The 72,089-nt window shown below is 42.5% G+C and overlaps 2 protein-coding genes across 4 annotated transcripts in view; one reads left to right on the top strand and one right to left on the bottom strand.

The window, feature by feature from the left end:
• The first annotated feature begins 16,390 nt into the window (after positions 1–16,390).
• Positions 16,391–57,496, top strand: TAGLN (transgelin). The gene is made up of 5 exons (XM_073602372.1): positions 16,391–16,548; positions 35,239–35,433; positions 37,192–37,369; positions 56,380–56,482; positions 56,579–57,496. The coding sequence occupies exons 2-5, from the start codon at positions 35,251–35,253 to the stop codon at positions 56,721–56,723; spliced, it is 609 nt and encodes a 202-aa protein (XP_073458473.1). The 5' UTR covers positions 16,391–16,548; positions 35,239–35,250; the 3' UTR covers positions 56,724–57,496.
• Positions 57,497–68,371: 10,875 nt separating this feature from the next.
• PCSK7 (proprotein convertase subtilisin/kexin type 7) overlaps positions 68,372–72,089 on the bottom strand; it is a 222,888-nt gene continuing 219,170 nt past the window's right edge. For all 3 annotated transcript variants that reach the window (XM_073602365.1, XM_073602366.1, XM_073602367.1), the window contains one exon: positions 68,372–70,843. In XM_073602365.1, coding sequence (XP_073458466.1) covers positions 70,481–70,843 — 363 coding nt within the window. In that variant the 3' untranslated portion in view covers positions 68,372–70,480. The remainder of the gene's footprint in view (positions 70,844–72,089) is intronic.

The following is a 72,089-nucleotide window of genomic DNA, read 5'->3' as shown; positions in this document are numbered from 1 at the left end:
CCAGAATGTCCCCCTGGAACAATAGAGGAATGGACCGACCATATATGTATAGACTGGTCCTGAAGAGGTTAGGCGCCCCAGCCTGTTGCCTATTGCACATTAAAAGCAACACAGTGATAAATTTGGCTATCACTTTCTATCACTCTACTTTCTCTTCCTATCATGATTCTTGTCAGCACTATAACCAATTGGCTCCTTGGTCTGCCTTCGCCACCCACACTCTAGTCCTCCTATACAAGAGCATGCAAAAAGCTGATACCAGGTCAGTTCAGGTATTTACATTTCTTGCATGTTAAGAATACATGTAATGTATTAATGATTTACAGAACTTCACTATTGTGTTTCTATTACATCTGCCTAGAGTTCAGCTTTAAATTATCATTCTTGGTCAGACCGGGTTCTGTTGATCTAATCTTCCTTTAGTAATTGATAAAAAAAAATCATTGATAAAAAGAAAAGACACTCTTTCCCATTTTTCTTGGCAGATTCATAAACAAACAATTGCTGTATTTTTAGTCTAAATAAGTTTCTTTAACAAGTTTCCACTTTTAAGTCTTAGGAGCGGTTCACACGGGGGCGACTTGTCAGGCGACCTAGCCGCCTGACAAGTTGCCTCCCGTTCTGTACAATGGAACCGTTCTAATCGGAGCGACACAAGTCGCTCCGACTTAGAAGAAAGGTTCCTGTACTACTTTGGGGGCGACTTGCATAGACTTCTATACAGAAGTCGTCTTGCAAGTCGCCCCGGCAGTCGTGTGCAGGTCGCCTCGGTGAGGCGACCTGCAAGTCGTGCCGCCTCTGGTGTGAACCTACCCTCCGGCTGGATTCAAACTTCATACACTTGTGCTGCAGCACAACTATCAGAAGCGTTTGTGATGCCTCGTATTGCCATTCCTATCCAAAGTGCTTGCAATTCTCGTAAAGGGATAAACAAAAAATTACATGAGAACATGACCCTCTTTTGGCCAGTGTATGTCAACATGCAGCAAATATGTGAACTAGCATCAATAAAAACAATGGCAAATGTTAACCTTGTTAAAACGGATAGGTGTGATTGAGCCCTCAAAGTACTGTGCTTGGCTATTATAAATGCACAGTCAGACCAACATCCAAATCTGAAGGTATTTTTTCTGGAATCTTTATCCTATGGATAATATACAGAATAATGGCTTAGTGATTGTTCTGCTCGGCAGGGTAGAAAGAGCTCACAAAATCAATCAGACGGCCTTTGGTTTGAATTGAATAAAAACAGACCCTCTGGATTAAAAATTTACAAACCGTTTAATTGATTGATCATATCAGTACATATGTGATTGCCAATATAGCTGCCATTTCCAAGAGTAGAAACACTCGCGTTTTTGAATCACAAGGACAGTTTTATTTTTGAGCAGCATAGACTGTACCCATACATATCAGCAACTTTGTGTACATTCTCAATAAACTGGACAAATGTTGGAATAGCAGCTGATAGCATATATATTTTAAATAATGCTGGATAGATGAAATGTAGATCGTATGTAGTACAAGTTTTTTTTTTCCTGCAGCAGGATAAACCTGGCCATGGAAGAGCAGATGCCTCCAGAAGGCAGGAGAGACATCTGCCTGTTGTCTACTGTGCCAGATCCTGTTTCTTGTGCATAATAATACATTATTAATAATAAAGATTCTTCTACGTTCTCCATCTTTCAACCAGCTTCATAAGACTGTTTGAGCCAGAACTCCTGTTGACATGCCACCAAAAGGCAAAAGCACATTCAATGTATAACATGCCCCTTAATTTATGACTTCGCCATACACATGACACCACCAGTTTATGCATTTCAGAAATGCCATCCTAGGTCTGCTGTAACTGGTATTGTCACCTGTAATATAAATGAAGAGGTATTTTGTATAGGGGCCATGCTGCTGGTTTCTGTCTCCCTGTGTTTCTTGTGTAATTTGCCTAACACATTGAAATGGAAGTTTCTGATCCTTGCCCAAGTATCATTTCATGCACACTCTCCTTTTTTTTTTTTTTGCTAGATCCATTACAAAATAAAAATAAAATATATATATATATATATATATATATATATATATATATATATATATATATATATATATATATATATGTGTGTATATGTGTGTGTGTTTTGCCTGGAGTTCCACTTAAAAAAAAACTGGGATGGACATCTTTGGTTGGAGGAGTATTTTTTTTTCTGACTTCTTTGTGAAAGTAAACTTTTAGATCAAAAAACCCAACAAGAAAGTAGTATGACAGCAAGGAGAATTATTTTTTTGTATCTATATTTTAGGTGAGAAGGCATTTAACAATATCTGGGGATGTAACATTTGGCCAAAGAAAGAACTGAAAATGTCAATATACAGTTCTTAAACAGCTTAAAAGTAAACTAGTAGAACAGGGGCTAGAAAGGAGTCACAGTGAGCACCAGGATGGACAGGGGTTGGTTAAAAATGAATAGGTGGAGATGGAAAGGGAAGAGGCCTTGACTACCAGGTTTTAAAGCGGGCCTTCACCCTCATTGTGAAGCCCCCCCTCAACCTCTCCTCACCAACTCTACACGAATAGGGCAGTGTTTGTTTTTTGTTACCTTTTTTTTTTTTTCCCTGCCCCTCTGTGAATGTCATTCGCCTAGACCAGTAATGGTGAACCTTGGCACCCCAGATGTTTTGGAACTACATTTCCCATGATGCTAATGCACTCTGAAGTGTAGTTGAGCATCATGGGAAATATAGTTCCAAAACATCTGGGGTGCCAAGGTTTGCCATCAGTGGCCTAGACGAACTACGTGTATATCGCTTGCTGGTCCACCTGGACGCTTGCTGGGATATGTGACCATGTTGCATATCCCAGGAAGCCTTGAGTCTTCCATTCAGCTAGTAGGAGGGGGTGGGCCTAGAGCCTACACTACCAGGTAAGCGGGGGTGTAGAAAAAAAAGGGGGGTTAAGCTGAAGTTCCAATTTAACGGCTAATTCCAATCAGGTGGAGGATACAGAATCAATTGGAGGGTCATTAATTGGCAATATAGTTTGATTCCACTGGGTATATTGAAAACACTTCATTATAGACTGTTGTGTACCAAGGATTCCCAAATGTCCAAAAAGGTTTTGACCTATGGCTCTTTGCATAAGGAGGCCTCCACCCAGTCCATGCAGAAAACATAAGCTAGCTTAGCTATAAACAAAGAAATAGCGTGCAGGGGGGGGTGTTGAATATATCCCTTACGGCATGGAAAACCATCCTCTATAAGTGGATCTAATAGCGAGGAGCTGTTCGCAGCCTCACACCTATTTTAAATAATTAAAATATAATAACTACATTGCATTAATAATAGCAAAAAATGCAAACTGATGCAACCATATGAGGTAAAGAACCAATTTTTCTGAACTTCCACCTGAATTACACCAGATCCAGTATGCTATTGTACAAAGATGTCTGAGTGAAGGCAACAGCTCAGAAAAGCCTCTTCTAGCAGTTAGTATGATGCTGATGGTCAGATGTGTTAAACCAGTGTCTAGTTTTACAAGGAATTTGTCAGTTCCTTGGCCTAAATGGCAAGAACTTGTTTAAAACGGGCCTCACTTTTTTTTTTTTTTTTTTTTTTTTTACACAAATAGTGGCACCAGTAACGCACTGATTTTTGCAAGACATTTTGACAGATATATGGATAATAAATCACTGGACCCCAAGTTTGAATTAGATGTCACAATTGACTGCGCCTTCCTTCTGAGTATATAGGGTTCATGGTTGGGTCCTTGAGAGCGCCATGGTGAGGAGCAGTAGGAAAGGTAGCACCACACTATGTCCGTTATGAAACCTGAAAGTCATGGATTCTAGACTGACCATCTGAGCATGTTTTGTAGAGGACATAATCTCAAAATCAGGATTTTAATTTATCCAGAGTATTTCTAAGAAATTGTTTAACCCGGATGAAGGGGACTTCTAAAGTTTTAGAATGCATTGGTCATTGTGAACAAAGTTTGTAACCTATAAATGGATTCTGGCGAATAGGTACAGTGTGTCATTAATCTTTCTCAAGTCATCTTCCAGGACGGCACACCTGAGAGATGAGAGGCTCCTACCCACAGGAAACACAATCAATCAACAGCTGTTTTAAGTCCCACCCTTCCCCTTGATCCTCAGTTTTTGATTGTGTTTCTCCCTACACAGCGAAACTGTTTTTTTCCAAATGACCCGAAGCCTGGGGCTGGTGGTCTCCCCCTGGGAGCTGGCTGGGAAGCCTCTGGGTCTGGCAGGATATATTTATCCTTCCTGGGGGGTTCCCCTATCCTTTCCTCGGGGGGCAGCAGAAACTGGAAGAGCCCCCCTGAGAGCTGAAGGCCCCTGGGTACAGTGGTGTACCCAGAACTTCAGGGGCTTTTATCCTGCCTCCCCCCTTACCTGTCCGGGGCGTCCATTCAGACGGGGGTGCTGGCCATCGGTTCTTTCCAGAGGGATCGTATCCCTCCTGGGCCCCTGGTAGCTCACATGGGCTGCTGGGGAGGGTGCCGGCCAACACTGAACAGGGTAGTGTTAATGGCAACAAGCACCCATGTCATTTTCAGACTTCGGGAAAATGGCGGCGGTGTTCTTACCCAGGAGAGAAGGCTGAGAGTCAGCAGGAGCAGGCGCCCACATCCTCCTTTCGCTAGGTGAGGAGGCACCAGTTCACTACGGTGGATGTCTGCCTAAACCACCTCAGATGGGAATGAGGAACGTAAGGCATTGCCCCCCCCCCCCCCCCCCATGTGTATATACTGACTGGTACAGTGCAGGACACAGTCTAACCTTGCAACTCCCTATGGGGACAGCAGTTGGGGGGGGGGGCACTTTGGCGGCTATCCTCCTTGCGTGTGGACCATAAGGATGGAAAAAGCAAGCCAGGTGGCTGTGGCAAAAGGGGAAGACGACAACGGTAAGTACTTTCCTTTGCCTTGGGAATTTAGCTGAAAAATCCCCAATTCCAGCCAGATGGTTTCTGGGCATGAGATAATCTCCCCTGGGGTCTGGATTCAAATAGCCCAGAAGCTTCTGCTAAAAACACCAGCCACAGCTCCCGCTTACATCAGAGACGCTGTATGGTGGACAAGTGGTGCAGAGGAGCAAGTGTCAATAAACCACCTCAGATGGGAAGAGGTAGGTAAGGCATTTCTCTCCCTTACCCATGTATATACTGACTGGTGCAGGACCTGGGGTCTGGATACAAATAGCCCAGAATTTACTGCTAAAACCACCAGCCACAGCTCCCTCTTACAGCAGAGACACTGTGGTTATCGCAACAGTAGGTTGCCAGCCTCTCCCTACATGCCCGGTTGTGGTACATTAGTAAGGGTGAATATAGCGAAGGGGGGACCTGGTAGATACAAAGAGCATGTATACCACTGAACAAGTTATTGTGCAATGGTTGAAGCATTCAGGAGTAAGCTCCCCTGGTCAGCAGGTGCACTAGGTTATCCGGCCCTATTAGCCCAGCTGCTAGGAATCTGAAGTTGCTCCAAGATGCTTAAAATCTGACCTAACTTTCAACGATGGGCAGGGACCAAGCTTCTGTGTAGCACAGTAAGGGTCGGTTCACACTGGGGCGACTTGGGATCCGACTTGTACGCCCTCAAGTCGCCCCAAGTCGCCCCAAGTCGCTTTGCATTTAGGTTAACATGGTAGGCAATGGGAGCGTCTTAATTGACACTACTGAAGTCGCTCCGACTTCAGAAAAGACTCCTGTACTACTTCTATCCGACTTGTAGGCGACTTGTACCCATTCAACTCAATGTAAGTCGCCTGCAAGTCGGATCTCTCTGTAAAGTCAAGCGACTTTGCAGAGAAAACCCCTCCCTCCCCCCCTCCCTCCCAGAGAGGTGATTGGCCACAGGCGAAGTCGCCTGTCATGGAGGCGACTTCAAGTCGCCTCGTAATTTGCCGAAGTCGCGCTGAAGTCGCGCTAAAGTCGCGCTGAAGCCGCGTTGAAGTCGCGGTACAAAGTCGCGCTAAAGTCGTGTTGCCCATGTGTGAACCGACCCTAAGGGTTCCCTTTTGACAGATCCTCCTTGTGGGAATTGCTTGCTATGGGTAGCTTTTCATAAGCTCCAACCTCCCACTCCACCTTTACACTGTGGTTATATTATAGTGCAGGAGGTAAGAAAAACCTCTTTGTTGGTTTGGGCTACAGTCCACTCAGTGGCAGATCTAAAGGCGATTTACCATAAATTGCTTCCTATATCCTTTAATTGAGGTTTTTCGGTGCAAACCTATGCAAGAACTACATGATTGCTTGTTTAACCACTTCAATACCAGGCACTTAGACGCCTTCCCACCCAGGCCAATTTTCAGCTTTCAGCGCTGTCAAAATTTGAATGACAATTGTGCGGTCATGCTACACTGTACCCAAACAAATTTTTTATCATTTTGTTCCCACAAATAGAGCTTTCTTTTGGTGGTATTTGATCACCTCTGCAGGTTTTTATTATTTGCGCAACAAATAAAAAAAGACCGAAAATTTTGAAAAAAAACAAGTTTTTCTTTGTTTCTGTTAAAATTTTTTGTAAATAAGTACGTTTTCTTCTTCAATAACGGCACTGATATGGCTGCACTGACGGGCACTGATAGACGGCACTGGTATGTGGCACTGATGGGCACTCATAGGTGGCATCGATTGCTACTTATGGATGGCACTAATGGGTACTTATGGGTGGTACTGATAGGTGGGCACTGACAGGTGGCACTGATGACACTGGTGGCATTGCTGGACAGAACTGAAATATAATGGTGCCAATCAGTGCCCATTTGTGGGCACTGATTGGCACAGATTGGGCACATGTGGATGGCCATGGGGTACATACCTGGCCATCCACATGTTGCCCCCTTCCCTGGTGGTCCTAGTGGCGTCCCTGGTGGTCCAGTGTGGTCATCTGAGGGGGGGCTGCGCTGATAAACAATCAGCGCAGACCCCCCCCCCCCTGTCATGAGAGCAGCCGATCGGCTCTCCTCTACTCATGTCTGTCAGACACGAGTGAGGAAAAGCCGATCAACGGCTCTTCCTATTGACATCATGATCAGCTGTGACTGGACACAGGTGATCACGTGGCAAAGAGCCTCCGCCGGAGGCTCTTTACCAAGATCGGTGGAGCGGTGTGTCTGGATGACACACCGCTCCACCGATCGCCTCGATGCGCTCCCCCATGTTATCCTGCTGGACGTCATATGACGCCCAGTCAGGATAACGGAACCACCGTCCGGCCGTCAATCTGCTATAGGCCGGGGCGGGAAGTGGTTAAAGGCTGCAGGTAGCTATTTAGCTCCAGGCTAAATTGGTAACCACCCTTTCTAGAGGCTGTCTTAAATTGGTCTCTAGGGCTGGGCTCATTGAGACTTTAGTTGCTGATCAGCCCCACCCGTGTATGAGCTGGTTAGCATTTGCTCAGTCTACGGAGTTAAGGTAGGATAACAGCTACTATAGTAAGGTAAGGTTAGTATCTAAAGCCCAGGCTATGCCTATGAAAAAAATGCTATGCAGCACCACAAAGTGGCGTCATGCCGATTCAGACAGTGCTATTAACAGCAATGGCTGCTGATTTTAGGCATGTGATTTGACATATTGAGTCACATGCCAAATCACTTCAATATGGATGTGCTATCTCTATTCAGAATTGTTATATTGTTGCACATCAGAGATATACAAGATTGAGGTCTGTCTGTGGGATTTTTGTGTCCTGTATTACTGCCTTATTGGTTGCTTATCAGAAAGGCAGCAGTGAAGATTGATGGTCCTGATTTGTTGGGAAATACAAATTGAACCTGTGCCAGGAGTAGTACACATACTGCCTTTGTTAATTGGTGCAGCACCACAAAGTAGCGTTGTGCTGATTCAGACAGTGCTATTAACGGCAATGGCTGACGATTTTAGGGATGCAATTTGACATGTTGAGTCGCATGCCAAATCACTTGAATACGGATGTGCTATCTCTATTCAGAATTGTTGTTGCACATCAGACATATACAAAATTGAAGGTTGTCTGTCCTTTTATGTCTTACATATACTGCCTTATTGGCTGCATATCAGAAAGGACACGGCAGTGAAGGTTGCTTGTCTTTTTCTGATTGGTTTTTGCTGCTCAGCAGGGAGACACATTGAGGGTGGTGGCATCTCTGCTCAGTATTGGTATATTGCTACACATCAGACGTACTCAAAGATTGAAGATTCTTTGTTTCCTGTATGTCCTATATTTACTGCCTTATCGTCCGTATCAGAAAGGCACAGCAGTAAGTAGTGTTTCTCATTGATCTTCCTTGCTGCTTCTTAGGGATACACAGCAGGTGGTTGTTGGCTGCACTCCTCCAGGAAGTCACAGCATTGGGGACCCCTTGCTTGTTCGACCTGAAAATTGCTTTTCCTGCAACCTGTGTAATCTTGAGGTCTGTAGATCCAGTAAGCAGGGACTGCTGGAGACGCTGCAACCCGAAGTCGCACAGTCACGAATGGTACCCATTGGAAGCCATAGTGTATGACTTCTCATGCGTCTTGCAGTCCCAAGTCGCAGGTTGGGTCGCATGGGTGTGGGAGCCCTAAGCTTATCTGTCCCTTCTGGTTGAGGTTTTGCTACGCAGCAGGAATACTCATTGTGGAGTTATTGCCTTATTTTGCAGTTGACCAGAAAGATCGCAGCTGTAAAGGCCGTCTGTTGTTTCTCTGTTTTTATGTTGCTGCACAGCAGAAATACTCAACATTGAAGCTTGTTGGTGCTTTTTGTTTCATATTGCCTTACCTTATGGCACTTCAGAAAAACACAATGCTGTAGGTTGCTTGTGTCCTTTCTCAGGGTTGGTTTTATCTGACTACACTACAGAACTGCATAACAGAAAAGATTGTCTTCTAATGGTACTTGGTGGTTCCTCATAAATACGCAACATAGAAGTTTGGGTCTTTCTGTCTTATCTTTATGGCCTTGTTTTGCTGTACATCAGTAAAACACCACTGCAAAGGGGGTTCCCGTCCTTTCTGTATTTATCAGTTATGACCTAGCTAGCTGCACTTTGTTTTTTTGTGTCTTAATGCTTACATCTTGGCCGCACATCAGAAAACCAGACTGTGAGGACTGTCTACATTGAGGTTCAGATTTGGGTCTCTTCCCGTATTTGATATGTCGGTTTAGCTAGTCACACTCAGATACACAACATTGTTGTCTATGCTTGTGTCCTTTCTGTCTAAATCTATTGTGCTATGTCCACAATCTATGGTCTTTTTATTTGTGATATTAATAATACATGTATCACCTTTTTGTATTTCAGCCTTCTCTTCCGTGGAAGGGCCAGGAGTTCTGGCTGCAGATGTCACATGTCAGAAAGCCTCAACCCCTTACATTCAGGGATGCCAGAACCATTTCCTAGGGTTGAAGCCCAGTAGGGTTATGGGTCACTGGAGGAAGGCGATAATGAATCGCCCTGTTTAATAAGAACTTGGGAAGTTCTGTTCAGAGAAGTATTATGGCCTGAAGATGAAGTATAAAGATGTATACCCGACTGAATAGGTTACAGCTAGGTGCATGGCCTTCATTTCGCCCTTCTAGCAAAACTAGATGTAGCAATATGAGTGTTCTACTCCTGCTATGAACGTTAATCTCCTGAGTAGGCTCTCAGGCGTAGGTAAAACTATAGATTGGGTATGCCTTAAACCCAGGGATTAAGCTTCTGTTAATCTATTTCCCTTAAGTAGGCTTCCCTTCAGTCTTTGCTGACGTAAAGATAAAAATGAACAAAAAAGGTTGTCTGTCAGGGGCCCCCCTTTTTTGGCAGTTTTATTTCCCTGGACAGGGTTGTGTTAAGACAGGCCCTCCTATTGATCAATGTAGTGTCCTTGTCTTACAACACAGGTGTCTGATTAATCTTTTTAGTGGTTCTAAGTAGCACCTATAGGCACAATAGGCCATGGTTGTTAGATGTGTGACAGGCAACATTGATAACCTACAAGTTTAACATGTTTTCTGATTCCATTTTTAAGAGCCCACTCCACCTAGATCCTGCATCCGAAGCAGGGAAGGCAGGGACATCGGTGGAGTAGAGACCTGCAGATCAGCCGCATGATCCAGCTAAGATACCTTCATAAAGCATATGGAGTGAAGGTAAAGCTCACTGCAGAACCGAGGTTCGCCAAGAGGGTCTTGCAGTGGTCCCACCCTAAGGTAGGCCTGAGGTACTTGCTTATCCTCTCAGGTGTGCCGTCCTGGAAGATGACATGGGAAAAGTGCCAGTTACTTACCAGTAACTTCCTTTCTAGGAAATCTTCCAGGGCGGCAGGCCTACTTCCCACCTGTTGGAGAAGGGAAAATTTTAGAACACTAGAAGGTGAGTGCCTATGAGGAATGATTTCCCTTGTGAACCGGGTTCAGGAGTTACTTCTCTACAAACTGAGGATCAAGGGGAAGGGTGGGGTCTTAAAACAGCTGTTGATTGTGTTTCCTGTGGGGAGGCGCCTCTCATCTCTCAGATGTGCCGTCCTGGAAGATTTCCTAGAAAGGCAGTTACCGGTAAGTAACTAGCACTTTTCCATCTCAACTAAGCATTTGGCAAGACAATGTTGGCTATTTCACTCAGGCTCGGTTCACACTAGCCATGGCTAACAGCGGGGGGTCCGGTGCATCCCTGTTCTTCATTTCAGGGGTGAATCGGGTCTGAATTATTGCCTGAATGCGGACCTGAAACTGAGCAAAAGACGCACAGGACCCTTTTCCAGTGTGGACCGGCAACGTTGAGAGACGGTCTGTCTCCTGTCATATGAATTGGATGCGGGGATACCCACATCCAATTTGCATAAGTGTGAACCCAGCCTAAAATGTTATATTTTGTGAATAAACACTTAATGTTTCCTACAAAAAATTTACTTTTAGTAGATTAGTGAACAGGATTAGGGCTGGGAGATCAGAGTAGACACCACATCCCATTTTTTTTATGAAGAATACATGAAAAAAGGAAAACTGTGGGACTTTGAAGGTGTCAGAAAAAAGGATAGTATTTTTTAAGTGTAAAAAATGTTTTATTAATAACAATAAAAACATTAGCATAAAAAAACCCTTGTTGCATATCAAGTTCATTTCATACACATATACAGACACTACCACTCTACATGTTTTGCTTCGAGTGAGCTTCTTCAGGAGCTTGTGTGGAGTGTTGTATGGAATAATTACTATAAGAAATTGTGGAAAAAGACAACAAAATAGGGATTAATTACCTAAAGTTTTTTTTGTAAATTACAAATTTGTCAAAATATAGGTGTACAAACAAACAGAGGAATGAACAGCCGTAAGGCAACATATTCAACTTGCCTATCGAAGGAAAACGGTAACTGATGCGGAGGGAGTGGAGAGATGTGAGCTCTCTCTCTCAAACTGGCCCTCTGACAGAGAATGGCGGCATGAGCCGTGTTTATAACCCCCCGGTTCCGGAAGCATCACTTCCCGAATGCGGACGTCATTAAGGATGCTAATGCACACGCGTGATATCCAAAAGGCGGAAGTGATGCATTGTGCAATCGCCAGATTCGCCATTTTGGAAATGGGCTGGCAGCATATTATATACGCTGCTGGGTATAGAAATCCGAAACAGCGCAGCAATCACAGCAGCCTGCGCTGAAGGGAGACAAAGCTGGGAAACCCAGATGGATGATTAGCTCAAACCAAAAGAGGGGCAACAATAGACTTATACCCAACGGGCTCCGGTCACAATTCACACTTGGGTAAGGGCAACTGGTGCCCGGGGCGTCTGTGTGGTCACTGTTTCATCCAAACAATTGAGATTGTTCTGCTGGGTTACTTTCAGAAAAATATGTAGATTGTTATTGGAAAGACAAAAAACAATATACTGGTAGCAAAGTCCATCTTAAGCCCTCATGCACACAGGCTGTTAAAAAAACGTTATGAAAACGCCAGTATCTTTGCAGTGATTTTTTTAAACTTTTTTTCAGCGTTTTTCAGCATTTTTGCAATAGCGTTTTTTAGCGTTTTTTAGCGTTTTTCCGCGTTAGCGTTTTTGAGCGTTTTTTTTTTTTTTCAAATTTTTTTTTTTTTTTTTTTTCAATGGATCAAAAACGCTAAAAAACGTTGGTGAATGACGTTTTTGAGCGTTTTTCAGCGTTAGAGCGTTTTTACAGCTGAAAAACGTCTTTCAGAACCCACTGGTCCTGGGTTTTTTTTACAGCTTAAAAACGCCTATGCCACTTGCAGCTCAAAAACGCCTAGGTGGGCATGAAGCCATAGACTAACATAGACAGGCCTTTTTAAGCTGCAAAAAAAGCTCAAAAAAGCAGCTGTAAAATAGTCCGTGTGCATGAGGACTAATGCTTCAGTGCAAAACTGCATAAAACAATCATGGTGAAAGAATATACATAGTCACATATTGAAAATACTTCTTTATAATACATGTAAGAGGATGCAAAAAGATATATGAGGAAGCAGTTAGAGAAATGGAATAAACATTAACCTTAGAAATGTAATTTTTCGAAAAAGCCAAGCAATGTGATGCACTGTACTTTTCTACAAGAAAGGTTTGTATTTACATCGCCCCCCTGTGGTTACCATGTTCCCTGCATTGAGATATCTGCTTGGCATTTTCAGAAACTGAACGCCTCGGCACCCTATTTGCATTTTTCATACTTGGTAGGTCCATCTATGCTTCAATAACGTTGTTTGATTGTAAAAATTATCTTTTGATAATATTATATATAAAAACAAGTGTATGTTTGTACACCTAAATTTTGACAAATTTGTAATTAGTTGTAATTTACAAAAAACCTTTAAGTAATTAATCCCTATTTGGTTGTCTTTTTTCACTATTTCTTATAGTAATTATTCCATACAGCACTCTACAATCTCTTGAAGACGCTCACTGGAAGCAAAACATGTAGAGAGGTAGTGTCTGTATATGTATATGAAATGAACTTGATATGCAACAAGGGATTTTTTTATGCTAATGTTTTTATTGTTATTAATAAAACATTTTTTACACTTAAAATACTATCCTTTTTTTCTGACACCTTCAAAGTCCCGCAGTTTTCCTTTTTTCATGTATTTTTAGTAGATTAGGTTTGCAAAGGAATTAAGTTACTAAAATTTAAACAGCAAATAATTTTTGTCACCCAAACAATTCAGAACAATTTTAAATGTGGAAATATACTGTCACACTATTACTAGAAAAGCAATGGTATTCTGAGGAAACAGGTTCTCAACTTTAAACAGAAATGAGAGGTTCATTTAGCACTCTAGTGTTTGTAGCTTGCTTCCTTCCTTTTTCTGGCTTTGAGAGTACATGTAACAGCCTTCTCTTTCTATAACAAGCATTCAGTGTATACACCTGCCTACCTAACACACACCACTCTCCAAACATGAAATGGTAGAGGCTTGTGTCCTGGAGCTATAGGTATACTAGGGATTATGGGAGGCTTTCTTCTTTCAAAACAAATGTACTTGTGCGTCCAAAATGGTGCCAATTGCTGCACTATTGACTGATCAATCAATATCTGTGAAACTTGTGGAAGAACAAACTCGCCCCATTTCTTGTGAGTTATAATTTATGAAATTTGACTCACTCAACCCTCTTGGGCTCCATTTGCAGTCATTTAGCCATGCTGCCAACCCCAACGACAAGAGTGTACCGATTTCTGCAGTTGGGACTGACAGCTGCATGCAGATAGCTGTGTATTCGATATTGTTCACACAGCCAATGATTATCTGTGGAGATTGCAACTGGATTTGCACACCACAGGTAATAGCTACTTGCATGAAACCATCAATCCCACCTGATGGAATCAGGGGATTCAGGCTGCTGGGATTTGCAGAATGGTTTAAAACCTGTGCGAAAAAAGCCTTAGGCTCCTTTCACATGGACTGTCCAATCAGGTCTGTCTGTCAGTTTTTCAGGCGGACCCTCCGTTCACCCCTATGGAGCGGCAGATGTCAGCAGGGACATGTCTGCTGACACCCGCCGCTATCTGATCCGATCCTGTCCTCCAAATCCTCCAAAAGAAGAATGGTGATCCTATTTTCCATCCGTCTGGCAGATCAGATGAAAACGGACAGGCGGTCCGTTTTCACCTCATTTCCCCATAGGGAAGAGCAGGACTGTGTCTGTCTTTGCTCTGCATGGACGGACCTGTCATCTGCCTTCTCAGCGGGGATCAGTGGAGCAATCCCTCGCTGAGCAAGCAGAGTCCACCAAGGGGAGGCGTCCATTTGAAAGGGGCCTAAAAGTAATCTGTTAACAACACTTAAGGGAGCAGTCCACCCTGAGCTTGTTTGGCTTGACTTCTCCTCTGTGTCACAGGAGTGCAGTTCATTTTGCACTCCTGTGACCCGTTTTCAGCAGAGAGTGGTCTGAAGTCCGCTCTCTGACGTCACACAGGTCAGTCCAGGCACCACGTCATCCTGACTGGGTGTCTGGATCCACCAGGTGCCTGGACTGATAGCCACCTCAGCCTCTCAGCGAGCCGCTGAGACGGCCGCTCCCTGCCCCTTCACAGCTCAGCGCTCCAATGAGCGTGGAGTAGCAAAGCAGGAGAGATGCTGACTGACAGAAGCCCTTTGTTCGGAGAGGGGAGAGAACCGAGCCATCAGCAGTGTTCAATAGCTGGGTTCTCAGTGCAGAGATGGCAGGGGACAGATGCAGCATCAGTCTGAGGCTGCATCCACCTAGGTAAGTATGATTAGGCAAAAAAAAAATTCCCATACTTCCCTTTTAAAGTGATACATTGTTTATTTTTCTGCTGATGTTGACCATGGTAGGTGTCTGAAATTGCATACAAATATGTCTTTGTTTATGAAGTCTACATGTAAGAGGGTCTATAAAGGGATGTCACTAATCCTAGTCTAAGAGACAATAAGGCTTCATATACACTAGCCTACACTGACACTTCCTAAACTTGAGTTTAGGAGCTTTTGGTGTTTTTTTTTTTTTTGCCAAAGCTCCTAAACTCAACTCCATAAGGCTCGTTTCACACTTGTGTGGGTCGTGCGACCATGTTTACTTGGGCAAGGTAGCCCATTCATTTGAATGGGCTGCTGTGCCACGTGAACCGCAGAAAAAAGGTGCATGTATCTTTTTAGAAACGCGGCCACAGGGTTCCTGTACCCGCAATAATGCTGCAGGCTGCGATGCGTGGGGGTGCCATTCAGAATGAATAGCAGCCCTGCGCATCTCGCAAGAGCAGCGTGATTCGGGTGCGGAATCGATATGATATCGGAATGCACAGTGCAAGCCAGTGTGAACCTAGTCTTAAAGCCTATGTGTCAATGTACACGTAGGCTCTTAGCAGAGATTAGGAGCTGCCACGTTTTAGGTGAGCTTTTTAACCTCCCTCTCCTGAACGTGGAAATAAAGCGTTCAGGATAGCAACATTTTGACTGCTGGCCATGAGAAAACTGAAAACCGCTCTGCGATTTTGCCACGTTTTGTGTTTTCCCGTAGTCACAGTAGATGTAGGCTAGTGTACATGAAGCCTACACTTTGCCATCTTTAAAGCTGAACTACAGGCAAATATAGAATACAAACAATAATGTAGCTCTGTGTTCATTACTGCAGCAGTGCCAAGTACCTGGATTTTACGTGCAGTAACTTTATAGCAGAGCTCAAGTTGGAAGAGGGAGAAGCAGCACAAACAGCCAGATATATTGCAGTGTTCATGCATTAGCACGGAACACGCAGGAAGGAGGAAAGATCAGAGTTACAGAAATGAGCTAACCAGTCTATTGCTTTTCCATTCACTGTCCAATCACAGGCTGGGAGAGGGAAAAGACTTGTAAATGTTCCTGAACAGCAACAGAGGGAAATCAGGTCTCCTGCCCGGCCAGACTGAGCTGTGTCATTTTTAGGATTGGAGGGACAGAAATACAAATCCATTGGCAGGTTAAGCAGCCCTGAATTTTGCTGTTTTCCTTGGATTTAAATAATTTTCATAGCCTGTGGCTGTTTCTAACACTAGAGAGAGCTGGAAACTGGTTGTAATTCCATGCACTTATTAAAAGATTCCTGACATAGTCTATGAATACTGCCAAAGAGGTCCAAGGTCATCTCTGTTTAAATGGAAGAAAGTTTTCTTAATAGATCCTATCCCCGACATGTACAGAAAACATCAATCTTTGGGGAATACATGGAAAGATCAGATATTAAACGAAATGGTTAACTGTCTCTTGCATTGCGTCACTGAGATCATCCACAGTCCCCATGAAGTGTGAAGGGTTTATATGAAATCTGTTACCCCCGAATTGAGTCTATAAAAGGATTTGCTGGAGGGAGATTTCCCCCCTCCCAGTGAGTCACAAACACTTCCCCTTTCCCGCATCCTTTAGGTATCCAGAGAATGTCTTCAGATCCCAATGTCTGCAGATCAGTCAGACCTTCCCCTAATAAGGAGTTGGGAAGATCAGGGCCTGGAGGGGGGAGAAGGTGGGCCCAAACTCCCCCAATTCACATTGCTCAGCTACACAGAGACTTTTATCTCCCCATCCTTCTCACTTCTCACTCAGTACTTTGCATCCTGGAGACAGAAACAAGCAGCCAGGAACAACCTGTGAGTTGGGGAGGGATGGATGTGATGGCTGGGGAGGGGGGCATGGGATATCTTATCCTATCTATTATATATGCAGTATGGATAATATCACTATTTATGTTGGTTTATTGTATAGGTGACTTGATAGGAGTTACCTATTTGTTGGATATTAAAGGAAACCTGTCTAAGAGACAGATGAAGGCAGACACTGCTCACTTTTTTGCTTGTTGCCTGGTGTTCATGGAACAATTATAGAGAAATTGAATTCTGAATGAACAGCTAGTGACATTTCTCTTACTGTTCCTTATCAGTGACTCAAAGCTAGAGCTTCAGCCAGGCACCTAGCATTTTCAAAAGGGAGTTCTTGCTAAGACAGGTTTTCTTTAAAGCAGTATTAAACTCAAAACCAAAAATCTGATGTATTGCAGCGTACCAATCATTAGATGTCGTGGTGGCATTTCGTTTTTTTGTTTTTTTTTAGTTGGTTTTTTGTTGTTTTGTGTTTGTTTTTTTATATATATATATTTTTTAAATGTTTTCTTCCCTCTGATTTCACCTGGTGATCCGGCCAGTAACACATCTCTCCTGTATTAGAGTGCCCCTACTCTGAATGAAGGAACAAAGAATAGACATTTGGATCTCACCATTGTTAATCTGGGGGAGGGGGGAGTGTTGGCTGTATTTTGGCTTCAGGTTGTTCGTGTATTTATATATGCTAGTCCATCTAACACAGCAGTTACAGCAAACATTTTTTTCCCTTTTGGGGTAAAGGTTGTACATAAATGCAAGCTAACCATTGTAAACACTCCTGTCAGTGTTAAATGGTTTATCTCAACCCTCTAATGGCTACATGTGCAGGATAGCTTGTTCTGTTGAAAAAAAAACTGATTACTGGCTGGATCGACAGGTGAAAATAAAGGAAAAAAAGCCTAAAAAATAAAACTGATGCAGCCATCACAGCTAAGAACTGGTAAGCTGCAATATAATGAATGTTTGCTTTTGGGGTTTAATAGCACTTTAAGTCTAGCAGTTCTACAGCATCAAGACATACTGAGGTTGTCTTAATGTCCTAGACTATCTGGTTTGTTGAGAAAGGTAGCACAATGCATGAATAATACTGTAAATAGCGCAGTAACCTATAGCAACCACTCAAAAAAACTGTCTATTCCGATCAGATGAGTGAACGCTGCACTCTGTTTTCTGCAGGCTGTATTACTGAGAACATCGGACACAACAATCATAGGGCTTTAGGGCAGAAACACAAGAGATTTGTGGAATATTTAAGCAGTGCTTTTTCTATGTATCTGTCCTTGTGTTCTCAACAGAAAAGTTATTGTTAATAATAGAGTAGAATACACGGTACGTGATATGATATAATGAAATATTGCATTGAAATGAGAGCTTAGAGGAATATGCATTCTTCATTGCCAGAATGACCATTGTACTTAATGACTTAATCATTTATGGTCTTTCTTATTCTTCTTAGGAAATGACAGCTGCATCATTTTTGATGTTTGCTGTTCACATTGGTCCTTTGAGGAGAGAGGGACTGGCACAGTGTTTTATATAAGACATTAGGCACTCTATCATATTGGGGAGTTAACAGTTGCAGGTTGAAACACAAGAGGAGAAGTTCCCCAATTGGCTATAAAGGGTGTGGCATGGTTAATGGACAGAGAAGGCAATGAAGCCTTGCGTTGGCTTGATTGAGTTAAGCCTTGAGGGAGTTGATAGATAACCTGGCAAAACAGAGAGCTCTTATGGGTATAAAAGACATTAAAGGATATGTAAACTCAACATTTCATATTCCTGCTATACCCTATATTACCAAAAGTATTGGGACGCCTGCTTTTACACACACGTGAATTTTAATGGCATCCCAGTCTTAACCTGTAGAGTTCAATATTGAGTTGGCCCACCCTTTGCAGCTATAACAGCTTCAACTCTTCTGTAACGGCTGTCCACAAGGTTTAGGAGTGGGTCTATGGGAATGTTTGACCATTCTTCCAGAAGCGCATTTGTGAGGTCAGGCACTGATGTTGGACGAGAAGGCCTGGCTCGCAGTCTCCACTCTAATTCATCCCAAAGGTGTTCTATCGGGTTGAGGTCAGTACTCTGTGCAGGCCAGTCAAGTTCCTCCACCCCAAACTCACTCCTTCGTGTCTTTATGGACCTTGCTTTGTGCACTGGTACAAGGGTCATTTGGTGGAGGGGGGATTATGGTGGGGGGTTGTTTTTCAGGGTTTGGGCTTGGTCCCTTCATTCCAGTGAAGGGAACACTTAAGGCATCAGCATACCAAGACATTTTGGACAATTTCATGCTCCCAACTTCGTGGGAACAGTTTGGGGATGGCCCCTTCCTGTTCCAACATAACTGTGCACCAGTGCACAAGCAAGGTCCATAAAGACATGGATGAGTGAGTTTGAGGTGGAGGAACTTGACTGGCCTGCACAGAGTACTGACCTCAACCCAACCAAACACCCTTGGGATGAATTAGAGCAGAGACTTGCGAGCCAGGCCTTCTCATCCATATCCGTGCCTGACTCTCACAAATGTGCTTCTAGAAGAGTTGAAGCTGTTCTAGCTGCAAAGGGTGGGCCAACTCAATATTGAACTCTACAGACTAAGACTGGAATGCCATTAAAGTTCATGTTCGTTAAAGGCAGGTGTCCCAATACTTTTGTTAATCTAGTGTATGTGTTGTACCATGTATTTGTATGTATGAAATAGTATCCTGTTCTCTTTGCATTGCTTCCTTTTGTGTGAAATACCTGGTATTCTTGCCAGTGCTTCTGCTTTCCTATTAAAAATTGACCGCACTAGGCATGAGAGCACCATATGTTAGTTCTTTGGCTGTGCTGGGAACTGAGCTTGCTCTCCTCAGATGTGTCTTAAAACACCCCCTGCTTAGCCATTCACTGGGAAGACTAGTGTTCTGCTGTTTCTCCTCTCCCCAGCTCTTATGCAACTGAGAACAGAGATTATGTGATCATTTATTTAAAAAAAAAAAAACATTATAAATACCCTTTTTTATATCTATACACAAATGTTTTAACTTTAATTTCTGTTTTAAACTAAATGGGATGTTTTATAAGGTGAGAGTTTACATATACTTTAAGTGCAGACATTAGACCAGAAAAGAAAGGGAGAGAAAAAGAATGATAGGATATGAGTGTACGAGGTTGTTCCTCGATACCTAAAACATGAAACTTTTAAAAATATAATTATATGTCTGTAAATATTCTCATTTATCCAGGCCATATTACAGCTAGTAACAGTCATAATTAATTTGACTTGTTCAGTAATATTGAAGAAGCTTCACTACCTATCATAGCAGGTTCTTTAGTTCTAATGAGGGTCGGGAACATACCTCAGCACTTACAGTATGGGTAACCCAGTCACCCTAATCCAATTACAATGAAATTGATCTCACAGTAGATGTTGATTGTCCAAGAACACGATGGGAGGTAAAAACGTTTTAGAAACTACCCTGTTCTAGTTACATTACCTGTTAAAAAATGGCTGATCTAGTGTGGCTTAGATGGCCTTTTTCACAGCGTTTTGTGAACCATTTGTCTTCTCTGTCCAAAAATTGGTCCTCACAAAAATGTATTATTTTTATACATTACATAATTCTTGTCTTAAACATTACAGAACAAGTTAAGATGAATAAAAATAACTGCTACTGACCATAATTACATATTTTATTCCACTTTATATAATTCCGCTAAAAGAAGATTTGTTTGCCCTAAAAGTAAACTGTTATTAAATTCCATAGCAGCTGTTGGCGTTAGCTTGGAATAGGAGCTTTGAGGATGTAGCTACTTGCCAAATCTTTGTTTAAGGACTTTCCTGCCCACTTTTATGAACAAGAAGTTCAAAATCACATGAAAGGTCAACTTGTCAGGGCTTTTCAGCAGCACATTACCATAAGACAAATACCTTCAGCCTTCTTGCTTTGACTTTACAGCACTGCTACTCTGGCCTCTTGTTTCATGACCCATTGTCTCTCAAAGCTCAGTGCTAGTATACACACACTGTACACCTTACAGCTCCCTACCCTGAGAAACGCCCTAACTTCTGGGCAGAGGCCTCCTGTCCCCTGGGTGGAGCCTTGAACCATCGTCAATACCCATATCAAGAGGGCACGCCTGCACAAACAGGATACTAGTTGCTGGTAGTTAGGGAGCCAGGGTTGGGGGTTTTATACAACCCAATATTCTGTGAATTCTCTTGGCTTCAGGACTTAATCCAGGACCTACTAATCCTGAAGAAAACTGACAATCCAGGCTTCGCTGCATAGGACAAGCACCCTAGAGCCCCGTTACCTCTTCATACTATGACCTGGTGCAGCACTGTCACACAGTAAATGGCAAAATCAATTATATTCTGTTAATAATTAAAATGGTAAAGGCCTTAGACTAATACACTTTGTTAATTGATGACCCATATTTAGAATTTGAAGACTTTTTATGTCTTAAGTTGAACAATAATATAGTAAAGAGAAACAGTATTGTATTTGAAAGGGGGGGGGGGGGACATTTGCCCTGGGGTTCTTGTTGACACATATCCTAAATTGTAGGAAGTGGATTCATTCTATAGTATTCAGATTATAGAGTGTTTCTTTTTTTTTTTTTTTTGATGGGACTAAAAGCAATTGCAGACTGTCCACAATACATTTGGTATTTGCACTCAAGCATAGATGTGACTGATACTGTTCCTCTTATCCATATTCAGTACAGATGGCTGCTCTGGTATAACTGCTACTTGCAACAACTAAACCACGTTTGCCCAGTGTTCTCTACTAAGAAATACAATAATGTTGATGTGTAACAGCTATGCCTAACAACCAGGGCTGGACTGGGACAAAAATTTGGCCCTGGACTTCATTCAGACAGACCCACTTTAATTTTGCAAACACGCACAAAAACGGTATATAAACTATACGCAATTGCGCGATATGGATACGGATTGAGTTTGGGATGGATCTGAGGGAAGCGGTGCGGCCTATGTATGGGGCATCAGAGTGGGCGGGCCGGGGGAAATCTGTAACCCTTATATGAAAAACAACAAAAACTGGAGACCAAGCTCATCTAGAGGAAAGTCCTATAGGGCAGGTCTCGGTGAGGTGGGTAGTGACCCACGTCATCGAACACTAGACCTGTTAGTATAAACTTAGAAAAGAACCATTCCCTGTGTGTGGGCCAAAGGCCACCGGGTGGCGATCCTCTGAATACAGAAGCATATATATTCAAAAAAGTTAGGGACAAAGGTCCCAAAAGATAATCTTCAGAAAGGATACAAAAAGTGTAAAGGACTAATTTAACTTTATTTAATTGTACAAAAACAAATAAATACTTGCAAAAATACTTGTCCAAAATAATGAAAAAGTTCCCAAATCCCTCCTCCAGACACATTTCATTAAAATTAAAGACCTTCTTGTCTTAATTTTAATTAAATGTGTCTGGAGTAAGGGATTTGGGAACTTTTTCATTATTTTGGACAAGTATTTTTGCAAGTATTTATTTGTTTTTGTACAATTAAATAAAGTTAAATTAGTCCTTTTACACTTTTTGTATCCTTTCTGAAGAATACCTTTTGGGACCTTTGTCCCTATCTTTTTTGAAATCTGTAACCCTGCCCCCTGGTAGGGTGACTACATTTCCAAACTGCCATTCAGGGACAATTTTGCCAAGGACTGGGGGGTGGAGATGTAGTCTCAGGGTCGATGGGGAATTCAGCGGTGGGAGTGATTTGTTGGGTCAATAGTTGATGCTAGCACTGAAATCATCCTGACACCATGCTTAATATGGTGTCCAGATGATCAAATCACATTATTTCTATTACTACATTGTAATATATAATGAAATAGTTCAACTCACCATAATGCAGAATCAGTGGGAACCCTGAGCTTGTCACCAGATGCAGTGTGTCACTTGCCACCGTCACCTGCTACCAGATGCAGCATGTCACTTGCCACCGTCGACTGCCACCAGATGCAGCGTGTCACTTGCCACGTCACCTGCTACCAGATGCAGCATGTCACTTGCCACCATCACTTGCCACCATCGACTGCCACCAGATGCAGCGTGTCACTTGCCACCGTCACCCGCTACCAGATGCAGTGTGTCACTTGCCACCATCGACTGCCACCAGATGTAGCATATCACTTGCCACTGTCATCTGATGCAGCGTGTCACTTGTCACCTGCTGCCAGAGAGAGGGCAGGGAGAGAGAGAGAGGGGGGAAGGGGGGGCAGAAAGAGGGGTCAGGGTCTGGTCAGTGAGGACTTCTGTCCCCGCCTGCCAGTGTGACCTATCAGACCCCTATCGCAGCCAAAGCCAAAGGAAGTGCTCCAAAAGCCTATCGGCTCTGTGCTACAGGTGGTGGGCGGGCCGGCAACAATAAGAAGCCTGCAGCTACGGTAGCAGCAGAGAAGCCGCCCTGAACACTGAAGCTCCCAGCACACCTCCCATATTTCCAGCCCAGACCACCCCTGAATTTCCACCCCTCTCAAATTGCCGCCTGGGCAGTACAGCGGTGCTCAAATTAATGGCTGTGTGGGCCATTATTTTGACAGGCTGTCTGTCACTGAATCCGGCCCACTGAGCCATCGGCTCCACCGGGAAACTCCCGGTGGTCCCAAGGGCCAGTAGATGCCTGCTAACTACTTTACCCACTAAATACTGGGTATCAAAAATTATTCCATCATTTCACACCTGGGTGCTGGCCAGTAATCACATAAATAAGAACATTATTATATTATTCAACATAATAGGGTGATTTAAAAAAGGATGTTACAGCTTTTATGTTAAAATCGTTTCTTCACTCTAGAAAAAAATAAAATAAAACTCAGCATCCACAAATACTGTCAAAACTAGGTACCTGTTCTCCCTCCACCCCCCAATTGCAGAATTACAGTACTGTGCAAAAATTTTGGGCAGGTTAATGCTGTAAAGTATGAATGATTTCAAAAATATATATTTTAGTTGTTTATTTTTTATCAAATTTACAAAATGCAAAGTGAGTGAAAGGAAGAAAAATCTAAATTGAATCAATATTTAATGTGCCTAACCTTTGGCTTCAAACTGGCATCAATTCTTCTAGGTACACTTGAACACAGTTTCTGAAGGAACTTGTCAGGTAGGTTGCTTCAAACATCTTGGAGAACTAACCACACATCTTCTGTGGATGTCGGCTGCCTCAAATCCTTCTGTCTCTTCATGTAAGCCCAGACAGACTCCATGATGTTGAGATCAGGGCTCTATAGGGGCCAAACCATCGCTTCAAAGACTTGTCTTGTTCTTTACCCTGAAGATAGATCTTTATGACATTGGCTGTATGTTTGGGGTTGTTGTCCTGCTGCAGAATACATTTGGGGCCAATCACACACCTCACTGATGCTATGGCATTAAGGATAAGTATCTGCCTGTATTTTTCAGCTTTGAGGACTGTAGACGCAGGGGCCTGCCAAGGAAACTTTATGCGGCAGATGAAACACACAGCATGCTTAATACTCTTTTACTACTCAGAAGATGTCCAGCAGTGCCATCAGCACAGAACTAGTGGAAACCAGTGGGACCCAGGTACACCCATCTACTGTCTAGCGATGTCTGGCAAGAAGCGATCTTCATGGAAGAATTGCAACCAAAAAGCCATACCTCCAACAAGGAAACAAGGCTAACACCGCGTACACACGAGCGGACTTTATGGCAGACTTTGCCCGGCGGACGGGATTTCGTCGGACAATTCGATCGTGTGTGGGCTCCAGCCGACTTTGTTTTCTCAAAAGTTGCACGGACTTAGATTTGAAACTTGTTTTAAATCAATCTGTCGAAATCAAGTCCGGTCGAAAAGTCCGTCTGTATGCTAGTTCGACGAACAAAAAGCCACGCTAGGGCAGCTATTGGCTACTGGCTATGAACTTCCTTGTTTTAGTCCAGTCGTACGTCATTCAGAAAGTCCGTCGTAAAGTACGTTGAAAAGTCCGCCGGGCAAAGTCTGCCGTAAAGTCCGCTCGTGTGTACGCGACATTAGTGACTCAACTGTGTACAAAAACATAGGCACTGGAGTGCAGAAAATTTCAGCAGGTGCTCTGGACTGATGAGTCAAAATTTGGACTGATGAAATGAAATATTTGGCTTCTGCAGGAGGCAGTTTGTTCACCAAAGAGCTGGTGCGCAGTACAATAATGAGGGTCTGCAGGCAACATTGAAGGATGGTGGAGTTTCCTTGCAAGTCTGGGGCTTTATTTCTGCAAATGAAGTTGATGATTTGGTCAGGATCAATGGTGTCCTCAATGCTGAGAAACACAGACAGATACTTCTCCATCTAGCCATACCGTCTGGGAGGTGTGTAATTAGCCCCAAAATCATTCTACAGTCGGACAGTCACCCTAACCATACAGTCAATGTCATTAAACAGGTAACTATAAGCAAAACTTTTTTTCATTTTGGATAGAGTAAGGGAGGGTTATAACCCCTGTCAGTTATTTGCCATCTGTGTCCCATTGGGGAGATTTCCCTTCACTTCATGTCTCATAGTCAAAACGAGAAGTGAGAGGAATCCCTGAAAATTAAGAGGAATCCCTTGGGAACCCCAGGTCACCAGAACTGTGTTCCTATTGGAAGATTTCCCCTCTGATACTTTTTGGGGGCAACCCAAAATTTGGGATTTTATTTTACTTTCACTTCCAATGATAATGGCAAACAGGACAAATCGAGAGGGTGAATCTCCCTAACAGGGTCACAGACAGCAATACAAACTGACAGAAGTTCTAATCCATCTCCACGCTATCCAAACTAAAAAAAATAAAGTTTTGCAATTAGTTGTACTTAAAGAACTATCGTCGGAGTAAAGAAGCAGTCCTGGAAGTGATGGTTTGGCCCCCACAGAGCCCTGATCTCAAAAATCATAGAGTCTGTCTGGGATTACATGAAGACACAGTAGGATTTGAGGCAGCCTACATCCACAGAAGGTCTGTGGTTAGTTTTCCAAGATCTTTTGAACAACCTACCTGCCGAGGGTAGTGTACCTAGAAGAATCATAAAATAGGTCTCATACAGAGGCTTGGGTACCTCCATCCTGAATACTTGCAAAGAAGTCAAATGAAATTGCCTAAGGGACTTTTGATAGAGGTGTAAACAAACACAAATAAATACCATATATAAAATATCATATATAAAAGCATACACTTTATTACATAGAACAACTGTTAAAAGCAAAAGGATGCACCAAACATCATACATGTACATTAGTAATTGAGCACTTTAGTCTTTAAGACTGATGCAGTTTCTCTGAATAGTCAAAGTACAGAAGTGGAAAACATCATAAATCTCAATGCGTTTCGTGAAACAATGTTCACTTCATTAGGAGTTTAATGTTTCTAACAGATGTCTGTAGATCAAAAAGGCATTATAAGACCTGTGTAACAAGAAAAAAAAAAAAAAGACACGGAGGAACTGGTAACCAGCCAAACTTATTTCTGAGTAGGAATAACCCAAAATGATCAGCCAGCAGATGGAGAGTCTATCCTGGGGGTTAAGGTGACAAGGGGTGGGCTGAGAGACACCCCAAGGGGCCAAGGCCCATGGATGAGTGCAGTTCACATAACGAATAAAGCCCAATTCAGACAACCCTGGAAAAGAGACATGTACCAAACAGAATGTGTAGCAATAGATATATGGCCATTGTAGAGAAAGAGAAGAAAGAAAAGATCATCCAATACACTAGAGATGACACCCAAAAACTATATTGAAAGGGGATAAAATGGCTGAAAAATAAAAGTAAAGCTGAAAACATAAAAAAGGGGGAAAAAGTCAAGCAGAAAAAAAAAAAACGAAAGTTACTAGCAACTTCAGCACTTTTATCCCCTTTCAATATTAATTTGATATGATATTTTATATATGGAATTTGTATTTGTTTACATTTTGACATCAAAAGTCCCTTGGGCAGTTTCATTTGCCTACAAAAATCATTGCTGTTTCAAAAGCAAAGGGTGGTCACACCAAATATTGATTTGATTTGGATTCCTTTTCGATTCATTTACTTTCCATTTTATTAATTGCTAAAAATAAACGAATAACACATCTATTTCTAAAAGCATTCTTAACCGCTTGCCGACTGCCCGCTGTCGATTGATGGCGCAGAATGGCACTCCTGCGTGAATCGATTTAGCTGTACCGCGGGAGCTTTAAGGAGTATAGAGTACAGGAGCGCCCGCTGCATGACGTAGGAGCCTGTGCACGTGGCCAGGGGCCGCTATGGCCGTCGGCTACCCACGATTGCTTCTGAGATGGAGAGAACGGAGATCTGTCAATGTAAACAGACAGATCTCTGTTCTGTCAGGGGTGAGGAGAGCGATCTGTTGTTCCTACCGCTTAGGAACAACAATGGGTCTCCCCCCAGGCAGTCTCATCCCCCCACAGTTAGAATCACTCCCTAGGACACACAGTTAACCCCTTCCCTGCCAGTGACATTTACACAGTAATCAATGGCTATTTATAGCTCTGATCGCTGTATAAATGTCAATGGTCCCAAAATAGTGTGAAAAGTGTCCGATCTGTCTGCCGCAATGTCGCAGTTGCAATAAAAATCGCAGATCGCCGCCATTAGTAGTAAAGAAAAAAATAAAAAAATTATAATAAAAATGCCATAAATCTAGCCCCTATATTGAAGACACTATAACTTTTGCGCAAACCAATCAATAAAAGCTTATTGCGATTTTTTTTTTTTTTTTTTTTTTTACCAAAAACATGTAGAAGAATACATATCGGCCTAAACTGAGGAAGAATTTTTTTTATATATATTTTCTGGAGATATTTATTATAGCAAAAAGTTAAAAATGTTGCTTTTTTTCTAAATAGTCTGTCATTTTTTGTTTATAGCGCAAAAAATATAAACTGCAGAGGTGATCAAATACCACCAAAAGAAAGCTCTATTTGTGGAGGAAAAAAAAGGACATCAATTTTGTTTGGGTAAAGCGTCGCACTACCGTGCAATTGCCAATTAAAGCGACGCAGTGCCGTATCACAAAAAATGGCCGGTCAGGAAGGGGGTAAATTCTAAGTGATGTTAATTTACGGCATTTTTTCACACCTGCCTAAAACTTTTGCGTATTACTGTATAACCCAAGTTTCCGATTCAGCTAGCATCCATGTGCGTTTCTCTTATGTATGCTAATTCTGGCATATTTTTATATAGTTACCAGAAGTTCAAACAGAAATGGGGACAGGATGAAGGAGCTAGGCACACCAAATGTTTCCTTGAGCTTTCCAATAACTGGATCAGATTTAATGCTAGTAGAAGTGCTGGAAGCACACTGGACTCATTTTCATGGGAAAATATTCCTTTTGCCCAGTAGGTGGCATGAACAAGAGGTATAATAAAATCATATAGCATTAATTTATAGACCCTTGCTAATACTGTTTTTAAGGGCCTTTTTCAAGAGATTGCTCTGGAGGTTATAAAAGTATTGCCCTATAAAATGCCAAATTACTTGTTTGCTACCTATATACTTTGATGCCATAAGAGTATGGCATCGAAGAACTTTGAAAAGGTAGAGATACTTTTCTGGATGTGGGAATCTATGACCACTTATTAAGCGATACAGCTTGTCAGTGGCCTGGAGACGGGGCTCTGGAAAATTAAAAGGAAAGCCATTACCATCATCAGTGGAGAAATACTAGTGCTGAAAGCATAAAATCCAGACAAGAAGCTTTATATCTATTTGAAGCAATGATATGGAAGCCGTTTACCTGTAAAAGGATTTGTCCATCAGTTCAATCAGTCCTGAGATTTACTCTACCACAATCCGCTGACCTGATTGTTTCTTGTTGCAGGTAAGAAATAAAGCAAGGTCAAGTGACGCTTTATAGAGGATTACAAAGCTGATATTAAGTCATACACAGATGCATATGCTAGCAGCATAAAAAAAATCATAATTTTCCTTAATACATAGCTGGATTATTTGCTGTTTTTTTAATCTTCCTGGAGTTAAGCCTTAAGTGGTAGTGCAGCAAGTGGAGTTGAACAAGGTGAAAACTGCAGCGAGCAGGTCATTCCATTATTTGGAATGGTGTTCTTTTTTGTAAAGAAAATTCCACTCAAAAAACAAAAAAAAATGGGTCCTCTTAAAGTCTTTTGGAATTGTGATCAACCTGGCCAATCTATGTATGACTTTTCTGTCTCCCAAGCAGATGCAGATTTGAATTTTCAATATCTATGGTAAAAATGGCATTGATGCACACAACTGGTTGGAAAATACATCCCAATCACGTTTAAAATATTTTCAAAATTCAAATTGAGCTCCATTTAGAGATTTGAGGTTCAACAGATGCACAATGATCTTTCAAAAATGAAGTCAACCGATCTGTATCCGGAAAGAGATTCAATAAGGTATTTTACAGTATAAAAGCTATTTGCAATGCACTGATAGTTTGTTTCACTAAATCCCGACTGAAGAAAATCAACCCAACAAGTATCCAATTATTTTGTGTATCAAGAAGTAGAAAATATATTTGGGCAGCGGGCCTAACCATCTAACCTATTTCAAAAGAACAAAAGCTTGAGGTAAATTCTTATACTACTGGGTATGCATAGTTACATACAGTAGTTAACTTGGTTGAAAAAAGACATCTAGTTCATCCAATACACCTATCCCTTGCAAACTGAGCAGTCTATTGGTGCCCAGGAATGAGTTTTATTTTCCTTAGTGTATTTAAGGGAGCCCTGTAGAATGCCATTGGATTTAGTAATGTCCCTGGAGCTTTCCAGCAGCTTATTAGGTTTAAAATTCTATTTTTCCTTATTTTTTATAAAATACCATTTCAAAAACATCTCGAGGAGGAGTGTTTGCCTTTTCCAATGCTAATAAAAATGAAGACAGGTAAGAACTGTCTGTTTATTAAAAATGGTATGCCCTTTAGATTTCAAAGTGTACACTACCATCACAGAGATCAGTGCATTTCTTTAGTATTATTAAAAAAAATAATTTTATACACTGAAAGAATGGATATCTAAAACAAGCTGCCCAATTTATCCACCAAGAATTTTTCTAAGGCATTTTAGCTGATGGCAGCTGCGGGATTGAATGTACAATATATGTCAGTAAGAGTCTGAGGGTTTTTTTTCTCTTTGAGCTCTCTTTTGAGTGCACCAAATTTAGCTACAACATACTTAAGGTATAATTTTTTCCATGATAAGCACACATGATCCTAATACTGTACATTTGCAAGGATGATAAAACAATATTACATGACCAAACACATTTCTGACCAATTTGCTGCCTCAGCCTAGACATCTACTGTTGCCCACCCCTCCCATACTAGTACTAAACAAAATTATACCAACTGCCATAAAAGGAAATTTATAGTGAGAGTATTATGTAAGCTGACCTTCTGTGCTAATTTGCTTGTGAAATATATACACACTGTTATACAGGCATAAGGAAGTCAAACTTTTAAAGTCTTCTCTTTTCATACGCTGCCAATAAAAGTGTCCTTGTTTCACAACGTTCCTAGTTATTTTGTACCGCAGATTTCAATTCATACAAGATGTGTAGATCATGCATGGGTGGAAGTCTGCAGAACAAAGAAGCATAGACACTGAAAAAAAAACTGTTGCATATTCAAGGGATCAACGGTCGAGTCTTTGAAAAGTTTGGTGAACTCAGGCCAACACACACAGTGTGAGAATATTGTACAAATTATTTAGTGCAATATTGTCCCTCCCCTATACCTAACATTGCCCTTATTATATGCCTTCTGCAGCTGGAGGCACACATTGGGGGAGATTTACTAAAGTTGTAGAGTGCAAAATCTGTTGCAGCTCTGCATAGAAACCAATCAGCTTCCAGGTTTAATTGTCAAAGCTTAATTGAACAAGCTGAAGTTAGAAGCCGATTGGCTACCATGCACAGCTGCACCAGATTTTGCACTTTACAACTTTACTAAATCTCCCCCAACGTGTGCCTCCAGCTGCAGTTTTAGTAAATCTCCCCCAATGTTACCATAAAGTTTAACTGTACCTAGTAACAGCCCTGACTGATAGAATAACTACAGTGATGACGGCACCGGTTTAGCCTTTTTGAAGCATTACAGTGGATACAAAATTTGCCAAGGAATAGCCAAACATGCAAGAAATGATACCAACCAAAAGTCCCAGAGGCCATAATGGACTTTGGACTGTGCCAAAAATGTCCTTCCTGCAGATCGGTAAAGAAGCCGTTCCTTCACCAAACCAGATAAACAAATTTACCTGGTCTTCTATTCACAGGTTCTCAAAACTCTCTACCAGGTAGATCAGCAAAACAAAAAATGGGTAGACTTGATGGACTACTTTTTTCTGCAGTCACTTTTCTGTTTCTATGTTAAATCCTAACTCAGATCACAAAAGGAAGCAAAAGAGAAAAATAATGGTTCCCCTTCTATATTATCTGTAGCAACATTATCGCTATGTTAGCTTCTCTAAAAAAAAAATGACATAAAGGTAGAGGGGTTAAAAGGAAAAAAGAAACACTTGCAGTATCTCTAAGGGTCCTCCTTGCTTACTATCCGTAAGACTCACACCAGGGAGTTAGAAGTCAAGCTTTCTGGCTTCAGGACCATGCAGAACCAGATCTTCAAAACATGACAACCACATGCCCACTACACTAGGACAAGAAATGGATCCTTGTCTAAAATTCATATAAGATCACTTTTGTTTAATTCAACACAGAGAAACCTAGCTGTACCAAACTAAACTTAACTATAGAGAGTTACATTTAGCTGCTCCTGAGTAAGTGATCCTGTAATTTTTTCCAAAAAGACCACAAATAGCTAATAATTTATTTTTAATAATTTGTTTTAGAGCATCAGGGTCAAAGGGATTATGTAGAATTGGTTGAGTGGAGTTTAGTACCATAAATTATTTTAGGTCCAAGAAAATATTGGTAAAAACATATAAAACAATTTTGAGAAAATAAGATATTTGTATTCTCTGTAAAATCTTCTCATTGAGGTCCCTTGCGGAGCAAAAAAGTCTTTCACCTTCAGGTTATACTGTCGCCTACAGGAGTATTGGAGACTGGCAAACAAAAAACTGTAGGCCAGCACAAGGTAATCCCTCCTGCTACCTGCATGCATCAGTTTTGTAGCAAAACAGTACAGAGAGCATGATCATAAACATAGAGGGGTGGGACCTGTGTGCATCATAGGACTCCAAGAAAAGGATTTAACGGTACAAAAATCCTTTTTCTTTCATACATTGAGAAACATTTGTGGAAACACAGGAAGTCTTTCACCTTTGGATATCCAAAAGCAGCCCAATTAATAGGGTGTGCTACACCACAAACAATCATCATCTCACTCATCAGACATGTCAGAAACATCTACCTGGTAGTTTTGAGAATCTGTAAATAGAAGACCAGGTAGCAAACAGTTGTTTTCTATCTAAAAAGCCTAAGAATTACTCACATTTCTAGTGGAGTTGGCCAATTCTTGAGACCAGAAGCTTGGATGATGGTCTGCCTGAGCCACCCAGGGATGGTAGGAACCCTTATGGGGTCTAGCTGCGATTGCAACAAGTTAATCAGTCATAGGGAAAGGAGAATTAAGTCCTGGTTGAGGGGAAAGGCAGGAACTGCTTTAGGCAGGAAATAGGTCCTGGGCCTCAACATCACCTTTTCCCCATGCAAAACCAGAAATTGTTCTTTGCAGAGTAAAGCTGCCAGTTCAGACACTCATCTCATTGAGGTGATGGCTACAAGGAATACCACCATGTGGCTGAGTGTAGTGGTAGGCCTGTCTCTAACAAGTTCAAATGGTGGTTTCTAAAGCGCAATTTCAGATCCCACTGAGTTATAGGAGAATGAACAGGGGGAGCTACATAGGAAACTCTTTGTACCAAGGTTTTTTAAGCAGGAAGTGAGAGGCCATTGGCCTCTGAAACAGAATAAAAAGGGCAGAAACCTAGCCCTTGATAGTGCTGAGTGTCAACACAAGTCCGGGCTCAGATGTATGAATGAAATGATATGTCCCACAAAGAAACTCCTAGGGTGGAAGATTCACACCAAGTTGAGAATGGCATCCACATACAATGACACATCTTGTAGGAAGTAGCCTTCCTAGATTATAGCATAAAATGAATAATAGATTCAGAGATGCCCGGTCTCTCAGTACCTGGATTTTAACATTCATGCCATTAAAGCCAGTGACCCTGAAGCAGGATAGTAAATTGGTCTTTGAGGTGGAAGATTCTGATGATCTTGAAGAATCCATAAAGTGTTCACCAGGAGTCTTATAATAATGGTTTACCACATCTGCCTGGGCCAATTTGGAGCAATAAGGATCACTGGAATGCCCCCATCTTTATCTTGCGAAACAGACAAGAAAGAATCTTCAAAGAAGGAAAGACATAGTTCAGGTGTACCCTGAATCCCTGTAACCGGAGACAAATCTGTCTCATTTTTTGTTGAACCTGGAGGCCAGGAGGTCCGTATTCATTGCCTCCTACCTTGCATGGCACACTGAGACTTTGGGTTTCTCCCTAATGGTTGATGTACACCACTGATGTGGCATTGTCCAACCTCAAGGAGGATAGTCCAGCACTGCAGACAGACAAATTGCCCGAAGTTCCTGGATGTTAATTGGGAGATGAGATTTCTCCAATGACAATGCCCATTGCACCAACAGGGTTCCCATGACTCCTCCCTACCTTAACAGACTTGCACCAATTGCAGATCTTCCAGAAAACTGTAAGGAAGGATCGCCCCATTCTAGAGCTAGGGGGAAAACTGGTCCTCTGTCAAATGAATCAATCTATTCAGAGACTTTATTGGATTGTCCCAAGACCACAAAATGCATTGGAGTTCTGGAGTGAAACTGAACAACTAGGACTGCCATGAAGGAGGCTACCATCAGCTCCAAGACTGAAAAGGCTTGTTTTAGTTTGGTAGTAATAACAGTAGACAGTGACTCTTCAGTGGCAAGCTCATTGGTGTAAGGCTAAGGCTGGAGCAATTCAGAATCAGGGTTTCAAGGGCTAATGGTTCAGAAGCTACTAAGGCCACAAATAAACAAGTTACAGAATCTGCAGGACCAGTCCAGGATTTGCATTTGTGAGTCAGAAAATAATTGGTTGATTGCATGACTGTAAAAAAACAAACACAGATGAAAGGGCAAAGGACTCACCCTCACTTGATAGAGCTTACTTGACAAAATAGATTTCAGGAGCAGGGGGAAACCGGATTCTAGGCTGCAGACGATGGCACCATCAGTAGGCTCACTGCAGGCAGCCATGGAATTGTGTGAGTGGGGGGCACCTGTTACAGCAGGACTATTCCTTCTATGTTTAGAATCAGACATGTTGCAACCATGTGGTGGTACAGCAACATAACGCTTAGGATAAGAGGCCTCAGGTACTCATAAAACCTAGATATCTGGTAGCAGGTAGGAGTCAGATGGCTGAAAGTGATCAAAGTCACTGAAGATGTGCAGCAGGAACAAAAGGAAACATCCCATCTGCAGCAGGGAGAGGTTTCCTCAAAGCTGTATGATGGGAGAGATGGCGCAAAGCACCTTCACACAACACACCACCCAGTGGATGATGTCATCGCTCAGCCCTACAATGTTAACTCCTTATATGGCACAACTGGCAGGAAACAGGCACTTTTATAAGCACCCAGTGACATATACTGTATATTTGAGGTAGCTACCTGTGGTTGGCCTGATTGGTGTTCTCACGGTCTTCAGAGACAGGGCATGTGCTGAGGCATTGTTAGCACTTTGGAAATGAAAATTTCTTTGCATCTAAGTTTTTACCAGAACAAAGTCTGGAAACCAACCCACATGGAAACCAGTGCCCAAAGGTCACTTCTAGGCTATCCTAGCAATTCCAGTCAAGTTGGATCTGCATGTAGCATTCCAAAAGCCAGGCTGAAGACAGCTGCAATGGAAAAGACAATGCGATGTGAAGGATAGTCTTCATTGAAGAAGATAAATCCTGAACAATAAGAAAAAGTTCTGCCAGTAAAATTAGTTTGCTCTTTTACACAGCAGAGCATCATTTCTAGCAGGACACTAGCAAAGTGAGACATGCTGGTAGTAGGATGGGTTATCCAGGGCTGGCCCATGTTTTTTTTTGTTTGCTAGATGTCTAATCCTCATAGGTGTCAGTAGAACCCAAAAATGGAAGAATTAATGTGTTCCTCAATCTATCATCCACCACTCTCTTGGATTCCCATACATTGTGCCCTTTGTAGATGACAGTGATACTCTCAAGGCCTAAACATTTATACTGTTTATTTTAGCATTATTATTATATGAACGTTGCCTATCTCTGGTCTAAGAGTTACCTACGTAAATTTGCTGCAATATACTGTAGCCATTCATTTACATCAGATTCTGTTTAGAGAGGAATATTTTTAATGTGTTAGTTGGTATACATAACCTCTGTTTTATTTCATACATCAGAAAGGAAGTACCTGTTCCATCACCTGTACTGTGATTGGGTCATTAAAGTGATACTCCAGTCAAAAGGCAAAAACACTGTTGAATTACATTTATGTGAACTCTCCTGCATGCCAAGAAATCGATAACTGTGCTTGTGTTTGTTATGCCCATACATTTCAGTGTGCCTGTTTATGTATTCTATCACAGTAGAAGAACTTAGGTCTGTGGTACAGCTTTTGGTAAGATACATACATAATATCCTGATCTAACTTTTTTATGTAGGTCTAAGAAGCCATGGCTAATAAAGGCCCTTCATATGGCATGAGCCGTGATGTCATGTCCCGCATAGAAAAAAAGTATGATGATGAATTGGAGGCACGTCTAGTGCAGTGGATCAAGCTTCAAGCCGGTGCTGATGCAGGGGAGCCACCAGAGCAAGGGAGATATGGATTCCAACAATGGTTGAAAAATGGAGTGGTAAGCATTGAGTCAGCTACTAGAATCACATCCGTAATTATAGCTTAAGAAAAAGGAGGGAATCTCTGTGTTGGATAAAATATGGATTTTATTTAAAAAATGTGGTCCAGCTTGCCTCTAAAGTCCGACCTAGTGATTCCCTCCTTTTCATAAGCATGGAGTCAGAATGAGTTATAGTTCACAGTTCTTTTATTCAAGATCACACCTAAGAATTTCTGTACAGGAATGCTAAGCCATAGTATCATATATAGCTTGAAGGCAGGTTTGAAAAAGATGCAAAATCCAGTACCTAGCTATTCTCCAAACAGTCATCCAGTAGCAGTACAGACATTAGACTTCGGTTACTGAAGAGTGTTAATCTGACTCCTATTGCAATTCCAGTTATCTCCTTGCATCACATTTTAATTAGCAAATTATATAGGGACAATTGTAACCAAAAAGTTTAACGCCTGACTCCAGTCAAATTTTTCTTTGGCTTTGGATAATGGTTTTTATTTAACAATAATCTGATCCCATGGAACAACATACTTTTAGTACATTGGGATCAATTCACAAAGTTTTACTGCATGCGATAAGGGTATCAGGTTACTCACCTGCATAATTTATTGCATGTGGTAAAGTAAGTTCAATTAAAAAAAAAAAAAAGTGTCTACTAAAAAAAATTAAAATAAAAAAATGTGCCGGTAAATGCTGCATAAAAAGCTCTTAAGTCCAATTCACAAATGGACCAGAGTATTAAAAAGCAAGCGATAATTACTACCAGGGTTTAGCTGCGGTATAACATGTGGTATTTGTCAAAAAACAGCCTGGGGATTGGGTGATCCCCTGGCGGTTTCTTGACAAATAGCTGGTTGCTAAGGAGAGGCCTGGGAAGCGGGCCAACGCATCCTTAATAACCGATGTCTCATCAACTGTCAAAAAAATAAAAAAAAAATTGGTGTGGGGTCCCCTCCAAAATGCATACCAGACCCTTATCTGAGCAGGCAGCCCAACAGGTCAGAGAAAGGGGGGGGGCGAGCGAGCGCCCCCCCTCCTCCTGAACCATACCAGGCCACATGCCCTCAACATGGAGGGGTGGGTGCTTTGGGGTGGGGGGGGGGCTCTGCCTCCCCTTCCCCAAAGCACCTTGTCCCCATGCTGATGGGGACAAGGGCCTCTTCCCGACAACCCTGGGCTGTGGGGGTCTGCAGGCGGGGGGCTTATCAGAATCTGGAAGCCCCCTTCCCCCCCATTTGATTTAGAATAGGGTACATTGTACCCCTACACATTCACCAAAAAAAAAAAGACTTAGTAAGCTGCTAGCAACATGGGACAAAGTACTACATATACTTTGTCCCATGGAGGATGGCACAATGTAAATTAATTTTTAGAGATAGATCCTTTTTTCGGCAGGTTTTCCTTCCAGTCCATTACTCCTTTAGAGAGATTTTCCCACACTATCTGTCCTTGTAACAGCCATACGGAAACAGAGCATGGTTGTCAAAAGGACAGGAACAGAAAATATTGTCAACTCTTCCTTATGCTACAAAAAACTTATTTTTGTTTTCATTGATGTTCCTGTTGCAGAGATTTGCTGCATTATAGTAAATATTCCAACAGGCACACAAATGCTAAAAAAAAATGTGAATGAGGCTCTAACACTTCCTCTTCTATCCACAATAACACAAAGTTTAGCTGGGGTTGGACTGAAAAATATTTTTGACAAAGAATCACAATAAATTCAAGTAGTCTAAAGACTATCCTTTACCCTTTTCATAGGTTCTTTCAAAACTGATAAATAGCCTATACCCCAGGGGCTCACAGCCTGTTAAGATCCCTGAACCCCCTCCCAGCATGGCCTTCAAGCAAATGGAACAGGTGGCACAGTTCCTAAAGGCGTCCGAGGATTACGGAGTGGTGAAAACCGATATCTTTCAAACTGTAGACTTGTATGAAGGTAAGACTTGCCGATACTAAGTCACACTCATAACAACAGACCAGATATTCTTGTTTGCAGATAATGCAAACATATCCTAAGCTGATGTAATGAGGTATACAGTGAGGGGAAAAAGTATTTGAGCCCCTGCTGATTTTGTACGTTTGCCCACTGACAAAGAAATTATCAGTCTAATTTTAATAGTAGGTTTATTTTAACAGTAAGAGACAGAATAACATCAAAAAATCCAGAAAAACGCATTTCAAAAAAGTTATAAATTAATTTGCATTTTAATAAGTCAAAAAAGTATTTGAACCTTTCGCAAAACTTGACTTGGTACTTGATGGCAAAACCCTTGTTGGCAATCACAGAGGTCAGACATTTCTTGTAGTTGGCCACCAGGTGTACACACATCTCAGGAGGGATTTTGTCCCACTCCTCTTTGCAGATCCTCTCTCAGTCCTTAAGATTTCGAGGCTGACATTTGGAAACTCGAACCTTCAGCTCCCGCCACATATTTTCTATGGGAATAAGGTCTGGAGACTGACTAGGCCACTCCAGGACCTTAATGCGCTTCTTTTTGAACCACTCCTCTGTTGCCTTGGGCGTGTGTTTCGGGTCTTTGTCATTGTCCTAGCTGAGGGAAAGAGGTTCTCACCCAAGATTTGACGATACATGGCCCCGTCCATCGTCCCTTTGATGCGGTGAAGATGTCCTTTCCCCTTAGCAGAAAACCACCCCCAAAGCATAATGTTTGATGGTGGGGATGATGTTCTTGGGGTCATAGACAGCATTCCTCCTCCTCCAAACACGGTGAGTTGAGTTGATGCCAAAGAGTTTGATTTTGGTCTCATCTGACCACAACTTTTTCACCCAGTTCTCCCCTGAATTATTCATATGTTCAACAGCAAACTTCAGATGGACCTGTATATGTGCTTTCTTGAGCAGGAGGACCTTGCGGGCACTGCAGGATTTCAGTCCTTCACGGCGTAGTGTGCTACCAATTGTTTTCTGGGTAACTATGGTCCCAGCTGCCTTGAGATCATTGACACGATTCTCCTTTGTAGTTCTGGGCTGATTCCTCACCAGTCTCATAATCATTGAAACTCCACGAGGTGAGATCTTGCATGGAGCCCCAGACTGGGGGAGATTGACAGTTATTTCGTGTTTCTTCCATTTGCGAATAATTGCACCAACTGTTGTCACCCTCCCACCAAAGCTGCTTGGCGATGCTCTTGTAGTCCATTCCGGCCTTTTGCAGGTCTACAATCTTGTCCTTGACATCCTTAAGAAAAAAATATCCCAAGCTTTGAACATCTCACAGAGCACTGTTCAAACCATCATCCAAAAATGGAAAGAGTATGGCACAACTGCAAACCTACAAAGACATCCACCTAAACGGACAGGCCAGGCAAGGAGAGCATTAATCAAAGAAGCAGCCAAGAGGCCCATGGTAACTCTGGAGGAGCTGCAAAGATCCACAGCTCAGGTGGGATAATCTGTCCTCAGGACAACTATTAGGCATGCACTCCACAAATCTGGCCTTTATGGAAGAGTGGCAAGAAGAAAGCCATTGTTGAAAGAAAGAAAGTCCTGTTTGCAGTTTGCGAGAAGCCATGTGGGGGAAACGGCAAACATGTGGAAGAAGGTGCTCTGGTCAGAGGAGACCAAAATTTAACTTTTTGGCCTAAAAGCAAAAGCTATGTCTGGTGGAAAACTAACACTACACATCATCCTGAACACACTATCCCCACCGTAAAACATGGTGGTGGCAGCATCATGTTGTGGGGATGATTTCTTCAGCAGGGACAGGGAAGCTGGTCAGAGTTGATGGGAAGATGGATGGAGCCAAATACAGGGCAACCTTAGAAGAAAACCTGTTCGAGTCTGCAAAAGACTTGAGACTGGGGTGGAGGTTCCCCTTCCAGCAGGACAATGACCCTAAACATACAGCCAGAGCTACAATGGAATGGTTTAGATCAAAGCATATTCATGTGTTAGAATGGCCCAAAGTCCAGACCTAAATTCAATTGAGAATCTTTGGCAAGACTTGAAAATTGCTGTTCACATATGCTCTCCATCCAATCTGACAAAGCTTTAGCTATTTTGCAAGGAAGAATGGGCAAACATTTCACTTTCTAGATGTGCAAAGCTGGTAGAGACATACCCATTTATCATTTTCCTCTCACTTCACAATTATGTGCCACTTTGTGTTGGTCTATCACATACAAACCCAATAAAATACATTTACATTTTTGGTTGTAACATGACAAAATGTGGAAAATTTCAAGGGTCTGTATATACACAAGTAGGGCTGCCACCTGTTTAGTATTTTACCATCATGGCCTGAAAAATATGGCTCGTTGCCAGTGTTAATTGAAAACAGATCACAAGTCCACTATTTGTTTTAGAAAAAGTGGGTAAATTATGTACTATAGCTGTTGGTGATTAAAGAAAAGAAAAGAATAGGCAAGTACATAGCAATGCAAACACGTCATTGGTACATAATTGTAAAAAGAAAACGTAAAAAATGGAAACAGCCATGAGAAATAAAGGTTCCAGAGCTGGCCTTCAGATTGTGTAGCTTATTGCTGTGGGGGGGGGGGGCTTTAGAAATGCTCCCCAATCAATACGGGGGAGGGGGGGAATTATAGGGTACAGAAAGAAGGATGGGGATAGGAAAGAGGGAGGGGGGAGGAGAAGGGAAGGGCGAAGGAGACAAACGAAGAGGGCAGAGTGGCAAAAGCGGCCACGAAGAGGGCACATATGAATACCAGTGTAGGAGTCGGCAGATGAAGATACCAACTCTTGATGGGGAAGTAATTCACAATATTGAGAATAGTGACAGGTTGGCATCTCAAACCGCCCCATTACCCTAAGAGTCTATCCAAGCAGATCAAACTTTATCAAACTTCCTCGGGCACTTCCGGTTTAAGTAGGTAAGCTTGTACAAAGGCAATACCTGGTTCACAGCTGACCGCCAGGAAACGACCAAAGGAGGCTGAGAGGACTTCCAGCAAAGGAGTATTTCTCTTCTTGCGTAAAAAAAGTATAACAAATTAACTATTTAACATATCTATTAGATGGGAATCCTCAAAAACGTTTAGTAACAGAATTTTTGGGTCCAATCCGAGAGTCAAATCACAGACCGAGTTAACATCAGACACTACCTGTATCCAAAACTACTGTAGGGATGCACAAGACCACACCATGTGAAAGAAAGAGGTTTGGCACTTTGGGCATTCCAAGGAAACAGATGAGTAAATAGCCATCAGGTGGTGAGGGGTGTAATACACCCTGTGGAGAAACTTAATTTGGACAAATCTATCTCTAGCAGAAATCATTGTAGTGACATATGAGCCTAAACTGTTAATTATTAGACTAGTGTGACATCCAAAAGAAAATCCCATGAGGGACAGGCAACAGCAAACAACAGCTAAGGAAAAGAGGAACAATCCTCCTCACAAAACAAGTAAAGGAATAACTTGGAAGACCAATATAAGGCTACCTTTGGGACTTTCCAGCCAAGACTGGCATCTGCCAAGGACTGAACACCCAGCTGATAAAACTTTGGGAATGTATGAGCAGAAGACCAGGTGACCATCTTACACACTTGTCTGGTGAAGTGGCCCTTCACAGGCAGTGGCGTCTCCAGCTTTCAAATTTAGGGGGGGCACATGGGGGGACAGGGACAAAAGTAGGGGGGCAACTATAAAATGTATATATATATATATATATATATATATATATATATATATATATATATATATATATATATATATATCCTGGGGCCCTTTACTACGACCCCACAACGGGCCCTTTCACATGTTCTGCAGTGAGCTCCCTTCCTACTGTATTGGGGTCCCCCAGGGTGGCAGAAAACAAGAGATATATGTCACCAGCATATCAAGAAAATATAAGGATCCAAAGCAGTTGGAGAACTATCAGGGTTGCAAAGGTTGTCTTGCCTCCGGGCCCTGGTGTTCTGCCACTGTGGGGTTCCCCAGCCTCCTCTTGCTGTCCTGCCCCTGCTATTGACAGCTCTGGTCTGGCATCTCTTGGAATTTACAGGCTGGTCCTCCTGTCCTAAGGACGGGAGAAATCAGTCTGTTTTTTCAGTAACTGAAAGTCCTGGTGGAGTCCTTCCTGCAACTCGCTCTTCTCCCTGCCAATGAGGATGCAGGTGAAGGAGCAGATCAGGCGGCCGTGGTTGTGTGAATGCTCGCATTATGCAGTGTCAGCGAGCAGGGGAGGGGGGAGGAATCACCCGCAGGAGCTGACTGGGGACTCTCTCCCTCTTAGACATTGATTTTTTGTAAAAAAAAAAAAAAAATTTTTTTTTTTTGGGGGGGGGGGCACATGGTGGGGCACAGCATAATGTTGGGGGGGGGGGTCAGGGCCCCCTCTGCCCCCCTCCCTAGGGTCGCCATTGTTCACAGGAAAGGGAGGAACCCCACCTTTTTAGATCTTATGCTCAAGTGATGATCTGTTCAATCCATATAGCAATTTTGGATATAGAGGCAGCCTGTCCCTTCAGGGAGCCATCAAGCAACAGAAACAGACCTTCTGGGGACAAAGAGAAGGCACATTTATTAAATAACTTCTCCAGCTTCGTCTATACAAAGGAGAATGGGGTTGCTCAAGTCCTCAATGCGGATAGTATTGACTTAGCCCCAAATGAGCCACAATGACTCAAAATTGATATGGTTCAGAAACACTTAGGGCACTTTCACACTGATCTGCTCCAAAAACGCAGGATTTTACCGTGCACTTTTTTTTTAAAGGACATGTGACTCAAAAACTCGGACACCCTCCTAATCGAGTGATAGCCACAGGCAAGGCAACCTTGGTGCTAGAAGGAGAGAAGTATCCTGAAAAAGTTTGAATGGTAGCCTCTGACATATTGAGGTCCTCGGGGTTAAGAAATTGTCCAGACTTAAGAAGGATAAAATCAGTGTCCTAGAGTATTTCCTGGGATGAAACTTTCCATGTGCAGTGGTAAACCCTATAAGAAGAGAGCTTCAACAAAGCAGGAATCAGTCTGCAACACCCTCAGGATTTGGGCTGCAAACAGCCAAGTTGCCAAACCACACAACCATGAAAGTGGGATGGAACAGGTGACCTTGAGAAGTTTGTACTGTTCGATATGGCCCATGGAGAGTTTGACTATGTCGGAGTACCACACCCTGCTGGTGCAATTCAGGGCAATGAGAATCACTGCAAAGCCTTCTTTCTTCTTATCCTTGGAAGCAGACATACAGGAGTTTTAAGAGGGGAATGCATAAGCCACTTTTACCTGTCAAAGTTGGTGAAACTCCTGTTCCTTGGGCCAATGGGTCTGAAGCTTTTCTTGGGGCCATGTCCAGGATGAGGCTCAGATATTCTAGGTGCTGCGGTGGCTCCTGAATGACTTCTTGAGATATAGGCCTTAGTCCTACAGGACTTACACCATCTGTTGCACATTCCACTCTAGGCCAAACACATAGCCACAAACTGAATATGTTGCTCTCCTACTGGAAAATGCAGTTAGCCCTGATAAAGCGGAAAAATAAGGATGTGGAGGGTAGGCATCATTGATGTGCACCAAGGTCAGGAAATTCCCCCAGATGGAGGGAAACAACCACTGACCATACAGATTCCATATGGAGTGTGTGAATATGCAAGAACCTATTCAGGCGCTTCAGGTCCAAAGTGGGTCACACATTGCCATTTGGCTTTGGCACAATTAACGGGTTCGAATAGTAACCATAAAACCTTTTTAGTTCTAAAATATTGGCAATGACCCCTTGAGAGTGCAACTGTTCTAGAGCAGCAAACAGATTCTTTTTAGTCATGTGCAGTAGGCACGACAGCATGACATGTGGAGAAGGCAAGATGTGAAACTCCAGCTTATGGCCTATGAATACAATGTTTTGAACACAAACATGCAAGATGTCTCAGGTCCATATGGCTGTGAAGGCTGCCAAGCATCCTCCCTCTTGCAAAAGTGGGGGTGTCCTTTTATTGAGAAGAAGGCCGGTTAGAATCTTGGCAGGCATGGGTCTCTTCTGAAAGAGAGTTCTTTTTCAATCCTGAGAAAGAAACCCTTCCTAATTTCATTAGAAGTGAGATGGTGCTCTTTCCTCTGGTGATTGTTTGATACAGGTATCCAGAGCATGGTCAAAAAGGATTGAACTTTCAAAAGGCATACATTCCAACAGCTTCTTGCAGGAAAGTTTTGCTGACCAGAATCTTAGCCACAGTAATAAATTTATGTGCACTGACATAAGCTCTAGGTGAGTGAGTTGCCAGAGAGGATCTCCAAACCTATCCACATAGTACTTCTGAGAAGAGCTCCAAGTGCTGACAGGCCGATGAACTAGATCTAATTCTCCAGGTTCTTTCACTATACGCTTTGCCTGACAGACCCCCAAAGGTGCATCGGTGGGTTGCATATCTGCACTGGTCATTGAAGGGAATGCCATAAAAAGCTCCATTTTTTTTTTGTCTACATGGTCCTTAAACCGACTCATTGACACATTTTGTGAAAACTGTTGTAATTACCTTGTACAGATGATGGCCTAGTCCTTGTACAGATCCTTTCAGTATAAGAATGTAAAGGAAAGGATGTAGTTGGCCTGTGTGCTGTCAACCTTACGGCCCAAAGCTTTCCATAGTGACACTTTCAAGTTATAATGGGACAAGGCTCACTGTCGACCATTGGGGTGGAGACACATTAGAGGTCTGGGCATCCTCTACAAAGGATTTGTCCACCTCAGAAAAGTCTACTTGTTTGGATCCTCCCTTCTTGATTTCCGTCCCAAGAAAGGGTGATAGGGGAAAGTTACAAGGCAACTCTGTTGGGGATGGATACCCAGACCTGATTCTGATCCCCTTAGTGCCAGATCTGCCATGCCAGCAGGGCTCACAAGTGGGTGCAATACTCACAATCCTAAGCAATAGCACCAAAAATGGGGGAGAGGTAGCCTCACAGTGTCCCACCACCTGGAGGCTTCAGGATTACTGTGCTGTGCTGTAGGAGCTCTTCTTTACACATCCTGTGACAAGGGCTGTTTCCAATATGGCACCCACGCATGTCCAGTGCTTTCTCCCACCCGCATTTGTGCAGTAGCACAGATGGGTGGGCCGTGCCTGTGAAATAGGTAGGTGGCCACGCCTGGGACCAGACAATAGAAGAAGTAGGTTCCCACTCTGACTGAAGAAAGTGGCACACACATATCTTGTAACAGCTTGGATAGCACAAGAGGACCTCCCCCTCAATAGGGGCACATACAACACATGTAGCAGAGCCGGAAACCAGTTTCATCTTTACCTTCTCTTAGATAGGTTTACCCTGCAGGGTCTTCAGGGACCACAGCTCTGTACTTGTAAAGCACTCCAACAGCGAACTCACTGATGCAATCGCCTGCCAAAGTGAGCACCACCCACAGGATTAATTGGCAACACAACCTACACGCTTTCCCCAGTTGTACACCGAGGTACACTGGCCATTTTGTTTCCAGAAAATAAATTGTAGAGCCAGTTAGTATAATGCTTCATTGTAGCTATGTGGAACAATATATCTTTTCCCTCCCAAAAAAAAAAAAAATCAACATTGCATACCGTATTGGCTTTATCAATTATAAAATGTATTTAACTATTAAAACGTATGTTAGAACGCTATGCAAAGTGCTGTATTTCTATACAGCACTTTACATAGCGTTCTAGCATACGTTTTAATAGTATATCAGTGCCTGACCACACAAATGCGCTTCTGTAAGAATGGTCAAACCATACACACACTCCTAAACCTTGTGGACAGCCTTCCCAGAAGAGTTGAAGCTGTTATAGCTGCAAAGGGCGAGCCAAGTCAATATGAAACCCTATGGACTAAGACTGGGATGCCACATCTTCTGACAGAAGATTTCTCTTATCAGAAAAGTTGTCCAAGAGCCAAGGCTCACTTTTGGAGAGCTTCAGAGAGACCTGGAATTAGCAGGTACAATTGTTTCAAAGAAAAATAGGATTTTTTATAGCAGCTTACCTGTAAAATCCTTTTCTTTGAAGTACATCACGGGACACAGAGCCATAGTAGTTACTATGTGGGTTATAGGTCACCTTCAGGTGATGGACACTGGCACGCCCTAAGACAAAAAGTGCACTCCCTATATAACCCCTCCCACTGCTGGGAGTACCTCAGTTTTGTAGCAAAGCAATACACAAGTATACCAAGAAGGGAGGGACCTCTGTGTCCTGTGATGTACTTCAAAGAAAAGGATTTTACAGGTAAGTTGTTATAAAAATCCTATTTTCTTATCGTACATCACGAGACACAGAGCCATAGTAGTTACTATGTGGGATGTCCCATCGCAATGCCAACTGAAGGGAGGGAGACACAACAAAAGTAGGGCACCAAGGGACTAGAGGACTTATACGGCAGCCTGCAGTACACTGCGCCCAAAGGCGATATCCTCATGACCTTTTACATCTACTTGATAGAATCTGGTAAATGTATGGACTGAAGACCAAGTTGCAGCCTTGCAGATCTGAGCCATGGAGACTTGGTGATGCACTGCCCAAGAAGCACTAACAGCCCTGGTGGAGTGCGCTTTCATATGAAAAGGAAGAATTTCCCTCTTTAAATCATAAGCTTGAACAATCACTTGACGAATCCATTTAGGAATAGTACATTTTGACGCTGCCCGTTCCTCTTTTAGGACCGTCTGGCAACACAAACAAAACATCTGTTTTACGACTCTGAGCGGTTACTTTCAAATAGACCTTGACCGCTCTAACCACATCAAGAGAATGTAGTGACCTTTCTTCCACAGAACGAGGTTCTGGATAAAATTAAGACAGAACAATATCATGGTTTAAATGAAAACCTGACAGGAATTTAGTATGAGGTCGCAATACAACCATATCCTTATGAATAATCAAATATGGCTCTTTACAAGAAAGAGCAGCCAACTCTGATACTCTTCTTGCAGAAGATATGGCAACCAAGAAAATTATTTTCCTCGTTAAGAGGGCCAAGGGAATATCTCGTATTGGCTCAAAAGGCTGTTTTTGTAATGCCGACAGGACAAGATTTAAGTCCCAAAGGTTCAGGGGTGACCTAATTGGAGGATTAATCTGCATCACCCCCTGAATAAAGTTACGAACCAGAGAGTGTGAAGCAAGTGGTCGTTGAAACAACACCGATAAGGCCGACACCTGGCCTTTGATAATATTCAAGGCCAGCTTCATTTCTAATCACATCTGTAGGAATTCAAGGATCCTACCTATGACACATTTCCTGGGGTGCCAACCCCTGGATTCAAACCAGGAGACCTATGCCTTCCAGACTGTATAGTATATGACTCTGGAGGCCAGCTTCCTAGCATTAACCAAAGTAGAAACTACTGAAGCTGACAGCCCACGGTTTTTCAGAATGTGGGTCTCAATAGGCAAACCGTTAAATTTAGCGTTTGTAAGGTAGGATGGAATACCGGACCTTGCGAGAGAAGGTCTGGCCACAGTGGTAGGGTCCAAGGGTCCCCTACCGCCATCTTTACAATCTCAGCAAATCAAGATCTTCTGGGCCACAAGAATCACTTTCTTCCCTTCTTGCTTGATCCTGTGAAGAAGGCGTGGAAGCAGCAGAACAGGAGGGAACGCATAGATCAGTGAATACTGATCCCATGGAAAAACCAAGGCATTTGTTCCGTATGCCATCGGATCCCTTGTCCTTGACACAAAGTTGTCGATCTTGTTGTTGAACCTGGATGCAAACAGATCCACGTCCGGAATGCCCCATCTTTGACATATTGACAGGAAGATGTTGGGGTGAAGGGACCATTCTCCCGGGAACAATTGTTGGCGACTCAAGTAGTCCGCCTGCCAATTCTTTATCCCTGGAATGAAAATTGCTGATAGGCAAGGAATGTTGTTTTCTGCCCAAGATAGAATATGATTAACCTCTCTCTGGGCCGCACAACTTCTTGTGCCCCTTTGGTGATTGATATAGGCCACTGCTGTGGCATTGTCGGATTGGATCCTGACAGGACAATTCCATAGTCTGAGCGTAGAGTATTGATGGGCAAGGTCATCTCTGATTTGGGCCATTTCCCTTGGACAGATGCTTCTTCCAGGACTGCTCCCTAGCCCAGAAGGCTGGCATCTATTGTTACCACCTTCCAGGTAACTGGTAGAAAGGATTTTCCTTTTTGAAGATTCTTGGATATCGACCACCAATTGAGGCTCTGACGCCCTTGGGGATAAACGAATTGGGAAGTCCAGAGCTTGGACCTTCTTGTTCCAAGTTGACAGGATACTGTTTTGCAGCAGTCTTGAATGAAACTGCGCATAAGGAACGGCCTCGAAAGAAGCCACTATCTTTCCCAATAAATTCATGTAAAGTCGGTTAGAAGGATTCTTCTTTGTTTTGACCCAATGAATCAGTTTCTTTATGGAAGTGATCCTTTCCTGGGGCAAAAACACCTTCTTCTGAACTGTATCTATGATCAGCCCCAAGTACTTGGTTTTAAGGAGGATTTCTCTAGGTTGAGAATCCAACCTAGGTATTCCAGGTAGCTGACTGCGGTGACCAAACATTGGTTTAAGTGGTCTAGCAAGAGTAGATTGTCTAGGTAGGCTAGTATCGTTATACGTTGAGCTCTTAGCCTGGCTAAAGGAGGAGCCATGACCTTTGTAAACACTTGAGGTGCAGTAGCTAGACCGAACGGCAGAGCTACAAACTGAAAATGAAGATTTTCTACCTCGAAGCGTAGAAATTTCTGGTAAGCGGGGAAAAGCGGCAAACTGAGATAAGCATCTTTGATGTCGATTGACGCCAGAAATTTTCCCCTTGTAGGATTTAAAATACTGATCTGATTGACTCCATGAGAAAAGAACTGATATTCAAAAACTGTTTTAGATCTTTGAGATCTAAAATGGGTCTGACATCCCCGTTTGGTTTTGGAACCATGAAAAGGTTTGAATAAAACCCTAATCTACCAAGGGGACCACCAATATCACTCTTTGAGACAAGAGATGATCCAAAGCTAGAAAGAGAGACTTCTTTTTCACTGGATATCTGGGAACGCTTGACCTGAGAAAATGAGGAGACGGGAACTCTCGGAACTCTAGTTTGTAACCTAGAGAAATTGAGGAAGCCGACCCATCTGACCATTGACAATGTTCCTGCTAGACCTTTGAAAACTGTAGAAGCCTTCCCCCCCACTCAAGCGAGCGGGGGCACCCCTTCATAAGGAATCTTTAGTATTTTGTTTTGTGGATTTCCTTCCCCAGGTCCTCTTTTGGCCCTGGGACTGACCCTGAGATTTACCTCTTGAACCTGACGGTGGAGGCCGTCGTGACTGCCTGGAGGCTGATGCCCCTGGCACTGGGGAAGAAGCACGTTTAAAAGAAAAATGCCTAAGCTTCTTCTCAACTGGTAAAAGGGAACTTTCCCCATTAGAAATTCTATGGATATACTTATCCAGATCTTCTCCAAATAACCGTTCACCATGAAATGGGAAACTGGCCAGGAGCTTTTTGCATGGTGCTTCGGCTGACCAATTTTTCAACCATAAGATTCTACACCTATGTACCAGCCCTAGTATGAGCTGTGAGGCCTGGAGAATAGAATCTTTCATAACATCTACTGTAAAACACAACGCTTCTGATAACTCGGCCAAATCCTGGGCCTGCTGATCAGGAATAACCTTGAGTACCTCTATAAACTGGTCCTTTAAGGACTGAGATACTCCGATCGCTGCCAGCGCAGGCTGAACAACTGAACCTGTGAGCGAAATATAGTTTTTTTAAAAGGAATTCCAACTTCTAATCTGTTGGATACTTTAGCATATGAGCATTGTCTACTGGACAAGTCAGGTTTTTGTTTACAGAGGATATAGCAGCGTCAATTGGTGGAATTCCCCATTTCTTATAAAACTCTTCCTCCATAGGATAAAGTATTGAAAACTTTTTCGGAGGGAAAAACTGTTTATCTGGGTGCTGCCACTCAGAATACATAAGCTTTTTTAGCCATGAATGGATCAGATAAGCATGAACAGAAGATTTTGGAGGCTTTAACGAACTCAAACCAGAGGTGGGCTCATCGACTGCGTTACTGGCAGTAAAAATGTGGAACGGACCAATTCAATGAGGGATTGTACCGACAACCTTTCTTGCGAACCTGATCCCATATTAGGTTATTTGGAAGAGGAGACATCAGCCTCTTTCCTGGTCCTTTGAGAGAAATTTGTCATCTCTTGCCCCTTGTTTCTCAGTATGAGGGTCCTGAGCAATGGACGGGGACCTGCTATGCTTAGTCCCACTCTGGGATGCAATTAAAGCATCCATTTTTAGCTCCAAACTTAAAATGGTTGAAGAAAAAACCTCCTTAGTAATATACACAGGGGCTACAGTGTTAAGAGCAGCTGCAACACTTACCCCTCCTGATGGCTCACTCTGACCAGCTATATTACTCTCAGGGGAGAATGCCATTTTTTTTCAGATGGTTCTAGGCTGTCGTGTGACTATAGTCCTTCTAGAGCCCTTTTTTGAGGTGTTTTTAACCCCCCTTCTGACCATAGCCCGATGCACAAAGCAGAGGTACTACCAGAAGGAATGCATCCACTGCTGGAGCAATAGTCCAGCTCTGCTGCTGCTATTAATGCTCAGCCTGATGCAGTAGTAAATGTGTCAAAAGGAATGCCTATGTTACCAAAACCTCTTGCATGCCACCCTTGCTCTTGTGTTCCTCCGCAGCTTACGCAAGCAATAATGGTGCCTTTTAAAACATACCTTCCCGTGCTGGGCGTTGGAGGACTCCAACACCGTGCTAAGCCTCACCCCCCCATGTCGTCTACGGCCTTTCCTCTTTTTTTTTTTCAAAAAGCAGTTTTTCCCGCTCGAGCTCCGATCCCATGGGATCAGCAGGAGAGAGGCAGTAATGGCGAAGGGGGGCCGGGAAGCCGCTGAGCGACGTGACGTTCGCGACAAAATTTTTTTCAAGCGCTCCTTCCCCAGGAAGAGGGGAAGAAAAAACAGCACAGTGGGGCATCTGGTGGGAAGGTAAAACCCCCCCAGACTTACCGGAGGTCTTCTGCCGGCCGGAGGAAGAGAAAACTGCTGTTTCCTGGGCACATTGTGAGGTTTCTGAGGAGCATGAGACGGTGAGTGCTCTATACAGCCCCCAGTGGTGACACATAGGCATGACAACATTTACAAAATTAAAGGAGACATTCATAAGAAAATTTCTTAGAAAACTCCACTTACCTTTCCCGCCGCAGGGTTTTCTGTGGTAAATCAACAGACCCAATCTTCACCCTTCACAGTGGGTTCCGTTAAACCTTCAGGAGCCGGGGATCCTCGAGGAAACCCACAACCCTGGACCTGTATTAGCACTACTGCCAGTAAAACTTTATGGCCTTACTACCAAAAAGTACTCGATCCCGGGGTCCAGCATTCTAAAAAGAGAAGCGTCCCGGGCAAGACCTCGTTTCTTTGGATACGAGGCCCGGGTACCATTCAATTCGGCCTAAAAGACACTTTGAATGGATCCGGCTGCATGGCTAGCCCCAGCAAGGATTGCTCCAGTGGAGTTCAGCACAGCACATCTTTACTCGTGACCAACACCTTAGACACTGGCAAAAAAAATGGAGGTACTCCCAGCAGTGGGAGGGGTTATATAGGGAGTGCACTTTTTGTCTTAGGGCGTGCCAGTGTCTATCACCTGAAGGTGGCCTATAACCCACATAATAACTACTATGGCACTGTGTACTGTGATGTACGATAAGAAACAATAAGTAATGCACTCAACTGCCATGGCCTGTATGCACGCTCACCACACAAGACTCCATTGATGAAGAAAAAGCATGTTGAAGCTTGTTTAAAGTTTGCTGCACAACATTTAGACAAGCCTGTGAAATACTGGGAGAATATAGTCTGGTCGGATAAGACCAAAATTGAACTCTTTGGATGCCATAATACACACCATGTTTGGAGGTCAAATGGCTCTGCACATCATCCCAAAAGCCCCATCCCAACAGTGAAGTTTGGAGGTAGGAACATCATGTTGTGGGGCTGTTTTTCAGCATACAGTACTGGCAAATTTCATATCATTTAAGGAAGGATAAATAGAAAAATGTACCAAGACATTCTTGAAAAAAAATGTTATAGTGTCTACAAAAAATAATTTCTTCATCAGTTTTAGGCCGATTTTTTTCCCCAAAAATATGTAGAAAAATACATAAGCGTACATAGATTGTTTAGCACAAAAGTTATAGCGTCTACAAAATAGAGGATAGATTTATGTCATTTATTATTAATTTTTTTTACTAGTAATGGCGGTGATCTGCGATTTTTATCGGGACTGCAACATTGCGATGGACACATCGGACACTTTTGACACTTTTCTGTGACCTGTGACATTTATACAGCGATCAGAGCTAAAAATAGCCACTGATTACTGTATAAATGTGACTGGCAGGGAAGGGGTTAACATTTAGGGGCAATCAAGGGGTTAACTGTGTTCCCTATGTGTGTTTCTAACTAATGGGGGGGGGGGGTGGCTAACTAGAGAAGGAGACAGATCGTTGTCCCTACTTAGTAGGAACACACAATCTGTCTCCTCTCCCCTGAAAGAACCGGGATTTGTGCATTTACACACACACAGATCCAGGTTCTTGCTCTGGCACGAGCGATCACGGATGCCAGGTGGTCATCGCGCCTGCGCATCGGCTCTGGGGACACGCTGCGGGCAGGCAGCGTGTCCCTACTTACTAGGAACACACAATCTGTCTCCTCTCCCCTGAAAGAACCGGGATTTGTGCATTTACACACACACAGATCCAGGTTCTCGCTCTGGCACGAGCGATCGCGGATGCCAGGTGGTCATCGCGCCTGCGCATCGGCTCTGGGGACACGCTGCAGGCAGGCACGCGCCTGCTACAGCTTCTTAAAGAGCCGACGTACAGCTACGACGGCTTGCACAACAGTGCCAACCTGGTCGGGAAGGGGTTAATCACGCTTCCCACTGTCCACACACAACAAATGATAGCCTGCCACCACCCAACAGTTTGTCCGCAGACTGGTCTGCTGGGCCACCACACACACATCTCTGTCTGGCAGATCTGTTAGCTTACAATCTGCATGCAATCTACCAACACGCAGTGCAATTGCATACCAATTGGTGCGTAACTTAGAGCGAGTACTTAGGCACTAAAATACAACAATCTCTCCAGAGATCTGAGCCCTAGCTTAGTACACAGAAGTCACTTATTAATTTTATAATTTATGATCCCGAAAGTGGGCAGTGCATAAGAGATATGCAAAGGAGTTACCAAAAAAAAATACAAAAAGGACACACAATTGGCAATTTGCTATGAAAGTAAAAAGGGTTAAAAACAGAAATAAACTTTACCGAAGTCTATTCTTGAGTAGAAGCATACTGGAACATGTGGGAACTCCCCAGTTTCAAACTGGCTTTGTGGAGGAATGACGTCCAAATCTCAGGTTCCCCAATTGATTGAAATATGGATGTGGGCTGGACTTTAGCCCTTGGCCAATCAACCCTGGGGGGTGTTCCTGTCTCAGCCCACAGGATGTTTTGTGTTCTGAAATTACCAGAGTTGAAATGGCCCAGAAAGGCGCTGATTACTAGGTCAAGGATAAGATTTCTGATACCAGCGCATCAGTCTGATCGCAACAGTACCAATCACTGCCTGCCGCAATCAGGTGCCATATAAAGGTTTTGTGTGTTTTTCTAGGATTCTACACACGCTACAGAGTTACATGTACACGTAACCCATCACGTATACGATCAAAATTGATTATTTTCATCTCTCTGCCGCTAATATTTTAGCTTTTATGAGAGATAAAATTGGTTCCTTAGATCTGGTGAAATTGATGAAAGTTTGCAGACCGGCTGGGGCCTTGCGAATGCCCCCTGCGGATCCTTGTAGCCAAGATGACTAGCAGTTTTCTCTGAGGCCTCAGGAAGGTGGCAATCTAGGTTTACTCTGATGGGGACTTTTATTCGCATCTAGATGTCACTTCGATCCTAGAAACTGGCTCTGTCCTTTTCAAATGCTAATGAAAGATTATATGTGTATTTCTGAATACTATATTTTTAATAAATACAGAATTAAACTACAGTCACACTACTTCTACAGTTCACAGCACATCTCACCAAGGCAAAACTATCCTCCTCTTAGATTTATGTTACACATACCCCTTGACATTTTCCACATTTTATCATGTTACAACCAAAAGCGTAAATGTATTTTATTGGGATTTAATGTGATAGACCAACACAAAGTGACACATAATTGTGGAGTGGAAGGTAAATAATAAATGGTTTTCCAAATTTTTTACAAATATCTGAAAAGTGTAGCATGCATTTGTATTTAGCCCCCTTTACTCTCATACCCCTAACTGCAATTTAGTGGAACCAATTGCCTTCAGAAGTCACCTAATTAGTAAACAGAGTCCACCTGTGTGCAATTTATTCTCAGTATAAATACAGCTATTCTGCGAAGCCCTCATAGGTTTGTTAGAGAACCTTAGTGAACAAACAGCATCATGAAGGCCAAGGAATACACCAGACAGGTCAGGGATAAAGTTGTGAAGAAGTTTAAAACAGGGTTAGGTTACAAAAAAAATCATCCCAAGCTTTGAACATCTCACCAAGCACTGTTCATTTCATCATCTGAAAATGGAAATAGTATGGCACAACTGCAAACCTACCAAGACATGGCCGTCCACCTGAACTGACAGACCGGGTAAGGAGAGCATTAATCAGGGAAGCAGCCAAGAGGCCCATGATAACTCTGAAGGAGCGCCAAAGATCCACAGCGCAGGTGGGAGAATCTGTCCACAGGACAACTATTTGTGCACTCCACAAATCTGGCCTTCATGGAAGAGTGAAAGCCATTGTTAAAGGAAAGCCATAAGAAGTCCCATTTGCAGTTTGCAAGGAGCCAAGTGGGGGAAAAAGCAAACATGTGGAAGAAGGTGCTCAGGTCAGATGAGACCAAAATTGAACTAAAAAAAACCCGCTATGTATGGTGGAAAAGTAACACTGCACATAACCCTGAACGCACCATCCTCATCGTGAAACATGCTGGTGGCAGCATCATGTTGTGGAGATGCTTTTCTTCAGCCAGGACAGGGAAGCTAGTCAGAGTTGATGGGAAGATGGTCAGAGTCTGCAAAAGGCTTGAGACTAGGGTGGAGGTTCACCTTCCAGCAGCAGGACAACCCTAAACATACAGCCAGAGCTACAATGGAATGGTTTAGATCAAAACATATTTGTGTGTTAGAATGACCCAGTCAAAGTTCAGACCTAAATCCAATTGAGAATCTGTGGCAAGACTTGAAAATTGCTGTTCACAGATGCTCTCTATCCAATCTGACAGAGCTTGAGCTATTTTGCAAAGAAGAATGGGCAAAAATGTCACTCTGTAGATGTGCAAAGCTGGTAGAGACATACCCAAAAAGACTTGCAGCTGTAATTGCAGCGAAAGGTGATTCTACAGAGTATTGACTCAGGGGGGGGCGAATTTAAATGCACGCCACATTTTTCAAAAAAATGTGAAAACCATTTATAATTTTACTCCCACTTCACAATTATGTGCCACTTTTTGGTCTATCACAAAATCCCAATAAAATACATTTACGTTTTTGGTTGTAACATGACAAAATGTGGGAAAATTTCAAGGGGTATGAATACTTTTTCAAGGCACGGTACATATACACACACACACACAGTTTAGCCATAAACTTTATGACCACTGACAGGTTAGGTGAACAAGATGATCTCATTGCAACTGAAAGATCCATGTCTTTATGGACCCTGCTTTGTGCACTGGTCCAAATCATTTGGTGGAGGGGGGATTATGGTGTGGGGTTGTTTTTCGGGGGTTGGGCTTGGCCCCTTAGTTCCAGTGAAGGGAACTCTTAAAGTGTTTGTTACTCTAAACAAAAACAAATTGATCCTGTTCATTTAAAGCATGAATAACAGCACAGTGCTTGTGCTGTGTCATTTGGCCCTTTCTATCAACTGAAATATGTGGCTATGCCCTCCACCCCTGTAAACTGACCACAGTTTATCATCGCTGCTGAGCCCTGATACCGTGATCAGTTTACGTGCTTCTGTCATCTGCAGCTCTCCTGTCTCTCCTCTGTCCTCCCTGCCTGTCAGCTCTTTGTCAGTGCCTGCCCCCTCCCCTCCTGCTGCTGATGTTACATTAAAAGTTTCATACCATCATCTGTTTAATAATCCTGTGTGCCACTGTATCTGTGCCTTATAAAAAATAAGCCGTTCTATACCTGATTTTGTAACATCTGCCTCTATCCTCCTCCCCTCCCGACTGACGTCAGCATGGGTTTCTTGGCCCTGCCCGCTGCAACTGCCAGACGGGGAGAGCAGAGAGAGGGCAGGTCACGCGAGTGCCGAGCGACGCTCTGAAATCAAGTATAGAATGGCTTATTTTTTTATAATGCACAGACACAGGGGCACACAGGATTATTAAACAGAGAGGATGGTATAAATTGAATATAGTGGCTTAACAACCACTTTAAGGCATCGGCATACCAAGACATTTTGGACAATTTCATGCTCCCAACTTTGTGGGAACAGTTTGGGGATGGCCTATTCCTGTTCCACCATGACTGCACATCAGTGCACAAAGCAAGGTCCATAAAGACATGGATGAGCGAATTTAGGGCGGAGGAACTTGACTGGCCTGCACAGAGTCCTGACCTCAATCCGATAGATCACCTTTGGGGTGAATTAGAGCGGAGACTGCAAGCCAGGCCTTCTCATTCACAGACGAGTTGAAGCTGTTATAGCTGCAAAGGGTGGACCAACTCAATATTGAACCCTACGGACTAAGACTGGAAGGCCATTAAAGTTCATATGTATGTAAAGGCAGACATCCCAATCCTTTTGGTAATATATTGTATGTGCAGACGAGCAAAATTGTGTAATTTAGTAATGTATGTGAAGACAAAACACATACCCACACATATCACTTTGTTTATTAACAATGTCTTCACAGGAAAAGATCTGGCTGCTGTGCAGAGGACAATTGTGGCTCTTGGGAGTATTGCAGTCACTAAAAATGATGGCCAGTACCAAGGAGATCCCTCGTGGTTCATGAAGTAAGTGGTAGAACTAAATAAGAATATTATTTACCAAACAATTGATCATTTTGTTGTTTATCCTGTACATTGACCATTTATATTGGGTTTCCACAGGAAAGCCCAGGAACATAAACGGGATTTCTCTGACGACAAGCTGAAACAAGGAAAGAATATAATTGGCTTACAGATGGGTAGCAACCAAGGAGCCTCCCAGTCTGGCATGACAGGCTATGGCCGCCCAAGACAGATTATGAGTTAAAGCCAAGAAAGGCAAGAATAGTTAACCTCTTCACTGCTCTAAGAGTCCCTAAGCAAATCTGCAGCAATGAAAGGGCGAGACTAAACCTGGTTCTCCTAGTCATTCCACTATTTCCATTGCAGAAGAAACGCAAGCATAGCCATTCCAATGATAGATATCTAACAACGAAGGATCCGTCACACTTTCACTTTTAGGTTACAAAAGTGGTCACTCCTTTCCAAAACAAATTTATGCAGCTTTCTAACTATATTTTCAATTACTGAAAGTTAAATGTAATTAAACATCACAAGGTTTTCTGAAATAAGGTTGGCCGTTTGAGATCCAGTCTTCATTCATGACACCCATTCCTTCCCCTTGGTATATGTCCTAGTAAAAGGCCCTGTCTTGTTCAGAAACAATATTTCTTACAAGGCATCTCATGAATGCTTCTTTACTAACCATATCAGGAACAGTAGTTTTGAAAGGTTTAATAACTCAATGTTGTTCATCTGCCTTTCATGCTCCTCTCTTATAGCCCCCATTCCATGCTTTTAGCTCACACTTAGCAATTTTCATTTTTAGAAACAGATCTCCATTTAACAAGGTCTTCACAAGATACTGCTCATCACTTGCTATGCAACAGCATGTTTTCTATTCAATCTGACAGCAGTTAACGAGGTTAATTGTCACGTACATTTTCAATCATACATTTCTCTACCCATTCAAATCCGTGTTTATTATAAAGATTTTTTTTTATTCTTTGTTGGTCAAAATAAAACATTTTAAACCATTAAGATTGCATTTTGTTATGAATTTTGTAAATGCATTGTGCTACCTACTTTGCTGTATTTGAATTCCAAAAGCTATGAATTTTGTTCAGTGTTGGCGATGGCTGGTTGGCCACTTGTCATCTTTCGTTTCCCTGGGCACTTCCACTTCCAGACCACCTGTACCATGTGTATATCAGGAAATTTGCCAATTTAAATCTGGCACATGCCCTGCATAGGTAAATGCAATTAAAACTGTAGCAGCCAGAAAGAAAGGCAAGCAATTTGTTTACATGTAGGGCTTGTAGTTTTCTTTTTCCTAACAGACTTGGTGTCCAAAATTTCAGTGGCTGCCAAACTAAATTAATTGAGTTTCTTACATGAGAATCCATGGCTTCCCGCCATCTTTCTAAAGTATATACAGTTACACCTAAAGATTTGCTTTTACAGAAGAAAAGGGCTTCTTGGAATATTTGAACCAACTGTATGTTAAAAACACAAATCAGCATTAAGTATACACAATGAGTTAAACTGTATCTAAAGCAATAACTTTTTTTTTAAATTATAGAATGGTTAGGGTCATAAGCCTTGCTGGGTTTTTCACTTTCAATCGTTTTTATACAATGTACAAACATGTATAAAAATACATGAAAGTGAAAGTGCATCCAGATAGTTTCTAGAAATCAAAAGCATCATACATAAATGACTGCCATGACCTAAGAACAAGATACAACCTTTAACAATTATAAGCTCCACACAGAGCTCAACCTGCATGGTCACTTCAACTGTTGGGTGTTTAATGTGGATGCCTTGGTGATGCCCTGCTGGGTTTTTATTGCTGTCTGTGTCCCTATTTGGGAGCTTTATTCCACTGACAACTGTCACTGGACTAAAAGTAAGGGGCAATCAGAAATTTTGAGTTGTCACAATAACAGGAAGAGAGGGGAAATCTTTCCATGGTGAAAAATGTTAATTGCTTTGCAAGGTCACCTGCAGAATGCTTCAACAGAAGTTTATGAAAATTCTAATTTTTCCAGGTCATGCTAAAGCTAGTAGTAGTCGGTCACATTCAACAGGACTAGTTATGTAATGTTGAGGTTTCATAGCTTATCCAAGCCATTTCTTTAGTTCCAGTGGCAGGAACATGCTCCAGCGTTTATATCCAACATCACATTCCATGGTGATTGGATTAAACCCAATCACCATGGAATGTGTAGATGTTGATCGTCCAAGAACAGGATGTGAACTATGAAGGTTGTGGAACCACTCTGTATGTAACTACATTATCCCATTGTTGGTGTCAGGAAGCCTGCATATGCGTTAATTCCTCAATTTACATGGCTAAAGGAGTGAACTGTTGTCAAGTCGCTGGGCCAGAGAGGCTAAAGGATAAGTGCACCTTCCGAACAGGTTACACCCAAATTTAGGGCATAACAAGCAACATTTTCAGCATCCTTCCCTACACCCCCCTTCCCCCCGTCTTTATGATAGCAGGCGGGGGTTCTTCTCCCCATACCTGCTGTTACATTTTAAAAACCGTCATGGCTCCATCCGCATAATTCATGCACAGGAATCTGTGAAAGAGAAAGACCTGTCTGCAACCGTGGCAGACGGCTTGTAGTTCTAAACGAACTACCAGGGTACTGATCAGCGCTCTCCTAGTTCACTGACAGTTCCTGCAGCTGAGTAACTATCTTCCTGTATTATGGGGAGAGAGCTCTCAGCAGTGTCTGCAGAAGCCCGACTTTGCAGCCGTAATCCACCAATTGCAGTTGCAATGCTCTGCAGGCTTAAGCGTAAAATATATAAATAAATGCACTTTTTTTTTTCTTTTTACCTGCAAATCCTTTGCATGTATTGTCTTTTTTTTTTTTTTTACAAAACGTGAGCTAGACCTTTAATACAGCATTATATGTGAAAGACAGAAGTGCCCCAGCCCTGTTGAGGCATAGAAGTTCCATTTTGAAGTATTTGATCTCTTTCATGCCTACTGCAAACCAGTTGTTCACCAGTTGTACTGCTGAAACCTACCCTGTAGAATTTGCACTCTTACAGTATGTTGGGGCATTCATTCATGCAGAGGTTGCTTTGTTTCCCCAATGTACAGGTCTTTACATTCCTCACTACACTGCATATACCAAATTACAATGCTTGTATTTGTTTTTTGAGATGTACAAGTTTTTTTCTCAGAGTATATTGCTGGGCTAGAAGAATACAGGGGTGCAATGTTTGTTAAATATGCATGGTAGCCAATCAGCACCTTACTTTAGCTTGTTCAAATAAGCTTTGACAGCAAATACCTGGAAGCTGAGTGATTTCTATGCAGAGCTGCACCAGATTTTGCACTCTCCACTCTCTTTTAGTATATGAACTCTCCATGTGTTCTGCTTCTCCCCTCTGTTTGGTCCCATGTTTTTTTCTTGGGTTTGGATGTTTATTCTAAGGCCCAATCTGGGTAGCCTCAAACTTTCAAAGAACTCCTGAGATGTTGGTGTCCTTGTCTCTAGACTATATGGTTGTTACCAACTCAGTTTAATGTTGCAGAGTCCTAATAACTGGCAGTGGGTGGAATACAAAAAGGTATTACAAGTATATTACAGTGATCGTTACCAAACATACGCACACCATAAGGGGGCTGGAGGACCTCGGTTATGAGGAAAGACTACAAACATTAAAACATATTCTCCCTGGAAAGGAAGTGCTTAAGAGGGGATATAATACCCAAACACAAATCTTTAAAATGGTGATTCTAGCATTGGGAGTAAACCATTTAACTTAGACCTCTTTCACATCTTTGGGGTAGTGTGGGAGTGGTGTATACACCGCTCCTCCACTGTCCCTGCTTCAGCAGCAGCGCTTTTTGGGCGCTATGAACCCCTTCCTCAGCAGCTAGAGGGGGTTAAAAGCATCCCGCTAGCGGACGAATAGCACCGCTATAACAGCGGTAAAGTGCCGCTAAAACTAGCGGCGCTTTACTGCTAATGCCTGCACTGCCCCACTGTGAAAGGTCTCTAAAGAAGACACAGAATGAAGTTGGCTGAGACGTGGTTCAGTCATAAACTATGTAAAAGTTTCTTTACTGTTAGAGCAGTAGAGATGTAGAATTCCCTTCCGCAGTTGTTGGTGTCAGTGGGGAGCGTAGATAAATGAAAAAAACTTTTAAATGTGTTTCTTAGGTTCACATCAATGCGGTTGGGGTTGATGCGGTTTTCAGGCACCTGTTGTGTCTTTAAATGTGCGTTTTGCTTCCTTTTTTTTTTCTTTAACAAACTGCGTGTAGTTGGTTGTTAAGGAGCAGGCTGGGAAGCTGGCCGCCACGTCCTTAACAACCAATGAGTCATCCACTGACAGCTCTGCCCCCCAAAGCACCTTGTCCCCATGTTGATTGGGACAAGAGCCTCTTCCCCAAAACCCTGGTCAGTGGTTGTGGGGTCTGCGGGCTGGGGGGCTTATTCGGAATCTGCCATATAGGTTTTCATTTTCAGAATCCTATTCGACCCTGTCAAAAAGCAGCATACATTTAGGAGCACATTTTGTTTTTAAAACTATAATAAGGAATTAAAACTTAGTCAACACTCCTGTACAGAAGACAGGAAAGCTAGATTTGTTCATGTAAAACATTTTATTGCTGTTAAAATAACATTTTCATCAAGCAAATCATATTCATCAGAACACACAAATCCTTCAACAATCATACAAATAATAAATTAACTTGGTTGTGTAAAGCTCTCAGCATATAAGATTTCATGTAACCTGGTGAAACATTTTTATTTCTATTTAATTATCTGGTAAACAGGATCACAGTGAAGGTAAAAGGTCCAGCAAGTATCAGGACATATACTCTAGAATTGGCCTCGACCAGTGTCCTCATGTCACTGGTTTTGGGACCCTTCAAAATATGGTTACAAACAAAATACAACAATTTCTTTACAATAACATATATAATAGAGTATTCTTTTGAAAGAGCCTGAGCTCTGGGCAAAAACTTCTATTCAAATAAATACCTCAATAGCCACAAGGATAAAAATCCACTTTGTGTGCATCAAATGCTTTTGCAACCTTATAAAAGTGAAATCATCACTGTGCTGCACACAGCTGTTGGGAGGGACCCAGAAGGTCCTCCCACTACATGCTTCCTGCAGAATAATACAGGAGCGAGGCGAATACAATACCACTCACTCTGCAGAACGAGTGAGCAGCAACGATTGGTCTTTATAACAGGAAACTCATACAAAAAGGCTAAGCACAGGAGTTGTTTCATGCTGGATTACTGCACAGGTCTGGAAGGACTAAGGACACGAAGATTTAAAGTAAGAATGTGCATACCTCTCATATTTAGACAATAGTCATTCAGCCAGGATTTCAGCTTTACATTTTGGACAGAGTATAGAAGTTCTAACTACTAAGGTTGGTGTTGGGCTGCCATGGTAAAACAACTACTTACGCTAATTGGGGTTGCTGACCCAGAATACTGCAGAATCTGGATCGGTAGTAATAGCTATGGAGTAACACCTTGCAGGTCCAGCCAGCAACAGGAAAAAAAATATTTGCCCTTTTTGGGATTCTGTTACTGGTAAGTTTTTACTGCTTTATGTATCCCTATTACAGAGATTTTTCCACTGCTGGTTTATGAAACCATGAAGTGAGAAAAATACTTCGAGACAATAAAAACTACAAAAAACAGATAGGAGGTTTCCAACCCCTCCTCACACTATCCAAAACTGAAAAAATGGTTTTGTCTGAAATACATTCCAAATCAAAATAGAGTATTCCTATTTGTGTACTTGCTAAGTTCTTAAACGGGTTGTAAAGGCTGAAGGTTTTTTATTTTAATGCATTCTATGCATTAAGATAAAAAGCTGCCTGTGTGCAGCAGCCCCCCCTCAGCCCCCCTAATACTTACCTGAACCCTATCTCTATCCAGCGGTGTCCACAAGTCCCTCGGCTGTCCAGGACTCTCCCTCCTGATTAAATAAGACACAGCAGTGGCACCATTGGCTCCCTGTGCTGTCAAAGTCAGTTAGCCAATCAGGAGATAGAGGGGGCGGGGCCAAACCGCAGCTCAGTGTCTGAATGGACACAGAGCTGCAACTCGGCTCGGGTGCCTCTATAGCAAGCTGCTTGCTGTCGGGGCTCTCGACAGGAGGGAGGGGCCAGGATCAGCGAAGAGGGACCCGATAAGAGGAGGATCCTGGCTGCTTTGTGCAAATCCACTGCACAAAGCAGGTAAGTATCACTTTCTTTTTTTTTATAACAAACAGACTTTACAATCACTGTAATGCCTATTAAAGTGAATGTGGTTATGTTCTTCAAAGAGTATAAACTAAAATTATTCACTCCTTCCCTTTGTGTCTGGGGAGGACCCCCCCCTAAATCCTCTACTGATGTTCTATACTTAAAGTGGAACTTTAGTTAGAAAATGAAGTCCTGCTAGATCACTTCAGGCTGGCCCTTTTTAGGTGCCTATATTGTTTAAAATCAGTCTCACCCTGCTCTGCACATGCTGAATTGCTTTCCATTTTTGGCATTGTGCTGAAAAGCAGAGCCAATGAGGCCGATCTCCTAAGAAGCTAAGAATTTACTTCTGCTCAGGGGCTCTGGGCTTCAGCAAAATGGCATCTTCTGGCAAGAAGAAACAGGAACAATACTGGGGGCAATTTCTAGCACCCACTGATTTTTAGCATATTATTGTGGAATGTATGTTCCTTACTAAAGAACATTTTTGTTTTAATTAAAATTGTTATGGGTAAAGTTCCGCTTTAAGTAGAAATAAAGTCTTTCCTCACACTAAGCCCCTTTCCTGTGTTTCAACTGTCACATGGCACAGTCTCAGTGGCAGATAGAGACTCTGCCAATAGATAGTCGAATGGTAGGGATGGCTTTGACTTTGATTTGAAGAGAAACTGAGGTCCTGTGTTTAGCCTTGGCCTAGAAATTAGGGCCTGTCACAAGGCCCTGAAGACTGGTGTAGATTCCTGCAGGCAACACAAAGTACTCTGATCACTCACTAGTATCATTTATTTATACACTTTGGTGAGGTGAAAGGGTCACTTTGAATTTCCTTAGAAAGTTTAGGAATGTTTGTCTAAGGTTACTTTCACACTGGGGCATCGGCGGTAAAGCGCCGCTATTTTTAGCGGCGCTTTACCGTTGTGTTTGCAGAGGTTTTCGGCCGCTAGCGGGGAGCTTTTAACCCCCGCTAGCAGCCGAAAAAAGGTTAAAAGCGCCCGCAAAGCCGGCTGCTGGGTGAAGCTACCAATGATTTCAATGGGTAGGGATGCTTTAGGAGTGGTGTATAAACCTCTCCTACAGCACTGCAAAAATGCGGCTTGGAGGACTTTTTTTGGCAACCTGCCAGCGCACCGCTCCAGTGTGAAAGCACTCGGGCTTTCACACTGGAGTGAGAGGAGAGGCTCTTTACAGGCGCTATTTTTAGAACTATAACGCCTGTAAAGCGCCTCAGTGTGAAAGTAGCCTTATAGTCTGGATGGTAAAATCTGTCTAGCAAATTGTGCAACATAGTTCACTGTAACCGTATTTTACAAACATCTGGTCTGAAATGTTTAACGGCAACCATCTTCGAAAGTAAAATCTTTGATGTGTCCGCTATTTCACTAAATTACAGCAATATATTTATAGAGAGCCTAGTACGGTATGGATTTCACACAAGCAGTTCAGCAGCAGTGAACGCAAGTTTAGGTATATGACCTAGATCGCTTATTTACTAAGCGTGTACAAAGCAAAAACCCACAACCACCAATCCATACTAACACTTTCACTGATCTTTGCTCTTCCTCATTGAATAAGCTATAAAAAATTTATATAAAGTGCTTTGGAAATGAAAACAGCTTTTGGGACTTATAAAAACAATACATACTTATTTAAATATTCCATGTCAATATTTACTCAAGCGATAAAACCATATTTTATGCATCATCAAAATCAAGTTTATACCAAGTTAAACAAACCATCACAATTAATTAGACCAGGAATATGCAATTAGCGGACCTCCAGCTGTTGCAAAACTACAAGTCCCATCATGCCTCTGCCTCTGGGTGTCATGCTTTGGCTGTCAGAGACTTGCTATGCCTCATGGCACTTGTAGCTTTGCAACAGCTGGAGGTCCGCTAATTGCAGATCACTGAATTAGACTAATCCATTCTGTACTCTTTTTAAATGATCATAGCAACACACATAATTGCTCTCATAAGCTCCTAACAGCAGTAAACTGGAGCGAATAAGGGCTGTAAGCAGAGATTCAACACTGTGTGATCTCAGTGACAGTGCATGGTCGCTATACGTAGCACTTACAGCACTGTGTCAGACCTCCTAAAGGACAATATAACTACAGGTAAAGGTGACCATAATCACCAAAATCTCAAATCTTTAAAATGTCTACTTATTTAAGCTGGGCCCCCAACCCCATGCGAAAACGGTAAAAAAAATACATTAAAAAAAAAAAAAAAAACTGTGAAAAAGTTAGTAAATATATACTTACACTAACCCTGTCTTCTCCCATCTGCATTGTAGAGTAGAACATGATCCTTCAGGCAAAATCCTGGGAACCACAGGCACCGTAAATTTGGCAGCTTTTCCTAATAATTTCCAGGATCTTGGGAAGAATCATGACATCACCCTTGTCTAGGTGCTATAGGGTAAGGCAAATACATCATTTTTAATAAAATATATAACTTTTTTGTCCACGATTTTTTTGTTTTTGTTTACACTTTAATGTAGCATTATGATGGGGGCCCTGAATAAATAAGCAGACTGCTTTTTGGTGCAAGAGGACATTATCCGTTACTGGATTACGGCTCTCTGCTTGTCTCAATTGTATTTCTGCATCCTCACCATGTCACATGTCCTTCTGGCAGAGACTATAATAGTTTGTGACAAGGTTTGTTGTACTAATATCAGCATTAGAAAGCCTGCACTGAGCAATGACTTGCAATCAACGCTGCTGAAGCACATGCATGTAGACAGGAGGTGGTTGAATGAGGCTGAAAGAGACCAGCAACGTTGGTCTTTTAGAAAACTATTTTCTAACAGCACAAAAAACATGGTAATTGTGACAGTATTTTAACACAATCAATATTATCCAGCTAGTGTTTACATTTACTTTAAAAAACACAACTTAACATGAGAAAGTATTCTATTACGGTATATCTTTTGTAAATGGCTGGAAAAGCAGATTTGGTTCCCAATCCTTAGCTAGGTGCACCCAACCATTTCATATATGGCAAATCTCACTATTCAAAAAACTGCCAACCAAAAAAACCATGATTTAAAAAGGTAATTTTTTTAAAAGACAGAAGGAAATCTCTTTTTGCCCTTGCTTAGCATCTGATATCAAAGTACACATTTTAGAGTTTAGAGTTTTTTTTAAAGTCTAAAAAAAAAATGGTCAGGAGTCTAAATTTAAACTTTTGATTTACAAAGAGGTCTGTATTTCAGAGGAGTTGGTGGATAAGTACTCTTTGGTGGCCTAAGGTTTTGCATATTGCTGTTCCCCGAACATCAAAGGTGAATGAATATACTATATTTTCAAGATTCAACTTTGTCTTTTGTTGTTTTTTTTTTTTTTAATAAGGAGGAACCGCTTCAAGAAGTATGCTGCAGGATCAAGACTAGCTGCCACAACATTCTTTTTTTAATAATTTCTTTTTTTTTTCCTTGATGGAATTGCTAAAATTCTAACCATATTACATACAGTATTTATTTTAATAAATTAATTTTAAGCACTGGTTTACTTCACCATAACAGTGCCAATATGCAACATATTTACCATTGTAGAAAAAGCTTGTGAACCCTCAGAAACTTCTTGATTTTGGCATGAGTGGCTCCTTAAAATGATCTCAAATAAATGAGTCATAATAATATATGATTTACATGAACCAGGCATTACCATGGATTTACTGAACAAAAGATCAACAAAGGGCATTGGGGTCAGGTACTCACATTAAATGAGTCCAGAGATCCAGCCTATTACAGGGTTTACAAACTATCACTTACAGCTGTAGATATGATCTTCGGTGCTGTGCAATGATGCAAAACAAACAAAACGCATAATAAAAACAAAAAGGGGAAAAAAAACAACACACATTTTGCAAATCCTAATCTGTGCATTTGTTTTTGGCATTATATAATGGGCTTCACACAACAGTAGTCTGAATAAAGGGACACTAAGAGGTCTATTTATAATCTTGAATCTTCCAGGTTCATGTGTTCCAAATGACGGTGATTCTCCACCAGAGGATGGTAAAAACCACATTCTCTGCTTTATAAATAGACAATGTGTTAAAAAGAAGTTGTTTGTTAAAGTGAACTTGACATGTCAATATAAACAAACATTCTCAGTAAAATGTAGGCTGTTCCTGCATTTGTATTCAAATCAACCAGATGAACTGTGATGCCAGATTACGAAAGGACGGTGCTTAAATAAAATCTGGTCGAGGCTCTGTACACAGCCTGGGCCTGGGAACTAGGGTCCTCCCCAGCCAGGGGCGTAACTACCACCATAGCGACCCATGCGGGTGCTATGGGGCCCGCAGCTAAGTGGGGCCCAGTGAGGATGAGAGCACCGCCGGCAGAGTCTCCCAGCCAGGGGAAGAGAGAGGAGAGAAAGAGGCAAGCTGTGACCTGTGCCCAATGCAGCGTGACCTGTGCCCAATACAGCATTGCCTGTGCCCAATACAGCCTGGTCTGCCTGTGCCCCATACAGCCTCACCTGTGAAGAGGAAGAGGCAAGCCACCCGGATCAGCAGAGAGCTGAATTGCCCGATGTAATAGCCAGTGTTCCCGGGGCTCACGTCACATAGCTCCACCTCTTGGCCCGGCGCCTTTGATAGACAGAACGCCAATCCAATGCGGGACGTGTGACGTCATCAAAGGCGTCATGCCAAGAGGTGGGGCTATGTGACGATGAGCCCCGGGAAGACGGGAAATTCAAATGAAAGCTATTACAGCGGGCAATCCCGCTCTCTGCTGATCCGGGTGGCTTGCCTCTTCCTCTGCACAGGTGAGGCTGTATGGGGCACAGGCAGACCAGGCTGTATTGAGCACAGGCAACGCTGCATTGGGCACAGGCCACGCAGCATTGGGCACAGGTCACGCTGCACTGGGCACAGGTCACGCTGCACTGGGCACAGGTCACTCTGCATTGGGCACAGGTCACGCTGCATTGGGCACAGGTCACGCTGCATGGGGCACAGGTCACGCTGCATGGGGCACAGGTCACGCTGCATGGGGCACAGGTCACGCTGCATGGGGCACAGGTCACGCTGCATGGGGCACAGGTCACGCTGCATGGGGCACAGGTCACGCTGTTTGGGGCACAAGTCACGCTGTATCGGGCACAGGTCACGCTGTATCGGGCACAGGTCACGCTGTATGGAGCACAGGTCACGCTGCACTGGGCATAGGTCACGCTGTATCGGGCACAGGTCACGCTGTATCGGGCACAGGTCACGCTGCATTGGGCACAGGTCACGCTGTATGGAGCACAGGTCATACTGTATGGGGCACAGGTCACGCTGTATGGGGCACAGGTCACGCTGCATGGGGCACAGGTCACGCTGCATGGGGCACAGGTCACGCTGCATTGGGCACAGGTCACACTGTTTGGGGCACAGGTCATGCTGTATGGAGCACAGGTCACGCTGCACTGGGCATAGGTCACGCTGTATCGGGCACAGGTCACGCTGTATCGGGCACAGGTCATGCTGCATTGGGCACAGGTCACGCTGTATGGAGCACAGGTCATGCTGTATGGAGCACAGGTCACACTGCACTGGGCATAGGTCACGCTGCATTGGGCATAGGTCACGCTGCATTGGGCATAGGTCACGCTGCATTGGGCATAGGTCACGCTGCATTGACACTAGGGCAGCTGTGGGGGGGGGGGCTGTTTGCAGGGGGGCCCCATACAACATATTGCTATGAGGCCCTGCTATTTCTAGTTACGCCCCTGTCCCCAGCCATAAATTAACTGATCTGAAGAAGTGTTGAAACATTCTACAAGTATTGTTGATTTATTCACTTTGGTGGATACAACAGGTTCACTTTAAAAGGGTTTACTACTTGAACTGAAACATTTAACCACTTGCCAACCGGCTCACGCAGATATACGTCGGCAAAGTGGCACAGGTGCGCAAAACGACGTACCCGTACGTCACTCGGTCATTGGCAGATAGCGGGCATGTGCACGCCCGCGGGTGAAGCGGACTCGTTGTCCGCCGGTGGCCCGCGATCGCCCAGTGATCGGGAGCAGTGATATCTGTCATGTTCCAGTTAGCCCATCCCCCCTACAGTTAGAACACGCCGAGGGAACACACTTAACCCCTTAATCACCCACCAGTGTTTAACCCCCTTCCCTGCCAGTGACATTTACACAGTAATCAGTGCATTTTTATAGCACTGATCACTGTATAAATTTCAATGGTCCCAAAATAGTGTCAAAACTGTCCGATCTGTCTGCCACAACATTGCAGTTACGATAAAAACCGCAGATTGCCGCCATTACTAATAAAAAAAATAATAAGAATGCCATAAATCTATCTCTATTTTGTAGATGCTATAACTTTTTTTTTTTTACCAAAACTATGTAGGAGAATACATATTGGCCTAAACTGAGGAAGAATTTTTTTTTTTATATATTTTCTGGGATATTTATTAATTATAGCAAAAAGTAAAAAATATTGCTTTTTTTTCAAAATTGTCGCTCTTTTTTGTTTATAGCGCAAAAAATAAAAACCGCAGAGGTGATCAATTACCACCAAAAGAAAGCTCTATTTGTGGGAAAAAAAAAGGACTTCAATTTTGTTTGGGTACGTCGTCGCACGACCGCGCAATTGTCAGTTAAAGCGACGCAGTGCCGTATCGCAAAAAAGGGCTTGGACAGGAAGAAGGTAAATCCTTCCGGGGCTGAAGTGGTTAAGATCTTTCCTGCAGAACAAAAACAAACATGACAGCTCCTCCATTTTGATAAAGTGGCATCATTTGGTGCCTCGTCATAGAAAGTCTGCCATTGATAGACTACATAGTTGACTAAGTGATTACCTGGTTCAGGTTCTGAATCTTAAACTGCTAACACATGGTCAGACTTCATCTACTAAGGCAGAATAAACAGCCACAGGAAAAAATCTCCAGCAGGGAGACAAGGTGTTGGTGTATACATGGGTATGGGGTAGGGGTCTCCTTTTCACCACAAGCAGTACACAACTGTAAGCAAAAAAAAAAAAAAATATATGCAGTAGAATTCCTTTAATTTGGCTACCTGAACCTATCCTGATGAACAGTCAGGATATCAAAATTCTGATAGTCCAGCCTATGAAATATTTAAAATTATACATAATGTTTAAGGTTTTCTTAAAACCACTTATAACATTGTGCAGTTCTGTAAATATTACAGAATTTTCACAGACACCTAAAAAACAATGCTATGAAAACTTTACTTGTAAAATGTTATAGTTACATTCAAATGGTTTAATGTAGCCCAATAACCTGGATTATATGATAATTAGATACTAGCCTGATCCTGTGGATGCTGAATTAAAGGAATTCCACTGTGTCGTAGGTAGAAAAATATCTTGTTGGGAAAGAAGAAGCGAAATCTATTAAAGAAATCATATCTTCGTAAAAATACACTGAAAGGTGGTTTCTAAAAATACTTTTCGTATTTTTTCTTTTTTTTTTTAAGTTGTAGTGTCCCTTTAAGATGTTTAAAAATGATCACCCGTATTAAAGTTAAATCAGTAAATAAATGCATGTTTACTGTCCCAAACCTCCAGCATCTGAAGAAATGATCTAAAACCATCTCATAGGGAAGATTCTCATTTAACAAGATAAGGCAAAAATCCAATATTACATCTTGACAAGCACAGGCTGTTTTGTATAAACCACTGTATCCTGTTCTTGGCATTCTCTTTTTTTTTGGACTCAAACTTCCATTTTACTCGTATCCAATACTCTTTAAGTCATGTACATTTGTATCGACCTCATGAGCAACTTGCCTCATATCTTTGAGTAAATTAGAGTTGGATAGCAAGTCTTGCCTATGTCCTGTTGTCCTGTAGACCCTATATTTTCTCTAATGTGATTTGAGTTGTAGTGATTCCTGTGAACAGTACTGCAATCTTCGTCATCCTCCTCACCCTCCAGAACAGTATCTTTTAAACCACACAGAGGTGATGATTCAGTCTCGGTGCCTGCTTCTAGCTGCCGGGGGCTGGGAACAGCTCGGTGTTGGGTCCATATGCAAGGGGAAACATCACAGCTAAGATCTAGATCTTTACTACTGGATATCCGAGAAAGGTACAGCTCCATAGTATAGTATAGGGACCAAAACACAGCAAAACATCCCAGGAGCATGAGAGTCTGAGAAGGTAAAATCATTATGTTAGAACAAGAAAAGAAAACAAAAAACATTTAAATAGCTTCAAATAAATTATATCATTAGTTTGCATTGTTTTATAGGTCTGATTAAGATAACTATGGTCTGAAGATTCACTATCTTTGTGAAGCTCCTGCATTCTCTCCCCTTACATTTCCACTCCTGTATCTGTCAGTGTGTTTAGCAGATTTTCCACTTAAAGTAGATGTAAACCCCAACCACTGAGCTCTCATATACTGTAAATGTAACATGTTCATGTCATTTCGAAATTCATTTTCAGTATCTTTAAATGTGCAGCTTTCAATAAAATAACAAATAAGTGAAAACAATTATTTTATAATTGTTGAGGATACACAGCGCTTTTAAATAAGGAAATCTTCAGCCAGAGAGTGTAAGTGCCTACTTCTTATCCTTCTGCTCCACGTATAGCGGCTTTTTTTGTTTGTTTTTTTTGTTTACTTTTGGCAAATGTCGTTTGCAGTGCCCGCTATGCCTGGTACATCACATATCCCAGGAGGCCTTACTATGCAATTCACAGAAGAGGAAGGAGGCAGGCATAGTGGCATGTCATCGGGTGGCCCGCCCGCTGAACTCGGGAAAGGCCGGTGGGCCTCTCAATGATGTCAGAAATAACATGCCAGTGCAGGGCAGAGCAGGGGCAGAGCATGAGAGGATCTCGGTGGGATACCGCTGGATAGGTATCTGCAATGTGCAGCAACCACCTCCCGGTAAGCGAGGATAAAATAAAAACCAAAACGGGAGGGTGAATTAAAAATTAGCATCTGCCAATAAGTTATAAGAAAAGTCTGTTGTGAATAAGTAGTATCCTAAAAATGGACCTTTTGTCTGGAACATCTCCTTAAAAATAGCAGTGTACTTTTTGATATACGAGGGTGCCTAGGCAATCCTGTGCCTACAGCCCCATGACTGTACAGGTGATACTCGAAAAGATAGAATATCGTGCAAAAGTTCATTTATTTCACTAATGCAACTTAAAAGGTGAAACTAATTTATGAGATAGACTCATTACATGCAAAGCAAGATAGTTCAAGCCGTGATTTGTCATAATTGTGATGATTATGGCTTACTGCTCATGAAAACCCCAAATTCTTAATCTCAGAAAATTAGAATATTACATGCAATCAATAAAACAAAGATTGTATGTAGAACAATATCGGACCTCTGAAAAGTATAAGCATGCATATGTACTCAGTACTTGGTTTGGGCCCC

This window comes from Aquarana catesbeiana, linkage group LG10 (genome assembly GCF_042186555.1).
Source record: "Aquarana catesbeiana isolate 2022-GZ linkage group LG10, ASM4218655v1, whole genome shotgun sequence".
Lineage (NCBI taxonomy): Eukaryota > Metazoa > Chordata > Amphibia > Anura > Ranidae > Aquarana > Aquarana catesbeiana.
Note: the sequence above shows the minus strand (reverse complement) of the source record. Positions and strands in the feature narration are given on the sequence as shown.

Bases quoted from the DNA above. Each gene is read 5' to 3' on its own strand.
- TAGLN (XM_073602372.1), top strand. From the start codon at position 35,251: ATGGCTAATAAAGGCCCTTCATATGGCATGAGCCGTGATGTCATGTCC. The intron at 37,370-56,379 runs GTAAGACTTGCC...ATGTCTTCACAG, and splicing joins AACTGTAGACTTGTATGAAG to GAAAAGATCTGGCTGCTGTG. The intron at 56,483-56,578 runs GTAAGTGGTAGA...GGGTTTCCACAG, and splicing joins GATCCCTCGTGGTTCATGAA to GAAAGCCCAGGAACATAAAC.